Source organism: Ascidiella aspersa, chromosome 6 (genome assembly GCF_963924565.1).
Source record: "Ascidiella aspersa chromosome 6, kaAscAspe10.2, whole genome shotgun sequence".
Taxonomy (NCBI): domain Eukaryota; kingdom Metazoa; phylum Chordata; class Ascidiacea; order Phlebobranchia; family Ascidiidae; genus Ascidiella; species Ascidiella aspersa.
Window position 1 is genome coordinate 20,959,678 of NC_139452.1, and position 62,798 is coordinate 21,022,475.

Consider the following 62,798-nt stretch of genomic DNA (forward strand, 5'->3'; position numbering starts at 1 on the left):
GACATATTTCCTGCTTTTATGGATTAATATGGTTTAATTGTGTCGCAGTTCCTGATTTACAATGCTTCCACGACGATTTTTACATAAATTGCTCTCAAGAAAACACAAAAAGTTTGTCAAAAGCCATAATTTGACAAATTTGGACTTTATTAAAAATTTTTAACTTTATGGTAAATTTTGACTTTATTTTGACCTATAAACTTTTTAGAAACAGTCCCCTAGGTGCTGAAAACAACTTTATTCTTTGATTCGTGGACAGACGAGTTCCTTAAAATTTTTTAACTTTATTGACTTTTACGAGCCCTATATGTAACTTATCTATAATACCATCATATTAATATTTTGACATACGACATAATAAAGTAATAAAGTCAAAGACGCAATAATATGTTTCGAAATAAGACATAAATAACACCTAAAACTGTAGCAAAATGGTGTAACGATAGGGGCCACCGGTCGGGCACCGTCGGCTTTGATATCGACGTTTGGGGGCCCTAGTTTAACGGCGCCAGTTGGGGCGAAACTGTTCTGTTATTGGACTATTTGCCCCTGCTTGGAGTTAGGAATTGGTTGTGGGTGGGGTTAGATATTGGGTTAGCGTTAAAACTATTAGAGGCGTTAGTAATGAAGTTAGGGGTCTGGTTTAACAGGCGGTGTTTCTTGCTCCTGCTATAATGCTTATTTTTTAGTTTAGCCTACATATATTTTTTGGGATTTTTTTCACCAATAGTATACGGCGACCCCATGGCAACGTCTTTCATTGCGACTCCCTTAGGGGTCGGCGCCCCCAGGTTGGGGAGCCACTGTTTTAAAATAAGGACGAAATTGTTTGCTTAACGCATTGGTTCTTAAACTTTTTTTAACGCGGACCCCTAAAATTTTCTTTCATCTCGCGTGGACCACTGTAGGCAAAAATAATGTTAAAAATGACGTCATAAATTGACGTCACAGTACAAATAGACTACATAAATTTGCTGATTTTAGTCCAAAATTGTGAAAGTGAAATGTAGTCTAAATACAGTGCCAAACCGTTTTATTTTTAATTAAATTGATTTCTTTAATAAATTAATTACTTCTTAAATAAACACTAATATTTCAATTAGGCCTTCATGGACCCCCTAAAACTAGTTCGCGGACCCCCAAGGGGTCCATAGATCCTAGTTTAAGAACCCCTGGCTTAGCAGCTTTATAGGACATTGTATAGGTCGTTTCATAATCAAAAGCTATTTTTTTTAACTTTTCTAGAGTGCCATGATCTAAAAAAGGGGAGCACGAAGTTTGAACAGTATATCAGTTTTATATGTATGTGACCTTTTACCTGTCCATAGGATGTGTACACGGTTCTACCAAAGTTGTTTATTTCATTTTCCATGAACATTAGTTAGGTTTAAAATAAGCCTTTGAAAAACGCACTTGCACTCTTAGGTATATATAGCATATAATTTCTTCAACTAAAATTGCTTTGTTTGTTTGGCGATGGCTGGTGCTAAACATGTTTTGATTAACGGTGATAGACGATAGCTTTTTCTGTTTTATTAACTAAGAATCTGTAAGTTTTTAATACAAACTTGAAATAATTTGATTAGGCCGAGGCCAAACTCTTTATTGTGTCTAATGCGTCACGCAACATTTTAATTTAAAATTTTAAACCAAGTAAACCTATTTTTATCCGCTTTGCTTGATTACCTTGGATGCCAGCTGCATGGTAAGGTAAAAACAAAATCGTCCATTCGCCTTTAGTGCTAAGTGTTACTTGTGGAGATAAGATTAATAGTAGTTTTAATGTATAGTTATCCCCCCCCCCCCCCTTATTTAGGCTTCCCCTTATTCAGTTTTTAGTTACAAACCAGAAAGTCGATAAAGTTGAGTTTAAATTTTCATTAGGACGTTTGCAGCTTTCCAAATGTAACTTACTTTGCCTTCCCCTTCCCCCGCTTTCCCCTAATATGGTGAAGAAGCAAACCAAAATATCTGATTGAAAATATTACCTGCTGCACACTTTTTTTCGTTTGAATGCTTTTTTAATTACTTCGTTATATTAGTAGAAGTTGGACAAGAAATAAATGATATCAAAAATATTAGACGGAAATTGACCCCAGTTATTCATAAAGAATTGTGAAGAAATGCATTAGTGCTCTCTCTGTTCATTCGAGCGTGTAATGACGAGTAACGAGGGCGCGGTGTCCAACAGATTTGCCGAAACTTTTTGCACGTTTGTGAAGCCTAATTTTTCTACAAAAACTGGCATTATCTTAGAACGTAGTCTTCATTTTGGGGAAAGTTTGACTGTAATATAAAATGTATTGCTACCCTCAGCTTTGTTGTCCTTCAGTGGCCTTTGCTGGATGTCCTGTATTGAGTTTTAAATTAGTGCTGATTCGGAAGTAAACTGTCAGTCATCTGATGCTGACATTTGAATGACTCACCTAATAGTCGTAACGTGGTCAGTTATGTTTATGAGTGCCACGTGGGTTGTAGAAAGCAAGCGCATTTTGTTCTTTTGAATGTTCCTGGTGAAACTTTTTCAAACATGTTTTTTGGGCGCTCGTCTAGAATCCTACCACAACGAACATTATTTGGGTTAGGGTGCCGGTTAGCGTTTGGGTGTGGATGAGTCAAATAATAGTATTAAATAATAATACTTGACCCACCCTCACCCAAACACTAACCGACACCCTAACCCACATATTGAGCATTGCTTAAGAATTATTTCAACAATGTGGTAGGATTCTAGACCAGCGCCGTTTTTTGTTACGTAAAACGTTGAAGCGATTGGTTAATTAAAAGTGTGTTTATCTTTGACGCACATGTAGTAACCATCTACTTTTAATAGTTCTTCTATAGCTTTATGGAACGGTTTTGTTAAAAAAATTGGAAGGCTTAAAATGTAAATCATAATGCTTGTACGCTCACAGTATTATTATTAAATATAATAACACTTGACCCACCTTCACCCAAACGCTAACCCCCACCCTAACTCAAATTTTGTGCATTGGTTTAATAATTGTTTTAACGGGGTAACACTTAAATTAGTGAGCGTTCCGACCATTCCGACCATTCCGACCATTCACCATGACGTAAATTAGTATTACGTCTTGTAAATGCCAACATAAATTTTGGCGCTGGTCTAGAATCCTACCACAACGTATATTATTTGGGTTAGGGCGGGTCAAGTAGTATTATTATTAAATAAAGAATATAACAATACCTGACCCACCCATACCCAACTGCTAACTCGCACCCCAACCCAAATATTGTGTGTTAATTTAATAATTGTGGTATATAGGATTCTAGACCAGTGCCGAAATATTATGTTGTACTGGGAGTTTTACAGAATTTGTGTAGGTTAAGATAAAATAAAGGTATATGCAAAATGTTTGTTTGATTGAAGACTTGTCAAGAATCCTACCACATTATATTTATTCTCCCATTTATTTATTCCTTGCAATTTTAATATTGACAACTCGTTATATAAACAAAATCGATTGGATTCTAGACCGGTGCCGAAGACTTGTATGTATTGCAAATCATTTGTTCCCCTAAAATAAAATTATAGCAAAAATTACAAAAATATCATCACTGTTACAGTGAAAAATAGATTTTCTGGTGTATATTTTGCAGTATATCAGCATTGGATTTTGGCAACAAAATTTTTGGCTGAACTCTTTAGCAGGCCACAACATTTGAAATCCGCGTTGGACACTGTGGAAGGTATCGCTAGTGCACCGCCCGCGAGTTTTATCACCAAGCCGAACATGCACCCCAAAAATTTAAATATTCACCAGGATTACCTATACACTTTTGACAATTGGTGCACCCCATCACCCCCAGTATGCATTTCATGTCTCTGGTTTACATCACCAAATTTTAGGTGTGCAATCAACGTTTTATGCACACCTGAGGTTCGAAAATTTAGCATTACTCAACTATTTTCTGGAATTTAGGTGTGCAAATTGCTAATTAAGTGTGCACACAAACAGCTTTCAAAAAATCTCGGGTGTAAACCTGTAACAGAAAGCAGACTGGCGTCACCCTGATTTTTTTCGGCTGTACACCTGCAAGATTTCACCTAAACTTTATTTTTGATGTTCACAGGTGTTAAAAATTATAAAACTAAGTATTTTTCTTTTGTCTAAGATTAAAACTATGTTTGTATATTTAAAACCCAGTATATAGTCTTGTATAGGCTATTTTGTAATAAACCTGTTTGGGCAATCTTGTGCATTAAAAATGTTTACATTTTTTAAGTCATTACCAAGATTATATTTACGCTTCAAATATTTCTGTTACACACATAGTTGTATTTGTTAATTTTATATAGTGCTTCTTTTCCACAAAGGTTAATTAGGTATTTTTTTACAATTGGCTGAATTGCAAATTAAGTAATTTAGGGGGGCTTGCGTGCCATTTTTTATTTGGTCGCGTGCCACATTTGGCACGCGTGCCGCTTGTTGGACACCCCTGTTCTAATATAAAAAAATGACAAAAGTTCAATAATTTACAATAAATCTAACAATTTATGGTAGCACTTAAAAAGTTAAACTTCAATAAAAAAGGCAAATGTTGTTTTATTTGGACTCATTTTAAGGTATATAAGTAGAGGTAGCAATTCACCTATAGAGAGTGTGACGTATACTCTTTACGTCAAATAAATTACGGTGGTAAGATCTGTAATTAAACGCAGATGCTAGTTTTTTGAATTGTTACTGCTTATAGAATTTTTGACCGACGAGATCGAACGATGCAGTTCAAGGCAAATAATTAAACTTATAAGGCAAATTTTTACTTGATATGGATATTTCTTACTTTTCACTTAGCTTGAAGTTTTACCATTTGTGGTTTGTTTTGCATTTCTATATGAATTTTATATACTAAATTCGCCTAAATAAAATTAATACACTTGTAACCAAGTTTTATAACTTTCTATTTTGGGTCGAGTTTAGAGCGTTTTGGTGCTTAAGATTAAACACCGTTTTGCCAATGTAGTATAATCTGCTGATGAGTATTAATATAAAAGTGATGCCCAATGGATGTATGAATAACACATTTAACTGCAAGTTTCGTGATATATTTACATAGTTAAATGGTTTAACAAAACAGAAAACGCAATCAACATTAAGAGTACAGCAAAGTGTTAATTCGGAAATGGACCACTTGAAATATACCAAAATGTGTTCTTAAAACTGAGCAAAACTTTTTCAAGAAAGGTCTCAACCTCGGTTGACGACATGTAAGTGGGCGGTGACCTAAAAACGAAATATAACAGAACAACAATTAGATTTTAAAGGAAATGTTCTTGAAAGTTTACCATAAAAACATCGCAGCCCAAGGGAGGCAAAAGTGCGTTCCGACGAAGTTAACCTGATCTGTTATAAAGTGTTTCACGACTTTCTTGTTGCCTGTTGCTAACATTTTAATGTCTACTTTTTATTTTGCTTAAATTAAATATGTATTGATTATATAAAAAATGTGTTGATTGAAAAAAACAAAAACTACACAATAAACATCTAACGACACATACATCAACAGCACATGTTTACATCCAATTAAAATGCGTCTAAAAATGAATTAAGTCTTCAGTAAGATTTCTGAAAGTATAATGTGTTTTATGACTCAAGAGCCGTTGGCGTTGCCAATACTAAGACTTTCCGAAATGGCTAACCCTAGTTAAATAATCAAGACCTATAAATTGTTTTGATTGATTTAAAACTAAGGTCCCATTTAAGGGAGGTGTACGATCACAAAATCGACGGCACTGGAACGGTCGAGGAAATTGCCGTGAATTCGAATCTTACCACAAACTTGCTTTTTACCAGCAAATGCCTTGTTTGTAGTTAAATCATAATACTTATTACAAAGTTATATCGATTCTAACGGCGTGCTTGGCCATTCGGTGATTTAAATGGTTGATGGAAAGAAAATCTGTTGAAACTCTGTATCGCTTTTAAAACTTATACGATTTAATAAAGAATATTTTTTTGACTGTAAAACGAGAAAAATGAATTCATTGTTGTTTTTTGTAAAAAAATAAATACAGGGAATTTTGATAAATAAAGCTCCGAACACAACGGTTGTCTTGTTAAACGTACGTATAATCAACTGCACTAAATTCTCCTAAAACTCTATTAGAACTAACGGTCATGTAATTAAACTGAATACCTTGAAAGAAGCATGTAGTTGAAGTAAACGTTATTCATTGTTCCTCGTAATATGGCTGTATTGTTCGTGTTATCTGTATTTCTTACACCCACTTCTAAGGTTAACGTTCTTGACCCAGTTGAATTAAAGAGCTGAAACGTAAATATATGTAAAGCCAGTTATTGTGTTCTTGGCAAAAGATTGCAATAATTTTCAAAAAAATACATTCTTAAGTAACATTGCTGCCAGATAGGGGGAGTGTTCGTTAACTCCCAAGACAAACAACAACAAAGACATTTAGAAGGCCGGTACAAGGATTAATTTGTGGATGTTACCTCTGTACTGTACATATAGAAGTATATTTGTACAATAGAAGGGTCGTTAGCCTCATAGACCTGGTAGACGGTATAGTAAGCTGATATTTGCGGAACTGAAACATATCCCCCAAATGTGGCCCAACTGCCAGAACCGTCCGCTCCAAGGTTGCCGTGCTCCTAATAAATTAAAGTTCATAATTGCAACGATCTACTGAAAAGAAAAAAAAAGATACTAACAAAAAATGAAATCTCTTGCAAGTGTTTTGATTTGTGAATTAACCTGATATCTATATGTGTGTTTTAATATTTTTGTACGAAATAAGTTTGACGTTCCCACAGGAATAAAATAATCACGGAAGCAAGTTATTAGCAAGTGGTAACAAAGTCCTTAATTTTCGACTTGACCAGAATCTAACATTTATTGTCCGCCACAAATTTCATTTTTTTGAATAGCTACGCATCCTGTGTCCAGCTCAGTGTTTCTTAACCGTTTTTTAAGTCTGGGTGAACCACCAAAAATATGACGGAGCACCTGGCGAGCGAAAAGAGCTCGATTTTTGTTTTGGTATACCGGAATTTGTTTTGAATTTATTGTTTTGAAGTTGTTAAAAGGATAGGTTTCATAGCACAATCATTCAAGTACTGTATGTTCAATGAGAGCTAAGCCGAAAGAAATATGTTAATATGTCCACTATAAAAAGTATGTCTCTTATTTTTTTTCCGTTTGCCCGCGGCACACCGGTTAAGAAGCGCTGGCACACAGAAGATGTTTGGTGTTACTTAAACGTTTGTTACGCACAGAGACATTTACATGTTTGACAATGTATTGTAGGGTTACAACGGGAACACACAATAAAACAAAAAAGCAACATTACCTTAAGCAGAAAAATCTATAAAACCATAGTATTAAGACCAAGGACATAATACAGCCAAATACGCAGTAATACCCAGTGCAGCATAGGATCAAAATCGTCTGAATAAGACCTATATTCATCGGAATAAGGCCTAAATCCATCGAAATAAGGTCTAAATTCATCAGAAATAGTCCTAAATTTATTGGAATAAGGCCTAAATCAACGGAATATGTCTCAAATTTATCGGAATAAGGCCTAAATTCATCGGAATAAGGCCTAACTTCATCGGAATTATGCCTAAATTCATTGTAAGAAGGCCTAAATGGCCAAAATAACCCCGATCCTGTGGGTAGAGGGTATGAGACCATCGGGGGCTATGGGTCTGGCATCGGCCGTTTTGGTGACTACGATTGGGCGCCCTAGTCTAACCGTCGCCGCCAGGGCACCACTGTTTTGGCACCGGATTTTTGGTCTTGTTTGGGGTTATTGGTGGGTTATCGGTGGGTTTAGACAATGGGTTGCTGAAATTATTAGGGAGTTAGTGATGCTTAGGGGTTGGGTTTTGAGTTAGTTAAAGTGTTGTTTAGGTCTGATTCTGACCTTTCAAGTCTTATTCCGACGGATTTAGGACTTATTCCGATTTAGATAGGATTAATAGCATTAGGTATTAGTCCTATTTTGGTCTTATTCCGAATTGTGTTTTATTCTGACGTTGGTGTTGTTCTTATTTCAGTCTTATGGCAGGGGTCCGTTACAACTTGTGTACAAAAATCGTAAACTGAAAATATAGGTTGGCATTTGATTGGTGGTTTACAGCGCATATAAACGGTTATTCTGCGGATAAGTATTCCTATATTAGACGAATATGTTACAATTAACAACAAAACTTACCTGCTGTAAATGGATTTACCCGTGTTGTAAACAAGTTATTTTAAATACTTTTCAAGCATAAAAAATGACTTCAAAATTCAAGTTAGTTTTGGATAATAGTGAAGTGAAGTAATAAACATCAAAAATAAATTCCATTACACAAAAATGATAAATTCTTTCGATTTTACGCAATATGTGCACAACAGAGTCATAAAATACAGCAATTACGAACTAAACGGCTTTACGTATAAACCTAAGGTAAATAGACCATTATGGTTAAAATGAAACAATTTAAACCCTTAAGTTCAGGCCAGGTTATTTAAAAAAATTACTGAAGTAACTTTGACTTTGTTTACGTCTGGTGTCGCAGACAAGTCAGCAGTAGGCCTATTACCATCAAGCGAATTTCATGGCTGAGTCCATCCGTATTACGAACAACCATCGACAAAGTGAATGGATGCGAAGTCTTGGTAAGTCCAATGTAAGTGTTATTGTCACTGTAATGCAAGCACTAATGTCAGCTAAAAAGCAGATAAAACCAAATTACACAATTTTGTCAAAAAACATGTTGATAATAGTTTTACCCTTTAAAAGAAGAAATACAAAATTTTAAATGCTTAAAACGTGTATCTTCGAAAATACTAAATACATACCTAAAGGATGTATTGTATTGCAGATTTTGACGACTTGAAATATCAGTTTCCACAGTAAGCTAAATATAAATATTTAGAAACGAATACAGCATGCAAATATAGATCGAATTGTCGTTTTACTTTCACTTTAAGTTATCGGTGTCACTGTAGTGATTATTGTATACCGAATTTAACTAAAAATAAACAACCTTATTTCCACCATCGTACATATCGCTTCCTCCATCCGTAATTGACTTTCCACTACTGTCGTCGTACTTATACTTGTACAGACTTTCGTCGGACAGGTAAATCTCACGAGCAGCAGTGGATAGAGCGTCGACAAATCTTGTAATGTTATTCTTGTCTAAAGTTTAAATTAAATGGCTTTCATTTTTTGTTACGTCACTTTCTGAATAATTGCAGAGTAATTCCACGTAAACTTATATTATAATCTAAAAAATATTTGAAAAGTTATCCGATACTTAATAATTGTTATCCGAGACATACAACCAATATTTTAACTCAAAAGTATCGCGATTCGATCCAATACCCAATGACACCTTTCGTATTACCAAGAGGAAATGCGGGAGATCGCCATTTTAAATACTTTGCAATGTACCTTAACGTCCCATTATATAATCTCCACAGTTATCCTTCTGTATTCTTTAAAAATGTTTGAGAAATAAACATTGCTCCAAATCTTACTTACAATAACATTGTGCTATTTGACGTTCAGCATATTCTTCTGTTCTGATTGTTTGATCTGAATAAAGTTCAACAATAAAGACGTATTTTTCATAACAATAAATCTTAATGCTAAAATTGGCAAAAAATATATTGTCATTTCTATAACTAAAATTGGACGTTAAGATTGTTAACAAACTAACTGGAGAAAATAAAATGTTTTATTACGAAATTTTTTATGCCTTTATGCTGGCTAAACTTTTTAGGGCATTTGCTCCCAATCTAATGTTTTTTGGCGACGTACCACCTGTAGTGACTTAATTTTTAACTATAACGAATAAAGACCACATATATATTTGTAATGTTTTCTATTTTATTCTAACGCAAAAATTATATACTATTTAGATGTAGCAGGAATATAAAAGACCATATATGTAGTACCATTTGAAAAGTTTCGAAACATGGTGAAAATTTTTTTTAACATGGTGAAAAAGCACTGCAACTATTTTAAAAATTTACAAACCTTATTTAGTAGTTATAATGTAGTTACATGTTAACATTATAGCATTACCCTGTAGTTTAATTGCGCGACGATAGCATATCTCAAGTTGAAGTCTGGTGTTAATTTTTTTCATCTGAAAAACCACACAAATCGTTGGGGATTATTTTGAAACGTTAGAGATGGTATTAGAAACTACCCCTGAAAATTGTTTAAGTCGATTTTTGTTTATCATAAGTTAAGGTAGAGAATGTGAAGTATAAGTTTTTATCAGTTTAAAGGTTAAACATTTATTAAACATATCATAATTTAAGTTTCCTCGCCAATTAAAATTCACAAACAAAAAAAGCAAACAAAATATTTGTTCGGTAAAATAAAACTTAATTTTGATGTATCGTACCTTTCAAATTCATGAGCAGCTTTTTGATCCTATGCAGTTCAAATTTTGTGTCGTTGTTTTGCAGTACAACAGCTTCTGCAAACAACATAGGGATGTAAAGACCAGCAGTCTCTTATTAAAACATTTATGTAACTATAGAGTCGACTTCGCAAGGCCATGTCTGGGGTGTAGACGTGAGCACAAGCGTTTTGTAGCACCCCGAAAATCGCTGAACATCATTTTCACTCAATTGAGGCTATAAAATATTAACTTTATCTATATTTCGAGCACGTTAGGTTTTACCTAATTATGTTTATGATTAACTTGTGTTACGGTACCCTAAAATTGGGGGTCTCGTATGTTTTCCAAACTGAAAGGGGACGAGGAAAAAAGTTGGGGGCCAATAACTTACCTAATCTGCCTCAACAAAACTGCCTAAGCAACTTCGGCATGTCAAGGTTAAATCTTTACAAAACTTTAAACGTGACATAAATAGTACAATATTTTACAGCTAGATTTCGTTTCCCTCAAAAAACATGAAAATAAAAACAGGTGAATTTGCGGGTGATTTGTTTTTCCAGATTGTTGGCTTTTACAAAACGAGAAAGAAGCACCAGTAAACTGTGATGCTCACCGGTAAAGTTACAGACCCTTGCTTTGACTTGACGGGAAATTGCAAGCGGGCTCAACGGTATAGAACAGATAAAAGGCCACCAGCAGTGGCGTAAATTGTTAAATAGGAGCTAAGTGAATTTCATTACCTTTCAGACGCCAGGCAGAGCATTTGACCTTTTACAAACATTTAACAAGAGGAGTGTTACTGAGTTGAAACGAAAAAGCTTTGCAGCGTGCAACAGGTCAAACTGACATATTTCTTTATCCAAGTTTGTCTAAACTCTTAGAGTGAGACAGAGAATAAAGTTTCGGTTTAATTCTAACGGTGGCCGTTCCGATAACGTAGATTTGGTATCGTTTAATCGGTGGTTGATTTATATGTAAACATGATTTATCGCCGAAAGCAGTGTTTCTAAACAATGCTTAAAGCGACCCAAATATTAAGCGTATAATTTTAGCAGCGAAGCTTTTGCGACCCAATTCTCTTCACTGAATGTTTTGTAAGCTGAACAGAACAAAATCTGATGAAGACAATAGCAACAGTAAATTATAATTACATGAACAATAGCAATCGTAAATTCCAATTTATTGAATATGAGCCACGTCTTCGTATTACTTCCGAAATTTTCTTGCCCACAGCCAATCCCAATCAGTCTAATCATGTTAACTACTGCAGTCGTAGACCCAACCAAATTAAACGGCCTCTCAATTTTGGGTCGCGACCTAAATTGACATCTACAAAAGTGTTTAAGCCAGTGGTTCTCAACCTTTTTTTCCTCGTGGCCCATTTACGTTGCAAAAAAATTCTGTGGCCCAATAGAGTTTTTATGAAAGAAAAAGCTTTAAAATAGGTTTAGAACAAAACACAGCAGAACATATTTCAAAACAGATTATTCCTGTGAAATTAAATATAATGACACGAATAAAACCAAATCTAGCTTTTTAAATTGGTCTATGGCCCACCTCAAATGTTCTTATGGCCCACCAGTGACCATGGCCCACTGGCAGAGAACCTCTGGTTTAAGCTAATTACATTTATCGATTGTGCCCAAACAATCCGATCGGTTAGAAAAATGCAGGTGATCGGGTTAAATTTAAGATAGAACAAATGTCGTGTAAAAGAATCATTAGCAAATGGGATTTGTCTGGCCAGTAATTGCGCTTCCAACGCTGCAATCACGTGAAACAAAATAGCAAAAGTGTCAATTTACTCGATTTAAACTTTACAACATAGTCTCTGTGAAATCCGTATTTTTAAAGTAAATAATCATAAAGAAGGAATCTCACGATACAAATACTAAGTTGCTAAGACGTCACATCAAGGCGACAATTCAAGTTCTATTGAAGTACTAATATTGTATTGTCTGGCACGCGATTGCAGGCTTTCGCAATGGTTCTTTGAAACATTTTTGCCGAGTTCGTTTCATTTCAAAGATTTTGGTGTCCTTTCCTGTATACTGTAATGTTTACAATTAAAATGCTGATTTGTTAACTCAACAGAATACCTTCAACTTTGGAAAACCTTAAACTAATTTCGCGTCCTTTCGCTTCCGTGTAGTTATATTGTCACAGAATAAAATCTGTAATATAAATTGTTTCACAAAGCATCACTTGCAATGTTAACTTGTTTTCCAGGACATCATTTTGAATGCCTTAAATCAAAGTAAAGTAATTTGCAAGCTAATTTAGGAGGATAAAGTTCCAATCAATGTCATTATAATGGTATGTCAATTAAGTCCAAGTGTACGTGGTCAAACGAATTTTCGCGAAAATTCTTTTTTTAACTTATTTAATATATTTATGACTAAGACTTAGTTGCATATCTGTACATGACATTAAAGTTAACCTCATGCTTGTTAAGTTGCTTGCAGTATGCGACCCGTTACGGCGAAAATTGGTGACGTCATCTCTCAAACTTGTCATGCGTTGTGGTAAAAAATATCATCGTTCCAATATCAAAAATAATTTAACTCACAATTTTTCACGTAAAAAATGTGATCAGTGAAACCGTTAAATAACACCATAGCCTACCTGTTAAATTTACTTGCTGTTTCTGCATCAATAAAAGTTTTTCGTTGATGCTGCTTGTATTTGACAATATTTTTTCTGTAAATATATTTTAATAAAAATGTTAACTAGGAAAACAATAGAAAGTATAGGATGTATCCTTAGGTGAGATACAACCTCGTTAACAAACGGTTCTCTTACCAGGCACAGATCTAGGATTTTCGTTGGCACAAATGTTTTCAATTTCAGCAAAACAATGATACTAACAGCGCTTGTGGATTTGTCAGCTTAAACTGGATAAAAGATTGAATTTATCGTGCCTCCTGAAAGTATCCCAATTTCACATATTATTTTTGCTGAGGCGGTACGAATCGGTTAAATCCTATACCACTGAATATATTTATATTATCGTGTAGGAAACAGTGCTTGATTTGTTCAGCAATGCAAATGTGTTGATCATAATTACTGGCATCCGGGGTGTATGTCTATAGTCCAGGGTTTCCCAAACTTGTTTGAACCGCGGACCACTATTTGTGAATCTGTTTTCTCTCGGACCGCAATACAAAGCAAAAAATAAATAAAACCGAATTTTATTTATTTAAAAAACGGACAACGTCAATGGGGCGGATGCAAATGTTTTTTTCTGCCTAAATCATCGATTCTCGGAGTTATTTGTGAAAGGCAAACTCATAAGTCCACGGAAAATCTGGACTTGTATTTTGTCTTCACTTGTATTTTGTCTTTATGTTGGTAAGAGCATAAAATGCTCTCTCAAACAAGAATATATTATTACGTCATAAACGAGAAATACGAGAATATTTCATAAACAATTTTTTGACTACAACTATAGTGCAACAAGTAACTTTACGATATTGGATATAGCAAAAGCTTTCGAAATCATTGGGTTTTGAATAATTGCGGCAATTTATCGTTGAAAGGGTACGTACTGTACAACGTATATATGTGGTTAATATCTTGTCATATCGCCACGGACCACCTGTGCAGTCATCGCGGACCACCAATGGTCCGTGGACCACAGTTAAACCCTGCTATAGTCTATAATCTAGGGGTCGGCAACCCCTGGCATGCATGCCACAAGTGGCACGATAGATGATTTTTCAGGGCACGCCAAATGATTTAACGCACACGTTATATCACCTTAAGAAAGTGCAACCATAACATCATACAACATCATTACCATTATTATTACATCACTAACACCAGCGCTAACTAAATGGTTGTGCACATTTCCAGTTCGATGTGCAGTGTTGTTGTCATAAATTAGTGTCTTAACTGTTGTATTTAACATTATTTTCTGTGAGCGTTAAATTTTTCATTTATGACTTTACAATGCTCCAAAGGTGGCGCGATGTTTACTGTTATAAAGCAGGTCATTCTACATTAAAAGTTACGAGGGAAACTTTCATAGAGATCAGTGGTTAAAGCAGGGCAATCTAAAAGTAAGCACGAAGGTTTTTGTGCGACTGAGAAAGCAAGCTAAAAGAGAAACTGTTAGTTAACAAGTCTAGGTATCGATTGAAAGCGTCGAAGTATATTCCAAAATAGCGGGCACAGTATTGTGTTCGTGACAGTTTGTTACATTTTCTATGAGCCCTTTGAATGGGTTGCTAAATATTCATCTTATTTTAGTAACGTAAGTGTGTGAAATATACAGGGTGTAGAGTCGGACCAAGATTAGGGACTCGACGAAATCTCGCACATTTGGCCACACTCGGACACGGTCAGTGCAAAACTAAACATAGAAAAATGTTTGGCACGCAAGTTGGGGATATTTTGACATTATTAATAAACTGGCACACTGCATACGCTGTTTTGAGATGTTAAAAAGTTTTTCTTACGTTTCTTTTTTACCGTTAGTATGCAATTCTGAAACAGAAAACGAAAATTAAAATACAATGCCAATGTATAAAGTGGATCTCCAAGGGTCAGTTCACTCAGAATTACTGTAAAGCTTCTGCAAGAGAAACTATAAAAATGCTAATTTAAAGTTATTTAGTTAAAATTCGGCTACATTTTACTTCCGTGCTGTTACTTTGCCGCACAAGCAAATCTGTAGCATAAATCGAAGATCACACAGTTTTACCAATTTTTTGAACTATTTGGTAATATTTGAACACCTGTCTTTAGAAATACATTAAGTGATTTTGCCTATTTTAAAGAAAAAGGAACATTTTTAAAACCTTTTAAATAAAAAAGGTAACCGATAACTCTTTTTTAAACGTTGGTTTTAAAACAAGTTGAAAAAACACTTATATGTTTTTTTTTTATAAAAAAAAACACTTATATCTTTTTTTTTTATAAAAGGCTAATAGAAATACAAGATTAAAACAAGATATGTCCCAAAAATTAACTTTAAGCCCAAATAAAAAATATGTATCATAATGTACAATAAATGATTAATTCAAATTCAGTTCGGTCTAACGAACTATACTGTTACATAATTTGTCAAATTCAAATTTTAGCCGATCATCAGTGGAAGTAAAATAGAAAATGAAATAACCTTTGGCCTTGCGGGTGTAACAACCTAAAGCCATTTTGTGTTACAGAATTACTAACGCAGCAAAGTAACCGCACAAATGCACAAGGCCACAAAGTAACAAATCAGCTTTCCAGAGTTGAAGGTACAATTTCTTTTAACGCATAACGATAAACCTGCCGTTTTTTAGTTTGCCAAAACGAGTTTTGTCATGGTTTCTCGAATCACGTTAAACGTTTGCATTTTGTCGCAACAATCTTAGATTTATATTACAGAATTTCTCACTCAGGGAAAACAAGAAATGGAAGACAATGTCCTCTCCATTCAAAAACAGCTTGTGGATATAGGTAGAACTTTGTATTAAGCATTTTTAATTATTTTTGGACAGTTTTCTTTCGGCTGATATTATGCCTGTATTTTAAACTTTTATTTTGTGTTTGTAATAAAATCATTTTACAGAAGTTTCCTTAAAGTTAATTTTTGGGACATATCTTGTTTTAATCTTGTATTTCTATTAGCCTTTTATAAAGATATAAGTGTTTTTTTAACTTGTTTTAAAACCAACGTTTATAAAGCATCGCCTTTTATAATGGGTTTCAAAATCTGTCAACTACAACAATGAAAATTGTTGATTTTTACTTTGTTGTTAAAAATACCTTTAACTTCGGAAATGTGCTTCATAATTCCGCGTCGATCTGCTCCAGTTTTGTTACTATGTCGCAAAAACAAATCTGTAAAACAAATCGACCAAAATCACATTTATTTATTTTTGCGACACTTCAGCTTTACTGTTGTTTTTTCGGGACACAACCGCTTTTAGTAATTTTCTTCGCGACACCTTACCGTGTTTATTAATTTTAATGGGTAATTGGTTCTTATTCTTTTTTGAGCGCGGATCACCTAGTCAGTGGTGGATCTAGAGACGACCAGATAAATAACCAAAAAGATTGTGAAGTTAAAACACTCAATTACACCCCAAGTCAATTGATTCAATGATCAAGTCACTTGGAACGAAACGACTTAAGTTATGACTTAAGTCATTGCAACACTGTCTTGAATTAAATGACTTGAAATGAAAGATCAGGCAAGGAAACACAAATTAATCGCTGAAGTTTGTTATTGGTTAAAGAAAACTGAAACAGATGAAGCGCTACTAGAAAAACTACTAGAAGAAGCATTTTTGTTATTTCAAAAGTGCGTCGCTTGCCGCACAAAATGTTCTTTGCACAAGCTTAACCATCGGAACAACTGAAAAGCATACACGTAACACGAACACATACAGGTCGAGAACCATTAGATATTTTAACCGGTGAAAAGCGATATAAAAAAACAATTGTATTTTATTGGGGGATGTATATGTTTAGTGTTTACCGACCAATTCTACTGACAGACTGTAGGCTATAACGCGAAGACCTACCAGTTGAGTTTTGTTGTTGCTTCTGAATTAATAAGAGTGTGTCACTTGTCTTCTTCTCGTTTGAGTGAAACACATCTGCAGTTGATATCGCTACAAATAGAAACAAAATTAACACTAAAAATAAAACAGCAATATGTACGCTTGAGGGTCGGTACTTAAACCTCTTTAAAAATGTTTTTTAGTAGTTGGCGCATTTACCGACCACCAGGTTCGCTTCAAAAGCGAAATTCATCTGATATTATTTTTTTTTCAGTTTTTAATCGGATACAAGTGTACGCTATATCTTATCTTCAAAGCACGTTTTATAAATTATGTGACGCATTATGCTTGGTGACTTTTACGTTTCTAATTCTTCAAAAGAAAGCTTTACCCAGCTGTTGTCGAACGTTGAGAAATTGTTTTTCTGTTTCCATTTTTTGCTGCGTTAGCAGTTCTGCAAAACAAATTGTTAAATAATAATATGTTGCAACAGAATAAAAAAAAATAAAGGCGTTTCAATCTAAAAAATACAGATCAATTTGAATTTGTGTTTAAAATCGATATTTAATATGTGTTCTTAATAAATATATTTTCAAGCGGTCATTTTTCAAACGACCATAAAAAATAACGATCATAAGATTCAAAGATAACCAGTTTGCGAGGAATTGATATAACATCATTGTGTAATAAAAACGGTCATATTCCTTGGGGATATAGCGAGGTGGTCTATAAGGAAAAATGGAAATTTGGTACCCTTACAAAAATATCTCATCTAACTGGAGAAACGACAAGAAGCAGTTTTTGAAATTCTCTGTGGGGGTTGCTCTGCAACCTATCTCCATAGGAGATACTAAAGACTTTATACTTGAAAACTAGAAAAAATCCGTTATGTCCGCCACGAAAAAGCGTTCTGTTTGACTGTGACAGAGAATGCGGTTAAACTTCGATACGAAAAACACCTGAAGAGGTAAGTTGGTATCTACTACCGAAACGTCCATTATTTACACCATATGAGAAATTTCTCACTATGGTTGTTTAAATATCTTTGTTAATAAATGCAATGTCGAGAAAATAATTTCGATATTTTATTTTTTTTTATTTTTGGGTTTATCGTTTTCCATGTTACCTTTTGTACGGTAGTGGTAAGTGCATCTTAAATCGAACCTCAGGGGAAAAAGCTATCCAAAACAAACCTAAATTTTATTTGCCAAAATGTTTAAAATTCGTCAGTATCCGTTGTAACTTTGAATATGTAGTTAGTGTGGTACCTTCAATTTTTTGAAAGCGTGTTGTTAATCCCAAGCTTTCTGTTGCCGTGGTGTTACTCCGCTGCAAAAGCACTTCTGTAACACAAATACAGTAGACAGTTATATACTTTGTAATAATTAATTTTCTATCTCACAGATTTTACTTTAGTGTAGCTAGCGGTTCCCAAACTTTTTTATTCCGTGGCCCAATTTTTTTTTATAAAACACTCCGTGGCCCACTGTGTGCCGTAAAACATTTTTGTACGGCCTTTAGCGCATTGTCCAAATTTGATATATCAGCCTGGTAGATATACAAAAATTGCATATAGCAAAATTCCCTGTCAGCAGTTGAGACTGCCGTCGCGAATAATCCATAAGTCTGGATACTACAAACCAACTCATCAAAGCAGTCAGCTATACATTGTTATTAAATCTTACAAAACTAACTTTTTTTCGATAAAAGCTATCTGTCATAATACAGTTAGTTTAAGTCCTGAAACCACCCACCAAGAATCATTTGAAGGACGTTATAATTGCGATTTATTTTAGAATGTATCTCTTCAGCATCCTTGACATGCAGTTCTGAAATGAAAAATGCATTCCTCACAATTAGTCTTCCATAAAAAAATTAAAAGTTAAGATAAAAATTGCGCAAAAGTAAATTATTTAGAAGTTCATCAGTTTAATTGAAATTCACAATTTGTATAGGGCTCATAATGCATGCATTACATTTTGTAGTGTTTTGTTTTTAATTTGTTAGAGCATCAAGAATTAATTCAACAAACCATTAATCAGTGAAATTAAACTGTCGTTTTGGTTGTCCTTCATGAACAGCTGGCTTGGTTTAGTGTCTAAAGACTCTAAATAATGAAAAGAGTTCGACATTAAAAAAAGCAAAAGTTAATGCAATTAAACCAATAAAAAACGGCCACATACTTAAGTTATCTTGACAACCGAGTTTTACCTGAAAAACAACATATTACAAAATGGTAATCCATTATAACTTCAATGCAAATCTATATGGTATGACATAGATCAGTTGCAAAAGTAACCAGGATTGTTCTATCCGGCGATCGCCGGTGCAACATTAGCTGCCGGAACGGCGGTCAAAAAAAAAAGTAAAATTATTTTTACCGTGAAAATGTAACTTTTTTACAAAACAAATGTTATTTCACCAGGCCATATCCCTTTTTCAGCAGGCTTTACCGTCATCTCCTTTAATATATTGAAACTAATAATTCAGTTGCATATTTGTGCACTACATGGAACGATAACCTCAAGTTTCCTAGGATTACTTGTTTTGGATGTTTTTTATGAACTTTGTGACGTGACGTCATCATCTATAAGCGGTAACAATTTGTTCTACTTTCACCCGACATATACATTTGCGTTTGTTAATAGTGACCTCCTGACAGCCTTTTTTTTAAACTTACCGTAATTATAGCAAAAACTGCCAATACAATTACAAGAACCACTGTCTGGCATGCTATAAGGATGTCAAGCCTTCTTAAATTCTTTTGCATATTCAGTACTTTCTGATGTAATTTTTCTTCGTCTCCACTTCTGCAAACCGAACCTTTCAAAACAAATTTGGTTCAATTTAACATCTTCGAATACGAAATCAATTCTAGGAATATACTACATTTAAATGTTTATAATGTCGTGAAAAGTATTAGGCTTATCTAACTAACAAAATGACAGGCAATGTAAATAAAACAAAAGTTAATATTTAAACAAAGTTCAAAGATTCAAATGCACAAAATGTACGAGGCAGCAAGACTTAATTGCAGGAATGATTTGACTTTTCAATGATCTCGGTTTTGCGTTTATTTAGGCATAATCTTATAAGTTATACCTGTGGGTTGAATTTCTGACAACATTATTTCGACCTTGCTGTCTGCTGTTCTTGACAAACTTGCAAAATACTTCTCATATCATACGCAAGAACAACATAGAAGTTATCAAACGAAACCCAAGGTGTTAAAGATATAAAAGGTTTACCAGTTCTATGTAATAAACGAAACATATGTTTTTATAGTTTTTAATATTTATGTATCCATAATACCGAATTTTTTCCACATAATAGAAATTAAATGTAACATAATACAAAAAATAACATAATATAATCCTAATAAAACATATTGCTGATCTTAATTAATTGCAGCTCACAATTAGCCTACCAAACGGTCGGTCAGAGCATGAACAGTTGACATTAGCAATTCGCAGGTTTTTAAACGATTAACACTACAAGGAAGTAAAGTTGCTTGATCAGCGGTTAAATGTAGTGCAAAATGATAAACAACACAGTCCATCTAATTGCACTGTTGTTAACTTTTTTGCGTTTGTTGCTTAATTATTCTATTTTTTCGCTGTAGGTACACGTGAAGCGAAAAAATAGAATAAGGTGTTAAAGATATAAAAGGTTTACCAGTTCTATTAATAAATCTTTGTGGTCATTAATGTAGCGTTAAGGAAATGTTTCTTTTATAAACATATTAAACGTAATAAACGAAACTTATGTTTTTATAGTTTTTAATATTTTTGTATCCATAATACTAAATTTTTTCCACATAATAGAAATTAAATATAACATAATACAAAAAATAACATAATATAATCCTAATAAAACATATTGCTGATCTTAATTAATTGCAGCTCACAATTAGCCTAGCAAAAGGTCGGTCAGAGCATAAACAGCTGACATTAGCAATTCGCAGGTTTGTAAACGATTAACACTACAAGGAAGTCAAGTTGCTTGATCAGCGGTTAAATGTAGTGCAAAATAATAAACAACACAGTCCATCTAATTGCACTGTTGTTAACTTTTTTGCGTTTGTTGCTTAATTATTCTATTTTTTCGCTGTGGGTACACGTGAAGCGAAAAAATAGAATAAGGTGTTAAAGATATAAAAGGTTTACCAGTTCTATTAATAAATCTTTGTGGTCATTAATGTAGCGTTAAGGAAATGTTTCTTTTATAAACATATTAAACGTAATAAACGAAACTTATGTTTTTATAGTTTTTAATATTTATGTATCCATAATACTAAATTTTTTCCACATAATAGAAATTAAATATAACATAATACAAAAAATAACATAATATAATCCTAATAAAACATATTGCTGATCTTAATTAATTGCAGCTCACAATTAGCCTAGCAAAAGGTCGGTCAGAGCATGAACAGCTGACATTAGCAATTCGCAGGTTTGTAAACTATTAACACTACAAGGAAGTCAAGTTGCTTGATCAGCGGTTAAATGTAGTGCAAAATAATAAACAACACAGTCCATCTAATTGCACTGTTGTTAACTTTTTTGCGTTTGTTGCTTAATTATTCTATTTTTTAGCTGTGGGTACACGTGAAATAAAGTGTGCTAGGACTCCAGCCATACGACCAAGATAAGAACAACACCAACGTCAGAATAAAACACAATTCGGAATAAGACCAAAATAGGACTAATACCTATGGTATTAGTACCGTCTAAATCGTAATAAGTCCTAAATCCGTCGGAATAAGACCTAAAAGGTCAAAATCAGGCCTAAACAACACTTTAACTAACCCCAAACCCCACCCCTAAGTACACCACTAACTCCCCTAAAAGTTTCAACACTAACCCATTTTCTAACCCCACCCATTACCCACCAATAACCCCAAACAGGACAAAAAATCCGGTGCCGAAACAGCGGCGCCCTGACGGCGCCGGTCAGACTAGGGCGTCCAAACGTAGTCACCAAAACGGCCGATGCCAGACCGATGGCCCCCGATCGTCCCATACCCTCTACCTACAGGTTCGGGCGTTATTCTGGCCATTTAGGCCTTCTTCCGATGAATTTAGGCCTTCTTCCGATGAACTTAGGTCTTATTCCGATGAAATTAGAACTTATTCCGATGAATTTAGGCCTTATTCCGTTGAATTTAGGCCTTATTCCGATGAATTTAGAACTTATTCCAAAGAATTTAGGCCTTATTCCAAAGAATTTAGGCCTTATTCCGTTGAATTTAGGCCTTATTCCGATGAATTTAGAACTAATTCTGATGAATTTAGGCCTTATTCCGACAGATTTAGGTCTTAGTCAGACGATTTTGATCGTATGCTGTACTGGATATTACTGCGTATTTGGCTTTATTATGTCGTTTGTCTTAATACTATGGTTTTATAGTTTTTTGGGCTTTATGCATTGTTGCTTTTTAGGTCTTATTGTGTGTTCCCGTGTGCTATTGCAAAATCGCATTGTCTTTACGGCGAAGCGTACGAGTATATATGAGGTGAACATAGCATCCATTTGTTTAGGATCTCAATTTGAGGTTTAAATGGAACATGCAAAAAAATAAACTGAAAACCATTAAGATATGCAAGGTTTCCTTAGGCTTGCTTTTTTGCCCATGCCTGCTACCTGGTATAAACTAGGGCTACCATATTTTCAGCACCCAAAAAGAGAACATTTTTTGCCTGCAAGTAAAACGAAAGTAGAAATGTTACGTTTGAGAAAAACGTGCCATATCCACAAGTAATGCATTCGGCTTCGAAATTAATACGTCCTTTTTTGAAACAAGGACACTTCTCGCGTAGCTCATCAGTAAACAGAGTTTTCTGATGATGGCATTATAATTTATAGTTTATTTTGCTTTATGGTTGTCTAAATTTAAAGAATAATAAAGAAAAATGAAGGCATCTGCTGAGAACCACCTGTATGCTATAGACCAGTGGTTCTTGATCTTTTTTCAGCCGCGCCCCTTTTGGTAATTTTCCCAGCGTGAAACAAATGTTTAATTGGTTTGAAAAAATTGGCGCTAAACTGTAAATTCAGGAGGCTTTTCGCATTGGGCACACAACAAATTGCTCATGCACGAGCTAATTTTGACAAACGTGTTGTGAGGACATTTACTCCACAGTTGTAAGGCTGTGATGTCGAGCGCAAATAAAAATGTCCAGCGCAAAAATTAAACATTGCGTTATCGTTAGATAGAAATCTCTCTTCTGAAGAATATCTTGATAAAAAAATAAAATTAGCTCCACCAGGCATCATATCAATGTAGATACAAATCGCTCTTTTGGTATAAACGAAGTATAAACCGACGTTTCGGCAGCAGATATCAGCTGACCTCAACAGGGTTAATAATTAAAACGAGGGTGCGTTAGCCAACTTATAGCCAACTTATATACTAAGGGTATAACATAAGACTACACATTAAAATTAATAAATCTAGACGTCGCTGAAGTATGCGATCAGCTGTGAAGCGACGAAGTCATCCGGTGCAGAACTGCGCCGTCGGACAACGAGCGTTTATCAGCTATTGCGTTGGCTACAACAACGAGTAGATAACCGGATACCGTATCGTTGGTGATAGGACATTTGTCAAACCGGGATGATTCAATGAACCGTCTTTTGTAATAGTGCGGTTCCCAGTCAATTCCGTGTCGAAGTTTAACCGCATGCTCTGCCAGAGCCGACCGGGATGCCCTTTCACTGCGGACATCACGCATGTGTTCAAGCTTCCTGGTGTGAAAGGAACGTTTAGTTTCCCCTATGTATGTTGCCGAACAACCACCACAGGGAATCTCATAAACAGCCCCTTGACGTTTTTTCTGGTTTAACTGGATCTTTTGGTGAAGGTAAAATGTTTCCAATTTTTCTGGCCGGTTTGAAAGCAGTAGAAATGTCTTGGCTTTTCAAAATACGTTTTAGTTTTTCTCCCAGACCTGGAATGTAAGGAATAATGGCCAGACCGGTAGGTTCTGGTTTAGCTGTTAAATGGTTAGATTTTTTTGGGGGGGTTTGAACAGCCATTCGGCGTATTCGTTTATTCTCATGGCCTTTTTAACATGTTTAATTTCGTTAACTTCGTCCTTATTGTTTGTACAAAGTTTTGAAGCTCGGTGTAGCATGGTGTTCACAACCGAGCGTTTGTGCTATAGAGGATGGTCCGATCTGAAATTCAAGTAGCGATCTCACTGAGTTACTTGAATTTTAAATACCTTAGTTTACCTGACCGGTTCCGAGTGATTAATGAGTCCAGAAATGAAATTGAGCATTTTTTCTCTGTTTCCATTGTGAATATTTTGGTTGTTTCCAAGCTGTTTAGGTGGTCCAGGATCTGCTGTATCAGGTTGGTTTTATTATAACAAACGTGTCATCCACGTATCTTCGCCAAATTCGCGCTGATAGGCTAGGCCTACAAAATACACACCTTTGCTTTATTATTGGGCCTTTTTAAATGTGAGGTTCTGTTGCCATTTTTTTAAGCGCAATATTTGCAATAACAATCAAGAAGGCAGGGCTGGTAGGGCAATTTGTTGGAAAATCTGTTTTAAACTAGCAATTCAGCATGTTTTATGGCTAGACTATTTTTTTGGAAATAAATACGTCTCACCTAAAAGTCTTGTTAAAAGTATAAGCAACTCGAAATGCGAAAAAAGAGGACATTTGGACATTTTTAAGCGTCCTCGGAGGACCATTGAGTTTTCTTGAGAAAAGAGGACAAATTTTCCTAAAAGAGGACATATGGTAGGCCTAATATAAACGCCAAAGTGTTTTCTAATCTTCCTGAGCTGTTTTTGTTCCAATTGACCCGAGTTGTAAAAATATGCACTTGTGTGTGTTTATTTCATCGGACTCTATTAGAAGGTATCACAATTGAGGTTATGTGTTGTTAAACACTTATTAGCACTGTAGAACAGGGGTCGGCAGCCTTTTTTGTACTGCGGACCGGTTTAAAATTTGTAATTTTGTCGCGGACCGGCCTTAAATATAAACAAATGTTCATATATGAAATTTATTACAACTTTTTTAATGCGATCTTTAAGCTTGTTTTGCCGCAATGAGATGCTCCCTCTAGAAATTAATGAACTTAATGAAACCCGCATGCGGCATCCGGCCCGCCAAGCAATTAAATCCAGTCCGTGGCTTATTTTAAGCCGCCTTTTTTTTAGGTCATTATTTTGTAAGAAGTCACACTTTGTATTATGTAATAATGTTTTTTAGATACCTTTTATGACCACCGGCCCTCCATGACACTTTCTATAGTTGCGTTACAAAAACTTTAAAAAATAAAATAATGGCAATTTGGAAAAGTACACCTGAAAAGCATTGAATAGACATGCGTACAAGGCTTGCCAGGTTTTTTGATACCAAATTTCAAAAATCTTGTTGTTTTTTTTGTTTTTTTTTTAACGTTGTTAATGTCAGAAAATGCATTCAGCTTTTTGGATTTTCTCTCTCATTTTTATGGAGGCTTGCTAAAACTAATTAAAATTCATGGCCATAGCCTACGTTTTTTTTAAACCTTTCCTGCTTAAATTTAAAAAAATAAATCATTTAATTATGGGACGTTGTATATATATGTAACTAAATATAATATGGCCAAGCACACGTTGTTTTAACATTACAAGAGCACGGAGTATATTTAAACGATATTTAATGTGTTTCAAATATAAAAATGCATCTAATTGTTTTTGTACTTTTTCCCTACGATACAGTTTGGGTTTAAATCAAAATTTAATCTGGCAACCCTGCTATGGACCGGTAACGATCTCCTCGCGGACCGGCGGTTGCCGACCACTGCTGTAGAGTATCAATGCTTTTTATGATGATCGCCGCCGATTTTGTATTTTATCAGCTATTATACTAAGATGTAAATAATGTAAATCGCCTCCAAAATTACTTTCTAGAAGCTAGAGCTACCACACCATTTAAAGTTTTGAAAATGTAACTCAATTTGATAGTTTATTTTTTCTAAAATGGTATATTAGCAATTCAAGAAATAATGCATATTCAAAATTATACGGACAGTTTTCCAAATAAGCATTTCGCAATCTATAATAGCTACGATGTTTGCGTATAACGAATGAAAATGATATAAAATTAGGCATTACGATCCCGACAAGCCATAATGAAATCAAACAAAAAGAGGGGATTACACAGAATCAGATCTATAAAGCAACAATAATATATAACTAGGATCATTTTAATTTTACCCTAAAAAAAATTTTTTAGACTTTATTTTTATCAAATTTTGACTTCATTTTAACCTAACGAAATTGCTTGTTTGTAGAGGCCACAGTTTTCCTCGAATTGATGCCAGTTACCCAAACATAATGATTGTCGATTTCAGACCCAAACGTAATATTTGTCGAAAAGTCGAGGTGTTTTATGTATTATAAAAGTGCGTCGTGACAGATTTAGCTCTAAGTATTTTTGTATTACAGAATGTCAGTAGGCTATTCCTAAAATCCAAACTGTTGATCTTCAAAAAGACCACGTTTATGAAGAAGTGTTTTATAAGAATTATTTAAATACGTAACAATCAATAAAAAAAATGGACAATTTGCGATAAAAGTTACTGCTGATCCTAGTGGGCATTGTGACATATTTCCTGCTTTTATGGATTAATATGGTTTAATTGTGTCGCAGTTCCTGATTTACAATGCTTCCACGACGATTTTTACATAAATTGCTCTCAAGAAAACACAAAAAGTTTGTCAAAAGCCATAATTTGACAAATTTGGACTTTATTAAAAATTTTTAACTTTATGGTAAATTTTGACTTTATTTTGACCTATAAACTTTTTAGAAACAGTCCCCTAGGTGCTGAAAACAACTTTATTCTTTGATTCGTGGACAGACGAGTTCCTTAAAATTTTTTAACTTTATTGACTTTTATGAGCCCTATATGTAACTTATCTATAATACCATCATATTAATATTAGGATATACGACATAATAAAGTAATAAAGTCAAAGACGCAATAATATGTTTCGAAATAAGACATAAATAACACCTAAAACTGTAGCAAAATGGTGTAACGATAGGGGCCACCGGTCGGGCACCGTCGGCTTTGATATCGACGTTTGGGGGCCCTAGTTTAACGGCGCCAGTTGGGGCGAAACTGTTCTGTTATTGGACTATTTGCCCCTGCTTGGAGTTAGGAATTGGTTGTGGGTGGGGTTAGATATTGGGTTAGCGTTAAAACTATTAGGGGCGTTAGTAATGAAGTTAGGGGTCTGGTTTAACAGGCGGTGTTTCTTGCTCCTGCTACATATATTTTTTGGGATTTTTTTCACCAATAGTATACGGCGACCCCATGGCAACGTCTTTCATTGCGACTCCCTTAGGGGTCGGCGCCCCCAGGTTGGGGAGCCACTGTTTTAAAATAAGGACGAAATTTTTTGCTTAACGCATTGGTTCTTAAATTTTTTTTAACGCGGACCCCTAAAATTTTCTTTCATCTCGCGTGGACCACTGTAGGCAAAAAAAATGTTAAAAATGACGTCACAAATTGACGTCACAGTACAAATAGACTACATAAATATGCTGATTTTAGTCCAAAATTGTGAAAGTGAAATGTAGTCTAAATACAGTGCCAAACCGTTTTATTTTTAATTAAATTGATATCTTTAATAAATTGATTACTTCTTAAATAAACACTAATATTTCAATTAGGCCTTCATGGACCCCCTAAAACTAGTTCGCGGACCCCCAAGGGGTCCATAGATCCTAGTTTAAGAACCCCTGGCTTAACAGCTTTATAGGACATTGTATAGGTCGTTTCATAATCAAAAGCTATTTTTTTTAACTTTTCTAGAGTGCCATGATCTAAAAAAGGGGAGCACGAAGTTTAAACAGTATATCATTTTTATATGTATGTGACCTTTTACCTGTCCATAGGATGTGTACACGGTCCTACCAAAGTTGTTTATTTCATTTTCCATGAACATTAGTTAGGTTTAAAATAAGCCTATTGAAAAACGCACTTGCACTCTTAGGTATATATAGCATATAGTTTCTTCAACTAAAATTGCTTTGTTTGTTTGGCGATGGCTGGTGCTAAACATGTTTTGATTAACGGTGATAGACGATAGCTTTTTCTGTTTTATTAACTAAGAATCTGTAGGTTTTAATACAAACTTGAAATAATTTGATTAGGCCGAGGCCAAACTCTTTATTGTGTCTAATGCGTCACGCAACATTTTAATTTAAAATTTTAAACCAAGTAAACCTATTTTTATCCGCTTTGCTTGATTACCTTGGATGCCAGCTGCATGGTAAGGTAAAAACAAAATCGTCCATTCGCCTTTAGTGCTAAGTGTTACTTGTGGAGATAAGATTAATAGTAGTTCTAATGTATAGTTATCCCCCCCCCCCCTTATTTAGGCTTCCCCTTATTCAGTTTTTAGTTACAAACCAGAAAGTCGATAAAGTTGAGTTTAAATTTTCATTAGGACGTTTGCAGCTTTCCAAATGTAACTTACCTTGCCTTCCCCTTCCCCCGCTTTCCCCTAATATGGTGAAGAAGCAAACCAAAATATCTGATTGAAAATATTACCTGCTGCACACTTTTTTTCGTTTGAATGCTTTTTTAATTACTTCGTTATATTAGTAGAAGTTGGACAAGAAATAAATGATATCAAAAATATTAGACGGAAATTATCCCCAGTTATTCATAAAGAATTGTGAAGAAATGCATTAGTGCTCTCTCTGTTCATTCGAGCGTGTAATGACGAGTAACGAGGGCGCGGTGTCCAACAGGTTTGCCGAAACTTTTTGCACGTTTGTGAAGCCTAATTTTTCTATAAAAACTGGCATTATCTTAGAACGTAGTCTTCATTTTGGGGAAAGTTTGACTGTAATATAAAATGTATTGCTACCCTCAGCTTTGTTGTCCTTCAGTGGCCTTTGCTGGATGTCCTGTATTGAGTTTTAAATTAGTGCTGATTCGGAAGTAAACTGTCAGTCATCTGATTCTGACATTTGAATGACTCACCTAATAGTCGTAACGTGGTCAGTTATGTTTATGAGTGCCACGTGGGTTGTAGAAAGCAAGCGCATTTTGTTCTTTTGAATGTTCCTGGTGAAACTTTTTCAAACATGTTTTTTGTTAGTTGTTACGCAAAACGTTGAAGCGATTGGTTAATTGAAAGTGTGTTTATCTTTGACGCACATGTAGTAACCATCCACTTTTAATAGTTCTTCTATAGCTTTATGGAACGGTTTTGTTAAAAAAATTGGAAGGCTCAAAATGTAAATCATAATGCTTGTACGCTCACAGTATTATTATTAAATATAATAACACTTGACCCACCTTCACCCAAACGCTAACCCCCACCCTAACTCAAATTTTGTGAATTGGTTTAATAATTGTTTTAACGGGGTAACACTTAAATTAGTGAGCGTTCCGACCATTCCGACCATTCCGACCATTCACCATTCCGTAAATTAGTATTACGTCTTGTAAATGCCAACATAAATTTTGGCGCTGGTCTAGAATCCTACCACAACGTATATTATTTGGGTTAGGGCGGGTCAAGTAGTATTATTATTAAATAAAGAATATAACAATACCTGACCCACCCATACCCAACTGCTATCTCGCACCCTAACCCAAATATTGTGTGTTAATTTAATAATTGTGGTATATAGGATTCTAGACCAGCGCCAAAATATTATGTTGCACTGGGAGTTTTACAGAATTTGTGTAGGTTAAGATAAAATAAAGGTATATGCAAAATGTTTGTTTGAAGATTGAAGACTTGTCAAGAATCCTACCACATTATATTTATTCTCCCATATTTATTTGTTCCTTGCAATTTTAATATTGACAACTCGTTATATAAACAAAATCGGTTGGATTCTAGACCGGTGCCGAAGACTTGTATGTATTGCAAATCATTTGTTCCCCTAAAATAAAATTATAGCAAAAATTACAAAAATATCATCACTGTTACAGTGAAAAATAGATTTTCTGGTGTATATTTTGCAGTATATCAGCATTGGATTTTGGCAACAAAATTTTTGGCTGAACTCTTTAGCAGGCCACAACATTTGAAATCCGTGTTGGACACTGTGGAAGATATCGCTAGTGCACCGCCCGCGAGTTTTTTCACCAAACAGAACATGCAGCCCAAAAAATTAAATATTCACCAGGATTACCTATTTATGTTACATTAGTTGGGTACACTTTTGACAAATGGTGCACCCCATCACCCCCAGTATGCATTTCATGTCTCTGGTTTACATCACCAAATTTTAGGTGTGCAGGTGTGCAATCAACGTTTTATGCACACCTAAGGTTCGAAAATTTAGCATTACTCAACCATTTTCTGGAATTTAGGTGTGCAAATTGCTAATTAAGTGTGCACACAAACAGCTTTCAAAAAATCTCGGGTGTAAACCTGTAACTGAAAGCAGACTGGCGTCACCCTGATTTTTTTCGGCTGTACACCTGCAAGATTTCACCTAAACTTTATTTTTGATGTTCACAGGTGTTAAAAATGATAAAACTAAGTATTTTTCTTTTGTCTAAGATTAAAACTATGTTTGTATATTTAAAACCCAGTATATAGTCTTGTATAGGCTATTTTGTAATAAACCTGTTTGGGCAATCTTGTGCATTAAAAATGTTTACATTTTTTAAGTCATTACCAAGATTATATTTACGCTTCAAATATTTCTGTTACACACATAGTTGTATTTGTTAATTTTATATAGTGCTTCTTTTCCACAAAGGTTAATTAGGTATTTTTTTACAATTGGCTGAATTGCAAATTAAGTAATTTAGGGGGGCTTGCGTGCCATTTTGTATTTGGTCGCGTGCCACATTTGGCACGCGTGCCGCTTGTTGGACACCCCTGTTCTAATATAAAAAAATGACAAAAGTTCAATAATTTACAATAAATCTAACAATTTATGGTAGCACTTAAAAAGTTAAACTTCAATAAAAAAGGCAAATCCCAGCTAACAATTTGACGTCGCAGCAACGTAGATTTTTGGTTTAAGTTTGGTCGATAAGACGTTGCAACCAACGTTATTTCTACGTAAAAACGTCGACACTTTACGACCTAGATGCGACGTTGTGCAACTACGTTATTTATACGTTTATTATAAACGTTATTTTTACGTAGAAGTGTCTACTCCGGACGACGTAGATTAGACGTTGCAAATTACGATGTTCAGCGACGTTATTTATACGTTTATCATGAACGTTATTTTTACGTAAAAGCGTCGACACCAAACGATGTAGATACGACGTTGAGCAACTACGTTATTTAGACGTTTATCATGAACGTTATTTTCACGTAAAAGCGTCGACACTTTACGACCTAGATGCGACGTTGTGCAACTACGTTATTTATACGTTTATCATTAACGTTGTTTTTACGTCGAAGTGTCTACTCCAGACGACTCAGATTAGACGTTGCAAATTACGATGTTCAGCGACGTTATTTATACGTTTATCACAGACGTTTTACGTAAAAATGTGTGATCCGGACAAAGTTCATGCGACGTTAGAAATTACGTTGTGAAATTAGGTTATTGAAAGCGTTCACATTGTTATGTTTGCGTAATAGTTTGGACTCCATGCCCTACAAATTACGTTTGCAATGACGTTACAAATTACGTTCGCAACTACGGTATAATGCGCAAAAAAGAAACATAATAACGATTTTTTTGAACTTTTAAAACACTTATACTTGTGACATATCTGACTGTAATTATTTACACTTGCAAATTCTTACTAAATCTTCTAAACAATTACCATCCAGGAAAATATAGAAATAATATAGTATTGAAGTAACACAAACACGGCAGTATAAAAATGTTGACAGGAAAGAACTGTAAAAAAGACAAGAAAACTGAGAAAATTGGTCTGTGGACTTCCAAAACACACGAATTTTATAGTGTTACTTAAATTGCTCTATTACACTAACACTGTCTAAAAGACAAAATTTAAAAAGTTTTTCATTTTACAGACTATGTGTAAAACAATGCACATTAAAACAGGAAAGTAACGTTAACAACAACAACGTATTGAAAAAATAAGAACAATACAAATCCAGCGGTGTAAAACGAAAATCCAGCAGTTTAATCCGAATCTGAATGCGTGTGTGATACATCGAGTGAGCTGTTGGCACTTTCACCCTGCAATTATAATCGAAATAGTTAGAACTTTTGATAAAATAAAATGCTATTGGATGCAAATCAAACCTATATTTTAATAAAATTTTAACTAAACAACAATTTAGAAAATATTATTACTTTTTCGTTTACTTGTAAACAAGTCTGACTTGAAATAATTAATTTTTGACCTAACATGTAAATTATGACATTTTTTGAAAGGTCAAAAAATATTCGCATTAGTGATTAGGTGAGGTGGATATGATTCCCAATGGTACTGATTCTCACATACATTGGTTAGAATGCATAATGTGTCCAGTTGTCCACATCGCCATTTACACATTAAAATCAGCAGTACAAAATGTTGTAAACAGTATTTTTTATAGTTTTATGTTTGGTACATTAATTTACCTTTGGTCATACAATTACCTAATAAACTTTAAAGACATGGTTGTTTCTCAAGGCAAAAATGCATACATGCATTGTTGTACTGTACAAGAATTTTATGTTAATGAATATATTTAACAAGATGGTAACAAATATTTGTAATTATTTGTATTGTATTAATTGTTTTATTTTATACTGTGACTCAAATTAAAAAAAAATAGGGAATAGGGAAGGACTGCTAGGGCTATATGGTCGAACAGGGGAATATATACCTTATAAAAATGGCTCATGTGTTTGTCAAGCTAAGGAACACCCCATTTATCCAACTTTCATCTGTTTAAGCTGCATTAACTGGGAAATGTGATTAATACAAACATAACAAAAAATGTGATTAAATACAAACATAACTTTCAACTTCATTTACCTATGAAACCAAATCAAAATGAGCAAAGCCAAAAAAACTAATTGCAATGATGCACGTGCTTCTACATGGTACAATAAATGCCCAACTGGTTGCCTTAAACAAAAAATTTAAAACAACCTGATAGTTATTTCATGTTTTTTATTTTTTTATTCAGTCAGCAAAGTGTTTTGTGATTAATTGTTCTCACTATTGGTAATATTATGATCCAGACGTTTGGAATCCTAACACAATTCAACCATAGTTTCAACGTTTAGATGTGCCATTTACTAATTTAGCCAAGCACAGAAATTTTATATCACTGTTAATGTATTTTCTTGTGCAACCTGAATCTGTTTGGTAAAATTTAGGATCAAGAATTTTTATCTCATTTTTTTGCCAATAATAATATTTAATAATAAATATTAGTATTTTTTACATTTTTTAACTTTGTTTTTATATTAAAAAAATATAGACTATTCTTAGTACTAGTCTATGGTATAATTTTTTCCCAATAATTCTGTCATATTATGTTTATTTTGCCTTTACCTATTGTGTGATAGCATTTATGCTGTGTAGCTTCTGGTCCACAGAATGCAGACTGGTCAGAAATATATAAAATTAAAATTTTAGTGACATTGTATAACTATCACTGGTAGGTTTTGAAAAAAATTGCTGCCCAAATAAAGAAATTTAAACGCAGCCAAGATAAATTTTAAAGTCTTTGTTGTTAGCATCACAGGCAATAGCAAGCATAAAACAAAACAGTAAGAGTCAAATAAATAAAATAATTAACAAAAATCTTGAAAATATTAATCACTAATTTACCTGTAAATTTTGATGAGCAGCCAAGTTCATGAGGAACATCTTTAACGTGTATACCCTTCTTCAAATCCCACCTTGAACTTTTAATCAAGATCTTCAGTAATGAATTTTCAAGTGTTCATTTAGGGTTTTATGCACACCCAAGGTATTTACGCTGGCATGATACAAAGATCAAGATTTGCATTAAAATTGTCTAAAAAATTTGGGTGTTCACTCGCCGTAGAAAGCAATTGGGCGCTGGTCTAGAATCCTACCACAATGATTAAATCAACACACAATATTTGGGTTAGGGTGCGAGTTAGTGTTTGGGTGAGTCAAGTATTATTATATCTATTATTTAAACTTGACCCACCCTAATCCAAAATGCTAACCCGCACCCTAACCCAAATATTGTGCACTGTGGTAGGATTCTAGACCAGCGCCTGCAATTGCCCACAGAGGTAATAGAGCTTGTTTTCTATGTTAGATGAAAATTAGTGGAGGCTTTAAAGTCTTTTATTCAGTAAATTATTTTTTTTCCTACTTAAAATAAAAGTTATAATACAAATACAGCTTAGACTATTTAACCTGAAAATATATTTGATAACAAAGCCTAATCTTTTTATGTAACCCTAATCTTCATGGTTTAAGTAAAACAACTATCTAACGAGCACTCTAGCGCTGAGCTGCCAAAACCTATTTTGAATTCCAATGTCCTGATAGTAAATGTTCAAACTGAACTGTGATGTCATCCGCATCTTGGCCAATCACGAGTTTACGCGCCGTTCGAAAACCGCGAAAAAAAAGCAGCAGGGAGCGACATTCTTGTCTATCCAGGAAACTGCGTCTGTAGCGGTCGCTGCGCTAAGCACTTTTTTATGCGATTTGTTTCATGTAAAGACAATGTTACCCTTTCTAAAATGCTATCTTAAATTAAGTCACATCTCTATTTTATGTAAGCATAACTAAGTATACTTCTTTACATTTTTTAAAAAAGTTAATCAAAACTTACAGAAAACAACAAATATTTTGTACATAGCCTACATAATCCCGACGCATTCCTTAAAAGAGAGCATTTCTATTTAACGAAAATTAAAACTTGGAAAGTTAGTATTGACGTCGGTAAACAACGTTTTTTATACGACACGTATGACATTTTGATTCGATTGTACTTCAGCTCAGTCGAAAAAACTGTGTATAACACGCAAATTCGTCTAAAATCAGTTACCTTCAACGTAAGTAGGCTAATTGATGTTGTTTCTACCTCACGTTTAACGTTTTAATAGGGTTCCTTTGACGTTTGTATCAACGCTAAAAAATATTAATGAAATGTTTTGATTTATGTATAAAATAGTCTGAAGCAAGTTGACCTCGATGTCAGGTATATACCTTGTTGTATACGTCACGTTCAACGTTTCATTCCGGTTGCATTGTGGTTTGCCGTAACCTTCGAAATGACTACGATCATTTAAGATGTTGCAAATTTGGTCGCGTTTTAGTTTTTCGTAATGCCAAGAAATAAAGTTATTGGAACTTTTGAAAATAGCATTTAAAATGGTTTCAAATAAGTTATCTTCAGCGACAGTTATCATTGATTTTTGCATATACGCCACGTATGATGTTTTGAATTGGTTATATTGAAGATTGTAATAACGTTAAAAATAACGTTATATTAACGTTAAAAAGACGTATAAAATAGTCTAATTCTAAACACAAGTTAGCTTCGATGTCAGTATTTACCGTAGTTTTTACGTCACGTGAAGTTCTAATTAGATTGCATTGTTGTTAGTTACAAACCAAAAAATAACGTTGTTAAAACGCTTAAAATCACGTTCAAAAGGCTGTTAAAGAAGTTAGCTTTGACCTTAGAATTCAACGTCATTTATACTTCACGCGTGACGTTGTCAGTTAGTTAACTTGGATCTTAGTTTGTCGCAACGTCAAGAAATAACGTTATTAAAACGTTTGAAATTACATCCAAAACGGTCTTAAATAAGTTAGCTTTGACGTCAGAAATCACCGTTGATTGTACGTCAGGTATGATTTCCTAAATTGGGTCCATTGTGGTTTCTCACGACAACGTATGAAATGAAATCAAGTTTACTTTGACGTGAGTAATTAACGTTGCATGTACGTCACCTATGACGTTCTAAATTGGTTACATTAAGGTTTGTAATAAGGTTGAGAAATGACGTTATTAAAACGTTAGAAATGATGTATAAAATGGTCATAAAAAAATTAACCTTGTTACAAAAGGTAACGTTGTTGTTACGTCACGTTTTACGTTATTATAACGCTTAAAATGGCGTCCTGGTCTACAAGAATTTAGCTTTGATGTCAGAATTTAATGTTGATTGTACGTCACGTATCACGTTGTAAATAAGTTACATCAATGGTGGTCACAAAGTTTAAAAACAATGTTAGCAAAACGTTCGCTTTGACGTACAAAATAGCCTAAAAGAAGTTATTAGCCTCGAAGTAAGTAATTAACCTTGTTCGTACGTCACCTTTGACGTTATAATCAGGTTACATTTGTTTTGCGCCACAATTTTTTTAAAGAATACCATTGAAAGAACGTTTAAACGACGTCAAAAGTGGCTGAAAAGACGTTAGTTTTGACGTCAGTAAACAATGTTTTTTGTACGTGATTTATGACGTTTCAAAATAAGTTGCATTTGGTTTGTTTCAACGTTACGAAAGAACGTTAATCAAACGTTTGAAATTTACGTTAAAATTTGTCTATAACAAGTTAATTGTGACGTCAGAAATGAACGTGAATTCTACGTCACGTATGACGTTTTAAGCTGGTTGCGTTATAGTTTTACGGAACGTTAAATATACAGCGTTAATGAAACGTGTAAAAGACTAAACCGGTATGAAAATGTTAGATTTTACGTCAGTAATAAACGTTATTTGCATGTCACCTATGACGTTGTAAATTTGTTTCATTGTGGTTCGTCGCAACGTTAAAAAATAACGTTCAACAAACGTTCGAAGTGACGTCCAAAATGATGTAAAACATGTTAAGATCGACGTATGTAATCAACGTTGTTTGTACGTTACAAATGACGTTGAAATTTGGTCGCATTGCGGTTTTTCTTAACGTTAATTTTGACGTTAGTGCTACGTTTTACATTACGTTTTGATAACACGGCCTCGACGTATTTTCTTAACGTTCGTTTGGACACATTCCCACAACGTTTACTCAGTTTTAAAAAAAACTCCGAACGTCGAAAAAACGTTGTGTGTTAGCTGGGATGTTGTTTTATTTGGACTCATTTTAAGGTATATAAGTAGAGGTAGCAATTCACCTATAGAGAGTGTGACGTATACTCTTTACGTCAAATAAATTACGGTGGTAAGATCTGTAATTAAACGCAGATGCTAGTTTTTTGAATTGTTACTGCTTATAGAATTTTTTACCGACGAGATCGAACAATGCAGTTCAAGGCAAATAATTAAACTTATAAGGCAAATTTTTACTTGATATGGATATTTCTTACTTTTGACTTAGCTTGAAGTTTTACCATTTGTGGTTTGTTTTGCATTTCTATATGAATTTTATATACTAAATTCGCCTAAATAAAATTAATACACTTGTAACCAAGTTTTATAACTTTCTATTTTGGGTCGAGTTTAGAGCGTTTTGGTGCTTAAGATTAAACACCGTTTTGCCAATGTAGTATAATCTGCTGATGAGTATTAATATAAAAGTGATGCCCAATGGTTGTATGAATAACACATTTAACTGCAAGTTTCGTGATATATTTACATAGTTAAATGGTTTAACAAAACAGAAAACGTAATCAACATTAAGAGTACAGCAAAGTGTTAATTCGGAAATAGAACACTTGAAATATGCCAAAATGGGTTCTTAAAACTGAGCAAAACTTTTTCAAGAAAGGTCTCAACCTCGGTTGACGACATGTAAGTGGGCGGTGACCTAAAAACGAAATATCACAGAACAACAATTAGATTTTAAAGGTAATCTTGATCAAAGCTTACCATAAAAACATCGCAGCCCAAGGTATAGGCAAAAGTGCGTTCCGGCGAAGTTAACCTGATCTGTTATAAAGTGTTTCACGACTTTCATGTTGCTGTTGCCTGTTGCTAACATTTTAATGTTTACTTTTTATTTTTCTTAAATTAAATATGTATTGATTATATAAAAAATGTTTTTGATTGTAAGCGTCTAAAAATGAATTAAGTCTTCAGTAAGATTTCTGAAAGTATAATGTGTTTTATGACTCAAGAGCCGTTGGCGTTGCCAATACTACGACTTTCCGAAATGGCTAACCCTAGTTAAATAATGAAGACCTATAAATTGTTTTGATTGATTCAAAACTAAGGCCCCATTTAAGGGAGGTGTACGATCACATGCAGCAAGCAGTGATATCAGTTTCTCTACTTGCTTCCCAGTGAGCCAGCGTAGTTCAGTCTAAATCGACGGCACTGGAACGGTCGAGGCAATTGTCGTGAATTCGAATCTTACCACAAACTTGCTTTTTTAGCAGCAAATGCCTTGTTTGTAGTTAAATCATAATACTTATTACAAAGTTATATCGATTCTAACGGCGCGCTTGGCCATTCGGTGATTTAAATGGTTGATGGAAAGATAATCTGTTGAAACTCTGTATCGCTTTTAAAACTTATACGATTTAATAAAAAATATTTTTTTGCCTGTAAAACGAGAAAAATGAATTCATTGTTGTTTTTTGTAAAAAAATAAACACAGGGAATTTTGATAAATAAAGCTCCGAACACAACGGTTGTCTTGTTAAACGTACGTATAATCAACTGCACTAAATTCTCCTAAAACTCTATTAGAACTAACGGTCATGTAATTAAACTGAATACCTTGAAAGAAGCATGTAGTTGAAGTAAACGTTATTCATTGTTCCTCGTAACATGGCTGTATTGTTTGTGACTCTTGTATTTTTTACACCCACTTCTAAGGTTAACGTTCTTGACCCAGTTGAATTAAAGAGCTGAAACGTAATTATATTTTAAGCCAGTTTTTGTCCACCCAGCAAAAGATTGCAATAATTTTCAAAAAATACATTCTTAAGTAACATTGCTGTCAGATAGGGGTCGACTGTTCGTTAACTCCCAAGACAAACAACAACAAAGACATTTAGTTCGTTAACTCCCAAGACAAACAACAACAAAAGACATTTAAGGCCTATACTATGCAGGGATTAATTTGTAGATGTTACCTCTGAACTGTACATATAGAAGTATATTTGTACAATAGAAGGGTCGTCAGCCTCATAGACCTGGTAGGCGGTATAGTAAGCTGATATTTGCGGAACTGAAACAGATCCCTCAAATGTGGACCAACTGCCAGAACCGTCCGCTCCAAGGTTGCCGTGCTCCTAATAAATTAAAGTTCATAATTGCAACGATCTACAGAAAAGAAAGAAATATACTAACAAAAAATGAAATCTCTTTTTTATTGTCCGCCACAAACTTTATTTATTTTTTGAATATAGCTATGCATCCTGTGACCAGCGCAGTGTTTGTTAACCGTTTTTTAAGTCAGGGTGAACCACCAAAAATTTGGCGGAGCACCTGGCGAGCGAAGCGAGCGCGATTTTTGTTTTGGTATACCGGAATTTGTTTTGAATTTATTTGTTTTAAAGTTGTTAATAGATAGGCTTCATAGCATAATCCTTAAAGTACTGTATGCTCAATGAGAGATAAGCCGAAAGAAATATGTTTATATGTCCACCTAAATGGCCAAAATAACCCCCGAACCTGTGGGTATAGAGGGTATGAGACGATCGGTGGCCATGGGTCTGGCATCGGCCGTTTTGGTGACTACGACGCCGTCAGGGCACCGCTGTTTTGGCACCGGATTTTTGGTCCTGTTTGGGGTTATTGGGGGGTAATCGGTGGGTTTAGAAAATGGGTTTTTGAAATTATTAGGGAAGTTAGTGATGTACTTAGGGGTTGGGTTTTGGGTTAGTTAAAGTGTTGGTCTGATTCTGACCTTTTTAGGACTTATTCCGACGGATTTAGGACTTATTCCGATTTAATACCATTAGGTATTAGTCCTATCTTGATCTTATTCCGAATTGTGTTTTATTCTGTCGTTGGTGTTGTTCTTATTTCAGTTTTATGGCAGGAGTCCGTTAGCCTACACTTGTGTACAAAAATCGTAAACTGATAATAAGGCATTTGATTGGTGGTTTACGGCGCATATAAACGGTTATTCTGCAGATAAGTATTCCCATGTTAGACGGATATTTTACAATTAACAACAAAACTTACCTGCTGTAAATGGATTTACATGTGTTGTAAACAAGTTGTTTTAAATACCTTTTAAGCATAAAAAATAACTTCAAAAGTCATTTTTTTTTAGATAATAGTGAAGTGAAGTAATAAACATCAAAAATAAATTACAATTACACAAAAATGATAAATTCTTTCGATTTCACGCAATATGTGCACAACAGAGTCATAAAATACAGCAATTACCAACTAAACGGCTTTACGTATAAACCTAAGGTAAATAGACCATTACGGTTAAAATGAAACAATTTAAACCCTTAATTTCAGGCCAGGTTATTTAAAAAAAATTTTGAAGTAACTTTGACTTTGTTTACATCTGGTGTTGCAGACAAGTCTGCAGTATTACCATCAAGCGAATGTCATGGCGGAGTCCATCCGTATTGCGAACAAGCATTGACAAAGTGAATGGATGCGAAGTCTTGGTAAGTCCAATGTAAATGTTATTGTCACTGTAATGCAAGCACTAATGTCAGCTAAAAAAGCAGATAAAACCAAATTACAATTTTGTCAAAAAACATGTTGATAATAGTTTTACCCTTTAAAAGAAGAAATACAAAATTTTGAATGCTTAAAACGTGTATCTTCGAAAATACTAAATACATACCTAAAGGATGTATTGTATTGCAGATTTTGACGACTTGAGATCTCAGTTTCCACAGTAAGCTAAATATAAATATTTAGAAACGAATACAGCATGCAAATATAGATAGAATTGTTGTTTGTTCACTTTAAGTTATCGGTGTCACTGTAGTCATTATTGTATACCGAATTTAACTAATAAACAACCTTATTTCCACCATCGTACATATCGCCTCCTCCATCCGTAATTGACCTTCCACTTCTGTCGTCGTACTTATACTTGTACAGACTTTCGTCGGACAGGTAAATCTCACGAGCAGCAGTGGATAGAGCGTCGACAAATCTTGTAATGTTATTCTTGCCTAAAGTTTAAATTTAACAACAACCCTGATTAAATGGCTTTCATTTTTTGTTACGTCACTTTCTGAATAATCGCAGAGTAAATACACGTAAACTTATATTATATTATAAATAATATTTGAAAAGTTATTCTGCGGTAAACAAGTCCATTTTAATTCCAATAAGGGATGTCCGATACTTAATAATTGTTATCCGAGACATACAACCAATATTTTAACTCAAAAGTATCGCTATTCGATCCAATACCAAATGACACCTTTCGTATGCTCAAGAGGAAATAAGGGGAATCGCCTTTCTAAATATTTTGTAATGTACTTTAACGTCCCATTGTATAATATCCACAGTTATCCCTCTGTAGTCTTTAAAAATGTTTGAGAAATAAACATTGCTCCAAATCTTACTTACAATTACATTGTGCTATTGGACGTTCAGCACATTCTTCTGTTCTGTTTGTTTGATCTGAATAAAGTTAAACAATAAAGACGTATTTTTCATAATAATAAATCTTAATGCTAAAAATTGGCAAAAAATATATAATCATTTCTATAACTAAAATTGGACGTTATGATTGTTAACAAACTAACTGGAGAAAATAAAATGTTTTATTACGAAATTTTTTATGCCTATATGCTGGCTAAACTTTTTAGGGCATTTGTTCCCAATCTAATCTTTTCTGGCGACGTACCACCTGTAGTGACTTAATTTTTAACTATAACGAATAAAGACCACATATATATTTGTAATGTTTTCTATTTTATTCTAACGCAAAAATTATAGTTAACTATTTATATCTAGCAGGAATATAAAATAACATATATGTAGTACCATTTGAAAAGTTTCGCATGTCTCTTTATTTATTTTCAACATGATGAAAAAGCACTGCAACTATTTTAAAAATTTACAAACCTTATTTAGTAGTTATAATGTAGTTACATGTTAACATTATAGCATTACCCTGTAGTTTAATTGCGCGACGATTGCATATCTCAAGTTGAAGTCTGGTGTTATTTTTTTCATCTGAAAAACCACACAAATCGTTGGGGATTATTTTGAAACGTTAGAGACGGTATTAGAAACTACCCCTGAAAATTGTTTAAGTCGATTTTTGTTTATCATAAGTTAAGGTAGAGAATGTGAAGTATAAGTTTTTATTAGTTTAAAGGTTAAACATTTATACCATTACCAGAAACATGTAAAACATATATAGTATTTTACATCTATCCAGTTAACTTTTTTGGTTCATTAAAATACAGAGAATTATTAACGAAGCCACCGTAACACAGCTTGCGATATTTTTTTTTTAATTTTTACTTAACTTTACACTTTTACCTATTTTTTACAAATTAGACCAAAGCCCAGACGCTATAAGATTAGTATTTAAAAACGTAGGAATCGTATTCCTATATAGCATTTTCGTTTTACCAATACTTTACACAGCAACCAACCTCGACAGGAATTTATTTCTGAGCCGTGTCTTTCACGATCGTCGCTTCTGCTCTCGTTACAGGAACTTAAATCGTCTAAATATCGATAATTTTTAAACATACGTTAGAGTTTTACAACCGCTGATCCGTAAAAGTATACCAACTTAAAATACGTTTTTTTTTGGTTAAGTTAACCCCAAAACTTATGAATATTTCAATTATCTATACACGTTTGGGACATTTATATGACCAACTTAACTATACATTATAGGCATGAGCAACGCCTATAGTAGTTCGTTTAGAAAGCCATGATATGTAAGTTAACTAATTTAAATCGATATAATAAATACAGGTCAAGATTAGCGTTTTTGACAATTGTTCTAAAAGGATCCGGATCGCTAAAACTTTTTAATGCAGTATAATGTAGCGTCTTCATCACATGCCAGCAATCCTGCCGATGGTACGGCGACAGCTGTTTAGTTCTTGGGACGCGTTCAGATTACCCAGGAACGTGACTAAGAAACAACAAGCCAATAGTCAATATATGCTATAATTATAGTATTCAAACTATACACGTTGAACTAGATCGCGATAAAGATAATCGCCAGTGCAGAAAGCGGCCGTGGTTCAAAGAATGCGAATATGGTGATCCCTTGCAAGAAAAAAAATCACGAAAAATTGAAACACTCTTCGCCGTGTTAAATTTGCCGTAAGCCTAACTGTTTATGCTAGCCCATGCAGCCTCTCCGTTGTGCGGTTGGTGATTTTTACAAAAACAAAATGTACTTATTTACCTTCGTTATGACAAATAAAACATTAAAATCTTTTGAAGGCGTTCTATCTTAATCAGGCCAACGGGCTGAGTTCGACATTAACTTAATCAATTGCTGTCTATATGTACCATCGTAGGAGCCTTACCTTTCACATTGATAAGCTGGTTTCGTATTTTAAGAAATTCTTCTTTCGTGAAGTTTTGTTGCTGAAGAAGCACCTCTTTAACAAAAATTGTAAAGGATTTAATTTAAACTTTAAAAAGAGTGTTGGCTAACCATACGCGAAACAATATCGACCAAAAGCTTGAGCAGGAGCGGATGATATCCGCATATTTGTTGATATACATACCAGATGGATTAATGTAGGTAACCATCAACCATAAATAGTGTACACAATATTCACAAAAACTACTGGGGTTTTTTAAGACGTAGTATTTATATCCATAACATTTATGCATTGTACAGCTTAGGAAGATTTGTGCTTATTTAAAACGTTTCTACATAGTTTATTTAGTTTTACCAGTTCTATTCATTTGTAGCCTATCAATCTTTTGCAGTCTTGTATTAAATTCTTCAGAACCGAGCTGTGACATTTCTGAAACAATTATGCTTGATTAACATAATATACTATTTTTCAAAAAATGGAGGACCAGGAGTTGTTAAACTAGTTCGGTTGACCACTTGAGAAAGGTATGTGGACAACTTTTTTGTACACGAAGGCCTAATTAAAATCTTAGTGTATAATTTACAAAATAAAAAAAAAATTAAAAGAAAGAGTTTTTTGAAGAGGCGCTTTGACACCTTCTTAAATATATTTAGACATTTAAGTTTAAAATTTAAGCATGAGTTCGGCGAATAATGACTAGTTTCTTAAACAACATGCTTCAATTGCTTCATGACGTTAATAAATGACGTTACATGTGGGAAATTCATGCCGACCCTGGTTCACACAAACTAAAGAAGAATTGGGTCTCTGCGATAAAAATAGTTTAAGAACCCCTGGTATATACAAAACAAAAATTAATTAATCTTTTGACTATTTTGCACTCTTAAATTATTTGTCTAATCTAATTCATATCATCATTTAAGTTTCCTCGCCAATTAAAATTTACAAAAAAAGCAAACAAAATGGTTGTTCGGTAAAAACCTAATTTTAATATACCGTACCTTTCAAATTCATGAGAAGCTTTTTGATCCTATGCAGTTCTGATTTTGTGTCGTTGTTTTGCAGTACAACAGCTTCTGTAAAGAACACAGGGATGTTTTTATTGAGGAGTTTTTATTTAAAAGATTTATGTAACTATAGTTAACTTCGCAAGGCCGTGTCTGGGGTGTCGATGTGTAATTAAAAAAAAAATTGGCAGTAAAGAAGCAGGAGACCCGCCTATCAAATGATTTTGGTAATGGCTTTAGTAAACCAAACGTGCTATTTGCGTCACCGTTGTTCTTCTTTTAATCAATTAGTAAAGCTTTGATCAAATGGTTTGTCTAGTCCAGGGGTTCCCAACCTTTTTAAGATCTCGTACCATATTGGACGCTCTGTACGGCCACGCGTACCACTTCTTGCAGAACAACTAATATCGAATCATATTTTTAGCTTACAACTAGTATTATTCAACGCTAAAACAGTACATTATATTTATCAAGAGTAATCATTTGACATAATTAACGCCCAATGTACCACACAGCGTTGTGCGCTTTTCAAATCAACTGTGTTCCTTGTCGACAATTGACATGTCCTGTATTTTAAAGATCGCATTGTTTCGAAACAATAAGAATAGTTACGTAACAATAAGAATGAGCTTCGGGGAAATTTTTTTGTAAACAAAATATGAAGTTGTGAATCCAGAGTTTTAGGAGAATAAAACGGAAGCTACTCGCGTACCACCTGTAAAGCCTTCGCGTACCACTATAGTGGTACGCGTACCACAGGTTGGGAACCCCTGGTCTAGTCAGTAGGAACCGTAGCTATTTCTCGACTACCCGAGCACAGGCGTTTTGTAACATCCAGAAAATCGCTGAACAACCTTTTCACGCAATTAAGGTTATTAAATGTTAATTTACTCTATATTTAGTTCACGTTTAGTTTTACCTAACATTGCAAACTGAGGTAAACGAATTCGTTTTGTTTAGTTTAAGTTGTCTTACAAGTTTAGGGGAACTCCATTTATTATTGTTAGGTCACCGTTGTTGAAAGAAAAAAAATTGGTTATGATGTGAATGGACGTATAATCTTTAACTTTATAGTTAGTTACGCATTTTCTGGCGTAAATCGGAATATTCTGGCCAACTTCTAAAACAATGCTTATCGAAATAGGAGCAATGTTTTAATTTTAATGTATTCATAATTAACTTGTGATACAATAAAAATTGGGGGTCGCGCATGTTCTCCAAACTGAAAGGGGGCGAGAAAACAAATTGGGGGCGAATAACTTGACCTAGGACAACAAATAATTCGAGTTTTGATGCAAAACATGATTTGCAATACAATTAATTTGAAGTTAATTTCTTGACTATATACCGAGTGGAAGAAATCGGCCAATTGTACTACCGACATATTTGATGTACCACTTGTTATATGAGGCACATTCGTTTTTATGTAAGTTTGATATAGCATAACAAAAAACAGAAACGTATCTGGTCATGCATTTTTAATACAAACTGCGCTAGCAACTTCAGGATATCAAAGTTAAAATAGTATTACCAGCTTTACAAAACTTTAGACAAACGACATAAATAGTACACTACTTTCAGCCAGATTTCGTTCCCCTCAAAAAAAACCACATTAAAATGAAACTGTGATGCTCACTGGTGAAGTTACAGACCCTCGCTTTGACTTGGCTCAAAGGTATAGAACAGATAAATGGCTTTCACCAGTGGTGTAAACTGAATATAGAAGCTTTGTGAAATCCCTTACACTTCAATCGCCAGGCAGCGCATTTGCACTTTCCCAAAAAATTAACAAGATTATAGCGTTACAGTATTTAAACGAAAAAGATTGGAGCATGCAACGGGTCAAACTGACATAATTCTCCATCCAAGTTTGTCGTCTAATTACTTACACATAGAATAAAGTTTCCGTTTAATTCTAAGGGTTGCTGTTTGGATAGCGTATAGACTTCGTTTAGTTAAATAGGTGGTTGATTCATATGTAAACTCGATTTATCGGCTAAATCAGTGTTTCTCCACCATTTTTCAAGGCGACCCAAATACTAAGCGTAAATTTAACAGCGAAGCTTTGGCGACTTAATTTTCTTCACTAAATGTTTTGTAAGCTTTAAGAGAGTAAAACATGATAAAGGCAATAGCAATGATAAACAAATTTAATGAATATGAGCCATGTCTTCTTATACACCTGAATTGTAGAAATCACAGCCAATTTAAATCCGTCTAACCAAGTGCACTACGGCAGTCGGCGACCGAACCAAATCAAACGGCCACTCAATTTTGGATGGCGACTTAAGGGTTAACAAACACTGACCCCATGTGACATCCACAAAAAGGTTTAGCTTAATTCGCGCTCGTACAATCCGATAGGTTATACAAATGCTGGTGATCGGGTTAAATTTAAGATAGAACAAAAGTCGTGTATCAGAATTATTATCAAATGGGATCTGTTTGGTTTGTAATTGCGATTACAACGCTGCAAACACGTAGAATAAAATTGCAAAAGTGTCAAATTACTTGATTTAAACTTAACATCATAGTCTCTGTAAAATCTGTATTTTTAAAGTAAATAATCATAAAGAAGGAATCTCATGATACAAACACTAAGTTGCTAGACTTCACATAAAGGCGATAATAGAAAAACCGTTTCCATTACTTACTTACTAATTTTACAACACTATGACGCAATTCAAGATCTATTGAAGTACTAAATATTGTATTGTCTGGCACGCGATTGCAAGCTTTCAACACTTGAATCATCGCAATGGTTCTTTGAAACATTTTTGCCGTGTTTGTTTCATTTCAAAGATTTTGGTGTTCTGTATACTGTAATGTTTACAAGTAAAATGCTAATTCGTTAACGCAACAGAATACCTTCAACTTTGGAAAGCCTTAAACTAATTTCGCGTCCTTTCGCTTCCGTGTTGTTATTTTGTCGCATAATAAAATCTGTAATATAAATTGTTTCACAAAGCATCACTTGCAATGTTAACTTGTTTTCCAGGACATCATTTTGAATGCCTTAAACAAAGTAAAGTAATTTGCAAGCTAATTTAGGAGGATAAAGTTCCAATCTATATCATTATAATGGTGTGTCAATTAAATCCAAGTGTACGTGGTCAAACGAATTTTCGCTTTCGCGCAAATGATTTTTTAACTTATTTAATATATTTATGACTAAGACTTAGTTGCATATCTGTACATGACATTAAAGTTAACCTCATGCTTCTTAAGTTGCTTGTAGTATGCGTCCCGTTATGGCGTAAATTTGTGACGTCATCTCTAAAAGTTGTCATGCGTTGTGGTAAAAAAATATCATCGTTCCAATATCAAAAACAATTTAATTCACACTTTTTCACGTAAAAAATGTGATCAGTGAAACCGTTAAATAACACCATAGCCTACCTGTCAAATTTACTTGCTGTTTCTGCATCAATAAAAGTTTTTCGTTGATGCTGCTTGTATTTGACAATATTTTTTCTGTAAATATATTTTAATAAAAATGTTAACTAGGAAAACAATAGAAAGTATAGGATGTATCCTTGGGTGAGATTCAATCTCGTTAACAAACGGTTCTCTTACCAGGCACAGATCTAGGATTTTCGTTGGCACAAATGTTTTCAATTTCAACAAAACAATGATACTAACAGCGCTTGTGGATTTGTCAGCTTAAACTGGATAAAAGATTGAATTTATCGTGCCTCCTGAAAGTATCCCAATTTCACATATTATTTTTGCTGAGGCGGTACGAATCGGTTAAATCCTATACCACTGAATATATTTATATTATCGTGTAGGAAACAGTGCTTGATTTGTTTAGCAATGCAAATGTGTTGATCTTAATTACTGGCATCCGGGGTGTATGTCTATAGTCCAGGGTTTCCAAAACTTGTTTGAACCGCGGACCACTATTTGTGAATCTGTTTTCTCTCGGACCGCAATACAAAGCAAAAAATAAATAAAACCGAATTTTATTTATTTAAAAAACGGACAACGTCAATGGGACGGATGCAATTGTTTTTTTCTGCCTAAATCATCGATTCTCGGAGTTATTTGTGAAAGGCAAACTCATAAGTCAGAGTCCAGGGAAAATCTGGACTTGTATTTTGTCTTCACTTGTATTTTGTCTTTATGTTGGTAAGAGCATAAAATGCTCTCTTAAACAAGAATATATTATTACGTCATAAACGAGAAATACGAGAATATTTCATAAACAATTTTTTGACTACAACTATAGTGCAACAAGTAACTTTACGATATTGGATATAGCAAAAGCTTTCGAAATCATTGGGTTTTGAATAATTGCGGCAGTTTATCTTTGAAAGGGTACGTACTGTACAACGTATATATGTGGTTAATATCTTGTCATATCGCCACGGACCACCTGTGCAGTCGTCGCGGACCACCAATGGTCCGTGGACCACAGTTTGGTAAACCCTGCTATAGTCTATAATCTAGGGGTCGGCAACCCCTGGCATGCATGCCACAAGTGGCACGATAGATGATTTTTCAGGGCACGCCAAATGATTTAACGCGCACGTTATATCACCTTAAGAAAGCGCAACCATAACATCATACCACATCATTACCATTATTATTACATCACTAACACCAGCGCTAACTAAATGGTTGTGCACATTTCCAGTTCGATGTGCAGTGATGTTGTCATAAATTAGTGTCTTAACTGTTGTATTTAACATTATTTTCTGTGAGCGTTAAATTTTTCATTTACGACTTTACAATGCTCCAAAGGTGGCGCGATGTTTACTGTTATAAAACAGGTCATTCTACATTAAAAGTTACGAGGGAAACTTTCATAGAGATCAGTGGTTAAAGCAGGGCAATCTAAAAGTAAGCACGAAGGTTTTTGTGCGACTGAGAAACCAAGCTAAAAGAGAAACTGTTAGTTAACAATTAGGTATCGATTGAAAGCGTCGAAGTATATTCCAAAATAGCGGGCACAGTATTGTGTTCGTGACAGTTTGTTACATTTTCTATGAGCCCTTTGAATGGGTTGCTAAATATTCATCTTATTTTAGTTACGTAAATGTGTGAAATATACAGGGTGTAGAGTCGGACCAAGATTAGGGACTCGACGAAATCTCGCACATTTGGCCACACTCGGACACGGTCAGTGCAAAACTAAACATAGAAAAATGTTTGGCACGCAAGTTGGGGATATTTTGACATTATTCATAAACTGGCACACTGCATACGCTGTTTTGAGATGTTAGTTTTTCTTTCGTTTCTTTTTTACCGTTAGTATGCAATTCTGAAACAGAAAACGAAAATTAAAATACAATGCCAATGTATAAAGTGGATCTCCAAGGGTCAGTTCACTCAGAATTACTGTAAAGCTTCTGCAAGAGAAACTATAAAAATGCTAATTTAAAGGTATTTAGTTAAAATTCGGCTACATTTTACTTCCATGCTGTTACTTTGCCGCACAAGCAAATCTGTAGCATAAATCGAAGATCAAACAGTTTTACTTACAAAGTTTCAAAAGACTTTTAGTCAATTTTTTGAACTATTTGGTAATATTTGAACACCTGTCTTTAGAAATACATTAAGTGATTTTACCTATTTTAAAGAAAAAGGAACATTTTTAAAACCTTTTAAATAAAAAAGGTAACCGATAACTCTTTTCTTTTCTGAAATATGGCATATTAATAATCCACCTGTTGAATTTTGTTGTTTTTTCTGGATCAGTAACAGTTTTTCCGATGTGTTGCCTGCGTTTGACTGGGAAACTTCTGAAAAATTATTTTATTACAAACACAAAATAAAAGTTTGAAATACATGCATAATATCAGTCGAAAAAAAACTGTCGAAAAATACTTAAAAATACTTATTATTAAGTTCTACCTATATCCACAAGCTGTTTTTGAATGGAGAGAACATTGTCTTCCATTTCTTGTTTTCCCTGAGTGAGGAATTCTGTAATATAAATCTAAGATTGTTGCGTCAAAATGCAAACGTTTAACAGGATTCGAGAAAGCATAGCAAATTAAACTCGTTTTGGCAAACTAAAAAACAGCTGGTTTATTGTTATGCGTTAAAAGAAATTGTACCTTCAACTCTGGAAAGCTGATTTGCTACTTTGTGACCTTGTGCATTGGTGCGGTTACTTTGCTGCGTTAGTAATTCTGTAACACAAAAAGGCTAAAGGTTATTTCATTTTCTATTTTACTTCCACTGATGATCGGCTAAAATTTGCATTTGACAAATTATGTAACAGTATAGTTCGCTAGACCGAATTGAATTTGAATTAATCATTTATTGTACATTATGATACATATTTTTTATTTGGGCTTTAATTTTTGGGACATATCTTGTTTTAATCTTGTATTTCTATTAGCCTTTTATAAAGATATAAGTGTTTTTTTAACTTGTTTTGAAACAGGGAGTTGAACCGGAACCGAACCGGAACTTTATGAACCGGTTTTGGGTCAATTTTTTCCGAACCGTAACCGAACCTGAACCGGTTTTTATAAGATTTTAAGGAGCCGAACCGGAACTGAACCGAATAATTTGAAAGTACCTGAACCTTAACCGAACCCGAACCTGTAAACAAAAGCGGTTCGCTCCAGCATGACGTCACAACTTCTATTTTAGTCAAGTTCGCCATGTTCGAAATTTTATGAAAAAAATATGAACATTGAATAAAAAAATCGTTCATTTTTTTTTTTTTTAGATATTTCAATATTGAGTTGACTGTTTTTTTAATAAGTCACGGAACTTAGATTAAATGAATTACAATTCAAAGATTATTCTCTACATTTATCGACCCAAAATTTTAAGATTTAGCGCAAATTATATTGTATCTGAACCGGAACTTTATGAACCGGTTTTGAAATAACGATTGTCGAACCGGAGCTGAACCGGAACTTTTAAATTCCTCCGAACCGAAACCGGAACTGAAACGGATTTTTGAAAAATCCTTGAACCCGAACCGAACTTGAACCGGAAAAGTCAAACGGTTCGACTCCCTGTTTTAAAACCAACGTTTATAAAGCATCACCTTTTATAATGGGTTTCGAAATCTGTGAACTACAACAATGAAAATTGTTGATTTTTACTTTGTTGTTAAAAATACCTTTAACTTCGGAAATGTGCTTCATAATTCCACGTCGATCTGCTCCAGTTTTGTTACTTTGTCGCAAAAACAAATCTGTAAAACAAATCGACCAAAATCACATTTATTTATTTTTGCGACACTCCAGCTTTACTGTTGTTTTTTCGGGACACAACCGCTTTTAGTAATTTTCTTCGCGACACCTTACCGTTTTTATTAATTTTAATGGGTAATTGGTTCTTATTCTTTTTTGAGCGCGGATCACCTAGTCAGGGGTGGATCTAGAGACGACCAGATAAATAACTAAAAAGATTGTGAAGTTAAAACACTCAATTACACCCCAAGTCAATTGATTCAATGATCAAGTCACTTTAAACGAAACGACTTAAGTTATGACTTAAGTCATTGCAACACAGTCTTGAATTAAATGACTTGAAATTGTGAAAGATCAGGCAAGGAAACACTTCAACTAGGTTTAAATTAATCGCTGAAGTTTGTTATTGGTTAAAGAAAACTGAAACAGATGAAGCGCTACTAGAAAAACTACTAGAAGAAGCATTTTTGTTATTTCAAAAGTGCGTCGCTTGCCGCACAAAATGTTCTTTGCACAAGCTTAACCATCGGAACAACTGAAAAGCATACACGTAACACGAACACATACAGGTCGAGAACCATTAGATATTTTAACCGGTGAAAAGCGATATAAAAAAACAATTGTATTTTATTGGGGGATGTATATGTTTAGTGTTTACCGACCAATTCTACTGACAGACTGTAGGCTATAACGCGAAGACCTACCAGTTGAGTTTTGTTGTTGCTTCTGAATTAATAAGAGTGTGTCGCTTGTCTTCTTCACGTTTGAGTGAAACACATCTGCAGTTGATATCGTTACAAATAGAAACAAAATTAACACTAAAAACAAAACAGCAATATGTACGCTTGAGGGTCGGTACTTAAACCTCTTTAAAAATGTTTTTTAGTAGTTGGCGCATTTACCGACCACCAGGTTCGCTTCAAAAGCGAAATTCATCTGATATTATTTTTTTTTAGTTTTTAATCGGATACAAGTGTACGCTATATCTTATCTTCGAAGCACGTTTTATAAATTATGTGACGCATTATGCTTGATGACTTTTACGTTTCTAATTGTACAAAAGAAAGCTTTACCCAGCTGTTGTCGAACGTTGAGAAATTGTTTTTCTGTTTCCATTTTTTGCTGCGTTAGCAGTTCTGCAAAACAAATTGTTAAATATTAATATGTTGCAACAGAATAAAAAAAATAAAGGCGTTTCAAGTCTAAAAAATGCAGATCAATTTGAATTTGTGTTTAAAATCGATATTTAATATGTGTTCTTAATAAATATATTTTCAAGCGGTCATTTTTCAAACGACCATACAAAAATAACGATCACAAGATTTAAAGATAACCAGTTTGCGAGGAATTGATATAACATCATTGTGTAATAAAAACGGTCATATTCCTTGGGGATATAGCGAGGTGGTCTATAAGGAAAAATGGAAACATATGGTACCCTTACAAAAATATCTCGTCTAACTGGAGAAACGACAAGAAGCAGTTTTTGAAATTCTCTGTGGGGGTTGCTCTGCAACCTATCTCCATAGGAGAAACTAAAGACTTTATACTTGAAAACTAGAAAAAATCCGCCATGTCCGCCATGTCCGCCACGAAAAAGCGTTCTGTTTGACTGTGACAGAGAATGCGGTTAAACTTCGATACGAAAAACACCTGAAGAGGTAAGTTGGTATCTATTACCGAAACGTCCATTATTTACACCATAAGAGAAATTTCTCACTATGGTTGTTTAAATATCTTTGTTAATAAATGCAATGTCGAGAAAATAATTTCGATATTTTATTTTTTTTTATTTTTGGGTTTATCGTTTTCCATGTTACCTTTTGTACGGTAGTGGTAAGTGCATCTTAAATCGAACCTCAGAGGAAAAAGCTATCCAAACCAAACCTAAATTTTATTTGCCAAACTGTTTAAAATTGGTCAGTATCCGTTGTAACTTTGAATATGTAGTTAGTGTGATACCTTCAATTTTTTGAAAGCGTGTTGTTAATCCCAAGCTTTCTGTTGCCGTGGTGTTACTCCGCTGCAAAAGCACTTCTGTAACACAAATACAGTAGACAGTTATATACTTTGTAATAATTAATTTTCTATCTCACAGATTTTACTTTAGTGTAGCTAGCGGTTCCCAAACTTTTTTATTCCGTGGCCCAATTTTTTTGATAAAACACTCCGTGGCCCACTGTGTGCCGTAAAACATTTTTGTACGGCCTTTAGCGCATCGTCCAAATTTGATATATCAGCCTGGTAGATATACAAAAATTGCATATAGCAAAATTCCCTGTCAGCAGTTGAGACTGCCGTTGCGAATAAAACTATAAGTCTGGATACTACAAACCAACTCATCAAAGCAGTCAGCTATACATTGTTATTAAATCTTACAAAACTAACTTTTTTTCGATAAAAGCTTTCTGTCATAATACAGTTAGTTTAAGTCCTGAAACCACCCACCAAGAATCATTTGAAGGACGTTATAATTGCGATTTATTTTAGAATGTATCTCTGCAGCATTCTTGACATGCAGTTCTGAAATGAAAAATGCATTCCTCACAATGAATCTTCCGTAAAAAAATTAAAAGTTAAGATAAAAATTTGCGCAAAAGTAAATTATTTAGAAGTTCATTAGTTTAATTGAAATTCACAATTTGTATAGGGTTCATAATGCATGCATTACATTTTGTAGAGTTTTGTTTTTAATTTGTTAGAGCATCAAGAATTAATTCAACAAACCATTAATCGGTGAAATTAAACTGTCGTTTTGGTTGTCCTTCATGAACAGCTGGCTTGGTTTAGTGTCTGAAGACTCTAAATAATGAAAAGAGTTCGACATTAAAAAAAGCGAAAGTCAATGCAATTAAACCAATAAAAAACGGCCACATACTTAAGTTATCTTGACCACCGATTTTTACCTGAAAAAAAAAACATATTAAAAGATGGTAATAAATGCTATATGACATTATAACTTCAATTCAAATCTATATGTTATGACATAGATCAGTTGCAAAAGTAGCCAGGATTGTTCTGTACGGCGATCGCAGGTCCAACATTAGCTGCCGGAACGGCGGTCAAAAAAAAAGTAAAATTATTTTTACCCGTGAAAATGTAACTTTTTTACAAAACAAATGTTATTTCACCAGGCCATATCCCTTTTTCAGCAGGCTTTACCGTCATCTCCTTTAATATATTGAAACTAATAATTCAGTTGCATATTTGTGCACTACATGGAACGATAACCTCAAGTTTCCTAGGATTACTTGTTTTGGATGTTTTTTATGAACTTTGTGACGTGACGTCATCATCTATAAGCGGTAACAATTTGTTCTACTTTCACCCGACATATACATTTGCGTTTGTTAATAGTGACCTCCTGACAGCCTTTTTTTTAAACTTACCGTAATTATAGCAAAAACTACCAATACAATTACAAGAACCACTGTCTGGCATGCTATAAGGATGTCAAGCCTTCTTAAATTCTTTTGCATATTCAGTATATTGTGATGTAATTTTTCTTCATCTCCACTTCTGCAAACCGAATCTTTCAAAACAAATTTGGGTTCAATTTTACATCTTCGAAAACGAAATCAATTCTAGGAATATACTACATTTAAATGTTTATAATGTCGTAAAAAGCAATAGGCTTTTCTAACTAACAAACTGACAGGCAATGTAAATAAAACAAAAGTTAATATTTAAACAAAGTTCAAAGATTCAAATGCACAAAATGTACGAAACAGCAAGACTTAATGGCAGTAATGATTTGACTTTTCAATGATCTCGGTTTTGTGTTTATTTAGGTATAATCTTATAAGTTATACCTGAGGGTTGAATTTCTGACAACATTATTTCGACCTTGCTGTCTGTTCTTGACATACTTGCAAAATACTTCTCATATCATACGCAAGAACAACATGTAGAAGTTATCAAACGAAACACAAGGTATTGAAGATATAAAAGGTTTACCAGTTCTAAAAATAACATTAATAAATATTTTTGGTCATTAATGTATCTTTGAGGAAATGTTTCTTTTATAAACATATTAAACGAAATAAACGAAACTTGTTTTATAGGTATTAATATTTATGTAAATCCTTAATACTGATTAAAATTTTCACATAACAGAAATTAAATTTAACATAATACAAAAAAAATAACATAATAGAATCCTAATAAAACATAACGCTGATCTTAATTAATTGCGGCTTACAATTAGCCTACCAAAAGATCAGTCAGAGCATAAACAGCTGACATCAGCAACTCGCAGGTTTTCAAAGGATTACACTTCAAGGAAGTAAAGTTGCTTGATCAGTGGTTTAATGCAGTGCAAAATAATAAACAACACAGTCCATATAATTGCACTGTTGTTAACTTTTTTGCGTGTGTTGCTTTTTTATTCTATTTTTTCGCTGTGGGTAGGCCTACACGTGAAATAAAGTGTGTCATTGCAAAATCGCATTGTCTTTACGGCGAAGCGTACGAGTATATATGAGGTGAACATAGCATCCATTTGTTTAGGATCTCAATTTGAGGTTTAAATGGAACATGCAAAAAAATAAACTGAAAACCATTAAGATATGCAAGGTTTCCTTAGGCTTGCTTTTTTGCCCATGCCTGCTACCTGATATAAACTAGGGCTACCATATTTTCAGCACCCAAAAAGAGGACATTTTTTTAAACGAAAAGTAGAATTGTTACGTTTGGGAAAAACGTGCCATATCCACAATTTATAATTTATAGTTTATTTTGCTTTAAGGTTGTTTAAATTTAAAGAATAATAAAGAAAAATGAAAGCATCTGCTGAGAACCACCTGTATGCTATAGACCAGTGGTTCTTAACCCTTTTTCAGCCGCGCCCATTTTGGTAATTTTCCCAGCGTGAAACAAATGTTTAATGTTGAGAAAAATGTCGCTAAACTGTAAATTTGGGCACACAACAAATTGCTCGTGTTCGAGCTGATTTTGACAAACGTGTTGTGAGGGCATTTACTCCACAGTTGTAAGGCTGTGATGTCGAGCGCAAATAAAAATGTCAAGCGCAAAAATTAAACATTGCGTTATCGTTAGATAGAAATCGCTCTTCTGGTGTAAACGAAGTATAAACCGACGTTTCGGCAGCGGATAGCAGCTGGCCTCATCAGGGTTAATAATTAAAACGAGGGTGCGTTAGCCAACTTATTTACTAAGGGTATAACATAAGACTACACATTAAAATTAATAAATCTAGACGTCGCTGAAGTATGCGATCAGCTGTGACGCGACGAAGTCATCCGGTGCAGAACTGCGCCTTTGGACAACGAGCGTTTATCAGCTATGGCGTTAGCTACAATGACGAGTAGATAGCCGGATACCACGTATCGTTGGTGATAGGACATTTGTCAAACCGGAATGATTCAATGAACCGTCTTTTGTAATAGTGCGGTTCCCAGTCAATTCCGTGTCGAAGTTTAACCGCATGCTCTGCCAGAGCCGACCGGGATGCCCTTTCACTGCGGACATCACGCATGTGTTCAAGCTTCCTGGTGTGAAAGGAACGTTTAGTTTCCCCTATGTATGTTGCCGAACAACCTCCACAGGGAATCTCATAAACAGCCCCTTGACGTGTTTTCTGGTTTAACTGGATCTTTTGGTGAAGGTAAAATGTTTCCAATTTTTCTGGCCGGTTTGAAAGCAGTAGAAATGTCTTGGCTTTTCAAAATACGTTTTAGTTTTTCTGCCAGACCTGAGATGTAAGGAATAATGGCCAGACCGGTAGGTTCTGGTTTAGCTGTTAAATGGTTAGATTTTTTGGGGGGGTTTGAACAGCCATTCGGGGTATTCGTTTATTCTCATGGCCTTTTTAACATGTTTAATTTCGTTAACTTCGTCCTTATTGTTTGTACAAAGTTTTGAAGCTCGGTGTAGCATGGTGTTCACAACCGAGCGTTTGTGCTATAGAGGATGGTCCGATCTGAAATTCAAGTAGCGATCTCAATGAGTTACTTGAATTTTAAATACCTTAGTTTACCTGACCGGTTCCGAGTGATTAATGAGTCCAGAAATGAAATTGAGCATTTGTTCTCTGTTTCCATTGTGAATATTTTGGTTGTTTCCAAGCTGTTTAAGTGGCCCAGGATCTGCTGTATCAGGTTGGTTTTATTATAACAAACGTGTCATCCACGTATCTTCGCCTAATTTGCGCTGATAGGCTAGGCCTACAAAATACACACCTTTGCTTTATTATTGGGCCTTTTTAAATGTGCGGTTCTGTTGCCATTTTTTTAAGCGCAATATTTGCAATAACAATCAAGAAGGTAGGGCTGGTAGGGCAATTTGTTGGAAAATCTGTTTTAAACTAGCAATTCAGCATGTTTTATGGCTAGACTATTTTTTTGGAAATAAATACGTCTCACCTAAAAGTCTTGTTAAAAGTATAAGCAACTCGAAATGCGAAAAAAGAGGACATTTGGACATTTTTAAGCGTCCTCGGAGGACCATTGAGTTTTCTTGAGAAAAGAGGACAAATTTTCCTAAAAGAGGACATATGGTAGGCCTAATATAAACGCCAAAGTGTTTTCTAATCTTCCTGAGCTGTTTTTGTTCCATTCGACCCGAGTTGTAAAAATATGCACTTGTGTGTGTTTATTTCATCGGACTCTATAAGAAGGTATCACAATTGAGGTTATGTGTTGTTAAACACTTATTAGCACTGTAGAACAGGGGTCGGCAGCCTTTTTTGCACTGCGGGCCGGTTTAAAATTTGTAATTTTGTCGCGGACCGGCCTTAAATATAAACAAATGTTCATATATGAAATTTATTACAACTTTTTTAATGCGATCTTTAAGCTTGTTTTGCCGCAATGAGATGCTCCCTCTAGAAATTAATGAACTTAATGAAACCCGCATGCGGCATCCGGCCCGCCAAGCAATTAAATCCAGTCCGTGGATTATTTCAAGCCGCCTTTTTTTTAGGCCATTATTTTGTAAGAAGTCACACTTTGTATTATGTAATAATGTTTTTTAGATACCTTTTATGACCACCGGCCCTCCATGACACTTTCTATAGTTGCGTTACAAAAACTTAAAAAAATAAAATAATGGCAATTTGGAAAAGTACACCTGAAAAGCATTGAATAGACATGCATACAAGGCTTGCCAGGTTTTTTGATACCAAATTTCAAAAATCTTGTTTTTTATTATTTTTTTTTTAACGTTGTTAATGTCAGAAAATGCATTCAGCTTTTTGGATTTTCTCTCTCATTTTTATGGAGGCTTGCTAAAACTAATTAAAATTCATGGCCATAGCCTACGTTTTTTTTAAACCTTTCCTGCTTAAATTAAAAAAAAAATAAATCATTTAATTATGGGACGTTGTATATATATGTAAATAAATATAATATGGCCACAGCACACGTTGTTATAACATTACAAGAGCACGGAATATATTTAAATGATATTTAATGTGTTTCAAATATAAAAATGCATCTAATTGTTTTTGTACTTTTTCCCTACGATACAGTTTGGGTTTAAATCAAAATTTACCGACCACTGCTGTAGAGTATCAATGCTTTTTATGATGATCGCCGCCGATTTTGTATTTTATCAGCTATTATACTAAGATGTAAATAATGTAAATCGCCTCCAAAATTACTTTCTAGAAGCTAGAGCTACCACACCATTTAAAGTTTTGAAAATGTAACTCAATTTGATGGTTTATTTTTTCTAAAATGGTATATTAACAATTCAAGAAATAATGCATATTCAAAATTATACGGACAGTTTTCAAAATAAGCATTTCGCAATCTATAATAGCTACGATGTTTGCGTATAACGAATGAAAATGATATAAAATTAGGCATTACGATCCCGACAAGCCATAATGAAATCAAACAAAAAGAGGGGATTACACAGAATCAGATCTATAAAGCAACAATAATATATAACTAGGATCATTTAAATTTTAACCTAAAAAAAATTTTTTAGACTTTATTTTTATCAAATTTTGACTTTATTTTAACCTAACGAAATTGCTTGTTTGTAGAGGCCACAGTTTTCCTCGAATTGATGCCAGTTACCCAAACATAATGATTGTCGATTTCAGACCCAAACGTAATATTTGTCGAAAAGTCGAGGTGTTTTATGTATTATAAAAGTGCGTCGTGATAGATTTAGCTCTAAGTATTTTTGTATTACAGAATGTCAGTAGGCTATTCCTAAAATCCAAACTGTTGATCTTCAAAAAGACCACGTTTATGAAGAAGTGTTTTATAAGAATTATTTAAATACGTAACAATCAATAAAAAAAATGGACAATTTGCGATAAAAGTTACTGCTGATCCTAGTGGGCATTGTGACATATTTCCTGCTTTTATGGATTAATATGGTTCAATTGTGTCGCAGTTCCTGATTTACAATGCTTCCACGACGATTTTTACATAAATTGCTCTCAAGAAAACACAAAAAGTTTGTCAAAAGCCATAATTTGACAAATTTGGACTTTATTAAAAATTCTTAACTTTATGGTAAATTTTGACTTTATTTTGACCTATAAACTTTTTAGAAACAGTCCCCTAGGTGCTGAAAACAACTTAATTCTTTGATTCGTGGACAGACGAGTTCCTTAAATTTTTTTAACTTTATTGACTTTTACGAGCCCTATATGTAACTTATCTATAATACCATCATATTAATATTAGGATATACGACATAATAAAGTAATAAAGTCAAAGACGCAATAATATGTTTCGAAATAAGACATAAATAACACCTAAAACTGTAGCAAAATGGTGTAACGATAGGGGCCACCGGTCGGGCACCGTCGGCTTTGATATCGACGTTTGGGGGCCCTAGTTTAACGGCGCCAGTTGGGGCGAAACTGTTCTGTTATTGGACTATTTGCCCCTGCTTGGAGTTAGGAATTGGTTGTGGGTGGGGTTAGATATTGGGTTAGCGTTAAAACTATTAGGGGCGTTAGTAATGGAGTTAGGGGTCAGGTTTAACAGGCGGTGTTTCCTGCTCCTGCTATAATATCTAATTTTTTAGTATAGCCTACATATATTTTTTGGGATTTTTTTCACCAATAGTATACGGCGACCCCATGGCAACGTCTTTCATTGCGACTCCCGTAGGGGTCGGCGCCCCCAGGTTGGGGAGCCACTGTTTTAAAATAAGGACGAAATTGTTTGCTTAACGCATTGGTTCTTGAACTTTTTTTACCGCGGACCCCTAAAATTTTCTTTCATCTCGCGTGGACCACTGTAGGCAAAAAAAAATGTTAAAAATGACGTCATAAATTGACGTCACAGTACAAATAGACTACATAAATTTGCTGATTTTAGTCCAAAATTGTGAAAGTGAAATGTAGTCTAAATACAGTGCCAAACCGTTTTATTTTTAATTAAATTGATTTCTTTAATAAATTGATTACTTCTTAAATAAACACTAATATTTCAATTAGGCCTTCATGGGCCCCCTAAAACTAGTTCGCGGACCCCCAAGGGGTCCATAGATCCCAGTTTAAGAACCCCTGGCTTAACAGCTTTATAGGACATTGTATATAGGTCGTTTCATAATCAAAAGCTATTTTTTTTACTTTTCTAGAGTGCCATGATCTAAAAAAGGGGAGCACGAAGTTTAAACTGTATATCAGTTTTACATGTAGGTGACCTTTTACCTGTCCATAGGATGTGTACACGGTCCTACCAAAGTTGTTTATTTCATTTTCCATGAACATTAGTTAGGTTTAAAATAAGCCTATTGAAAAACGCACTTGCACTCTTAGGTATATATAGCATATAGTTTCTTCAACTAAATTTGCTTTGTTTGTTTGGCGATGGCTGGTGCTAAACATGTTTTGATTAACGGTTATAGACGTTAGCTTTTTCTGTTTTATTAACTAAGAATCTGTAGGTTTTAATACAAACTTGAAATAATTGATTAGGCCGAGGCCAAACTCTTTATTGTGTCTAATGCGTCACGCAACATTTTAATTTAAAATTTTAAACAAAATGATATCAAAAATATTAGACGGAAATTATCCCCAGTTATTCATAAAGAATTGTGAAGAAATGCATTAGTTCTCTCTCTGTTCATTCGAGCGTGTAATGACGAGTAACGAGAGCGCGGTGTCCAACAGGGTTGCCGAAACTTTTTGCACGTTTGTGAGGCCTAATTTTTCTACAAAAACTGGCATTATCTTAGAACGTAGTCTTCATTTTGGGGAAAGTTTGACTGTATTATAAAATGTATTGCTACCCTCAGCTTTGTTGTCCTTCAGTGGCCTTTGCTGGATGTCCTGTATTGAGTTTTAAATTAGTGCTGATTCGGAAGTAAACTGTCAGTCATCTGATGCTGACATTTGAATGACTCACCTAATAGTCGTAACGTGGTCAGTTATGTTTATGAGTGCCACGTGGGTTGTAGAAAGCAAGCGCATTTTGTTCTTTTGAATGTTCCTGATGAAACTTTTTCAAACATGTTTTTTGTTAGTTGTTACGCAAAACGTTGAAGCGATTGGTTAATTGAAAGTGTGTTTATCTTTGACGCACATGTAGTAACCATCTACTTTTAATAGTTCTTCTATAGCTTTATGGAACGGTTTTGTTAAAAAAATTGGAAGGCTCAAAATGTAAATCATAATGCTTGTACGCTCACAGTATTATTATTAAATATAATAACACTCGACCCACCTTCACCCAAACGCTAACCCCCACCCTAACTCAAATTTTGTGCATTGGTTTAATAATTGTTTTAACGGGGTAACACTTAAATTAGTGAGCGTTCCGACCATTCCGACCATTCACCATTCCGTAACTTAGTATTACGTCTTGTAAATGCCCACATAAATTTTGGCGCTGGTCTAGAATCCTAGCACAACGTATATTATTTGGTTTAGGGCGGGTCAAGTAGTATTATTATTAAATAAAGAATATAACAATACCTGACCCACCCATACCCAACTGCTATCTCGCACCCTAACCCAAATATTGTGTGTTAATTTAATAATTGTGGTATATAGGATTCTAGACCAGTGACAAAATATTATGTTGTACTGGGAGTTTTACAGAATTTGTGTAGGTTAAGATAAAATAAAGGTATATGCAAAATGTTTGTTTGATTGAAGACTTGTCAAGAATCCTACCACATTATATTTATTCTCCCATATTTATTTGTTCCTTGCAATTTTAATATTGACAACTCGTTATATAAACAAAATCGGTTGGATTCTAGACCAGTGCCGAAGACTTGTATGTATTGCAAATCATTTGTTCCCCTAAAATAAAATTATAGCAAAAATTACAAAAATATCATCACTGTTACAGTGAAAAATAGATTTTCTGGTGTATATTTTGCAGTATATCAGCATTGGATTTTGGCAACAAAATTTTTGGCTGAACTCTATAGCAGGCCACAACATTTGAAATCCGCGTTGGACACTGT

General features: G+C 34.3%; 3 protein-coding genes and 1 long non-coding RNA gene across 4 annotated transcripts; all 4 read right to left on the reverse strand.

The window, feature by feature from the left end:
• Positions 1-5,110: 5,110 nt before the first annotated feature.
• Positions 5,111-6,614, reverse strand: LOC146140711 (uncharacterized). The gene is made up of 3 exons (XR_014501276.1): positions 6,474-6,614; positions 6,160-6,290; positions 5,111-5,246 (listed from the first exon to the last, which is right to left on the reverse strand). It is a non-coding gene; the product is annotated as an uncharacterized LOC146140711 (long non-coding RNA).
• A 2,391-nt stretch (positions 6,615-9,005) lies between these two features.
• LOC146140712 (uncharacterized) lies at positions 9,006-55,346 on the reverse strand. The gene is made up of 22 exons (XM_083392679.1): positions 55,202-55,346; positions 54,779-54,921; positions 54,268-54,295; positions 54,117-54,191; positions 53,838-53,912; positions 53,352-53,426; positions 52,463-52,525; positions 52,094-52,168; positions 51,317-51,391; positions 50,292-50,366; positions 50,086-50,157; positions 49,899-49,973; positions 47,626-47,700; positions 47,095-47,169; positions 44,221-44,295; positions 43,574-43,648; positions 43,199-43,273; positions 42,724-42,795; positions 42,302-42,376; positions 41,811-41,873; positions 9,521-9,574; positions 9,006-9,175 (listed from the first exon to the last, which is right to left on the reverse strand). Exons 1-22 carry the CDS (start codon positions 55,254-55,256, stop codon positions 9,006-9,008), a joined length of 1,695 nt encoding a protein of 564 aa, XP_083248805.1. The 5' UTR covers positions 55,257-55,346.
• LOC146140713 (uncharacterized) lies at positions 10,375-20,131 on the reverse strand. The gene is made up of 11 exons (XM_083391542.1): positions 19,991-20,131; positions 19,569-19,711; positions 19,072-19,099; positions 18,921-18,995; positions 18,643-18,717; positions 18,157-18,231; positions 17,280-17,342; positions 16,910-16,999; positions 16,149-16,223; positions 13,020-13,094; positions 10,375-10,469 (listed from the first exon to the last, which is right to left on the reverse strand). Exons 1-11 carry the CDS (start codon positions 20,013-20,015, stop codon positions 10,375-10,377), a joined length of 819 nt encoding a protein of 272 aa, XP_083247668.1. The 5' UTR covers positions 20,016-20,131.
• Positions 37,373-41,184, reverse strand: LOC146140714 (uncharacterized). Its single transcript, XM_083391543.1, has 7 exons — positions 41,178-41,184; positions 40,704-40,858; positions 40,522-40,580; positions 40,264-40,366; positions 38,840-38,998; positions 38,481-38,611; positions 37,373-37,566 (listed from the first exon to the last, which is right to left on the reverse strand). Exons 1-7 carry the CDS (start codon positions 41,182-41,184, stop codon positions 37,455-37,457), a joined length of 726 nt encoding a protein of 241 aa, XP_083247669.1. The 3' UTR covers positions 37,373-37,454.
• Positions 55,347-62,798: the final 7,452 nt, after the last annotated feature.

What these genes read in the sequence shown, in the direction of transcription:
- LOC146140712 (XM_083392679.1), bottom strand. Translation starts at nt 55,256, where the DNA reads ATGTCAAGAACAGACAGCAAGGTCGAAATAATGTTGTCAGAAATTCAA. An exon ending in GCAACAACAAAACTCAACTG is followed by an intron (nt 51,392 to 52,093) that starts GTAGGTCTTCGC and finishes TTTGTTTTACAG; the next exon opens with ATTTGTTTTTGCGACAAAGT. An exon ending in ACAGCAAGTAAATTTGACAG is followed by an intron (nt 47,170 to 47,625) that starts GTAGGCTATGGT and finishes TTTATATTACAG; the next exon opens with ATTTTATTATGCGACAAAAT.
- LOC146140714 (XM_083391543.1), bottom strand. An exon ending in CAATACAATACATCCTTTAG is followed by an intron (nt 40,367 to 40,521) that starts GTATGTATTTAG and finishes CTTGCATTACAG; the next exon opens with TGACAATAACATTTACATTG. An exon ending in GCCATGACATTCGCTTGATG is followed by an intron (nt 38,999 to 40,263) that starts GTAATACTGCAG and finishes TTAATTTATTAG; the next exon opens with GAGCACGGCAACCTTGGAGC.
- LOC146140713 (XM_083391542.1), bottom strand. Translation starts at nt 20,015, where the DNA reads ATGTTGTCAGAAATTCAACCCACAG. An exon ending in GTCAGAAATTCAACCCACAG is followed by an intron (nt 19,712 to 19,990) that starts GTATAACTTATA and finishes TTGTTTTGAAAG; the next exon opens with GTTCGGTTTGCAGAAGTGGA. An exon ending in CAGTTTTTGCTATAATTACG is followed by an intron (nt 19,100 to 19,568) that starts GTAAGTTTAAAA and finishes GTTGTTTTTCAG; the next exon opens with GTAAAACTCGGTTGTCAAGA.